The sequence below is a fragment of the Asparagus officinalis genome, chromosome 8, assembly GCF_001876935.1.
Source record: "Asparagus officinalis chromosome 8, Aspof.V1, whole genome shotgun sequence".
Lineage (NCBI taxonomy): Eukaryota > Viridiplantae > Streptophyta > Magnoliopsida > Asparagales > Asparagaceae > Asparagus > Asparagus officinalis.
This window is the reverse complement of record NC_033801.1, coordinates 46,558,335-46,630,423: the sequence shown is the minus strand read 5'-3', so window position 1 is coordinate 46,630,423 and position 72,089 is coordinate 46,558,335. Positions and strand designations below refer to the sequence as shown.

At 35.1% G+C, this 72,089-nt stretch overlaps 3 protein-coding genes across 17 annotated transcripts; 1 reads left to right on the top strand and 2 right to left on the bottom strand.

Moving 5' to 3' along the window:
- Positions 19,061-46,165, top strand: LOC109822335 (ras-related protein RABF2a-like). 14 transcript variants are annotated; one of them, XR_002242087.1, is made up of 9 exons: positions 19,061-19,397; positions 26,295-26,396; positions 36,471-36,548; positions 36,637-36,804; positions 40,310-40,389; positions 43,833-44,121; positions 44,231-44,412; positions 45,436-45,512; positions 45,847-46,165. XR_002242087.1 is itself a non-coding variant. In XM_020388517.1 (6 exons), exons 1-4 carry the CDS (start codon positions 19,365-19,367, stop codon positions 36,709-36,711), a joined length of 288 nt encoding a protein of 95 aa, XP_020244106.1. In that variant the 5' UTR covers positions 19,061-19,364; the 3' UTR covers positions 36,712-36,804; positions 44,231-44,412; positions 45,847-46,165. The 14 variants fall into 14 exon arrangements, 5 of the variants coding, with proteins under 5 accessions (XP_020244106.1, XP_020244109.1, XP_020244107.1 ...); XR_002242091.1 differs by lacking the exon at positions 45,436-45,512 and having other exon boundaries at positions 40,328-40,389; positions 43,940-44,121; XR_002242089.1 differs by lacking the exon at positions 45,436-45,512 and having other exon boundaries at positions 43,940-44,121.
- Positions 49,662-50,666, bottom strand: LOC109819786 (histone deacetylase 5-like). The gene is made up of 2 exons (XM_020385699.1): positions 50,331-50,666; positions 49,662-49,938 (listed from the first exon to the last, which is right to left on the bottom strand). The coding sequence occupies exons 1-2, from the start codon at positions 50,396-50,398 to the stop codon at positions 49,683-49,685; spliced, it is 324 nt and encodes a 107-aa protein (XP_020241288.1). The 5' UTR covers positions 50,399-50,666; the 3' UTR covers positions 49,662-49,682.
- On the bottom strand, positions 50,746-54,480 carry LOC109819785. 2 transcript variants are annotated; one of them, XM_020385697.1, is made up of 8 exons: positions 54,159-54,480; positions 53,742-54,001; positions 53,546-53,635; positions 52,378-52,488; positions 52,131-52,251; positions 51,863-52,017; positions 51,260-51,460; positions 50,746-51,186 (listed from the first exon to the last, which is right to left on the bottom strand). In XM_020385697.1, the coding sequence occupies exons 2-8, from the start codon at positions 53,802-53,804 to the stop codon at positions 50,938-50,940; spliced, it is 990 nt and encodes a 329-aa protein (XP_020241286.1). In that variant the 5' UTR covers positions 53,805-54,001; positions 54,159-54,480; the 3' UTR covers positions 50,746-50,937. The 2 variants fall into 2 exon arrangements, with proteins under 2 accessions (XP_020241286.1, XP_020241287.1); XM_020385698.1 differs by having other exon boundaries at positions 53,742-53,747.

Below are 72,089 nucleotides of genomic sequence, written 5' to 3'. Positions count from 1 at the left end.
TTGTGCATGAGATAGGGTGTTTCTCTAGCTTACAACCCAACTTTTCCACTTCAAGTTGAAAATCAATATTCTTTCTACTACTACTATCAATGATAACATCATAAGCCTTCTGCATCATGTTGCATCTCGTGTAGAAGGTATATTGCTTTAGCGGTGGTTTTTCTTTTTTTGTAGCTTCTTCATGCTCTTCATAACTCTAAGGTCTTGCTTAGGTCATATTGATATTTGCCTCTTTGTTTTGATGATGTTTAACAAACAATTTATCACTAATGTTGTTTGTCTAGTATTTGTATTTTTCTATTTATTATAGACAAATAACAAGTTAGAGGTTGGATGGAATTGCGCCATAATGATCATATCAAATGGAGGTTGGCAGAAATAGTGGAGTGAAGCTACGCAATTCAAGTTAAAGATTCAAGTTCAACATTCATCTGCAAGTTTACCAAGAAGAACTTATTGAAGATTAAGATCTTAACTTAGGTAATTTAGTTTAGGTTTTATATTATGTGTGTTAGTACTTTAAGCTCAATCATACACACACACATTTTATTGGTTCTATGTATATATATATATATATATATATATATATATACATACACACACACACACATCTTAGTTTTTGGTTTTATCCACAAACAAAGTTGTTGCAAACAAATTCCAAAAAATTATTTATACATGTTCGTTTTCTATGTGGATAAGTTGTTTTAGTTTAATTTCATAGATATGAAACAAATATATATTCATATACATACTCATATGTTTCATATTCTATTGTACTTGTGAAAATATTGTATTCATTGGTAATAGACTTCATAACAATTATATTTCTTTAAGTCTATAAAATTAGTTTATAGAGTTTCAAAATATTGTTCATGTCCAATGTCAAAAACAAGTCTTTTTTCATTTACATGTTTTGGACTATTTTGTAAAATGAGGAGATTTCTCATTTGGGAGATGCTTTTGAAAACCAGTTTTTATATCATGTGTATTATCATGTCTACAATCATTTCCTAAAGTTTTATATTTTTTTGAATTTGTTTGATATTTTTAAATAGGGTTTTAAAGTCAGAAAAATTGTTTCAAACCTATAATTGTCATATGTCAGTTTGCGGTCGACCACCCTTGAGTCCAGAGACTCAGCATGATTTTCAGAGGCTCACGGTCGACCGTGATGGTCGACCGGATGAAGTCCAGAGTGTTTTGCGGTCGATCACCACGGTCGACCAAATGTTTTCCAGAGCCCATATTTTGCCTTTGACCTGCTCGCGGTCAACCGCGCGTTCTCCAAGGTCGACCGCCGATCTGTCAATCAGGTTCCAACGGCTCTTTTCCTGAGCTATTTTCCTTAGGCTTTTTGGTCTTTTCTGTAGGTTTTTTGGCTGAGGTTTGTGGAGGCTATAAATACCCCCTTGCTCTCATCTTTCATTAGAGATAAGAAAATGTTTTAAAAGAGTTTAACAATGGTTTAAGCTTATTTTGTTTTTGTTTAAAAAGTGTTTAAGAAGCTTTTAAGCATTTGAGAGTTTGAGTTTGTGAAATCAATTTCACAAGAGCTCGAGGAGATCCTATTGGTTCTTGAGCATCCAACTACTCTTCCTCGATCTCTTGATCTATTGAGAAGTTTTCTAAACTCTATTTCTAGCTCTTTTACATATTTGATTTTCATTGTTATTAAGCTAGAATTATCTTGAGTTTAGTTTTGATTTATATCTTTTTGTTCACACATAACCTATTGAGCTTATTGTATTTACATTCATAGTAATTGTGTAACCTAGAGAGTGAGCTTATAATTTGTTCTCATCCATTGTAGAAAACAAACACTTTGTATTATGCCTTATTGTGAGATTCAATTTGTATTACAATAGTACACCGAGAGGAGTGTGTGGTGAGAGGCGGGGTTGCTTCTAAGAGGAGTGACGTCGGTTGACGAACCTAGAGGGAGGTTGTATCCGAGCACTTGAGGAAGGACACGGAGTGACCAACACTTAGAGGGTGTGGAGTGTAGTTACGTTGTGTTATTGTGTGGTGTAAATGTTATTCGGGTGATCGTAGAAAACTCGGTTGTGATAGTGGATTTCTCCCTGGGAGTGGGGAGCGGAGACGTAGGACGGAAGGTCTGAACTCCATGATCATATTGTGTGTTTGCATTGTTTATATTGCCCTATCACATTGTATCTTTTGTTTAGATTGTTTACCCTTGTGTTAATTTATATATCCTTGCATATATTTCATCATATACCTCTTTGTTAGGATATATCTCTTTATTCATATTGCATATTCTTGCTCATATCATATTGTATATCTATCTTGCAAGAATATTTTTTTAATAAGTTTTAATTGGCATAAAATCGGATTAGATTAGCATAAGACCCTAATCACCCCCCTCTAGGGTCTAACAATTGAGATTGCTTAATCTCTCATTGATCATGAATAGAGTGTGAACTCGGATATCGATTGAACAAATAATAATATGTAGGAAGAAAATGAACTTTTAACAACTTCTTCATCTTTTCCCACGATCAGATTTTTTGCTTTTGCTGATGGGCATGTTCTTCATATAATGACTGTCACCCAAAAGGTGCTTTACCCTTATGTCTGTAGGCTACTCGCTTAACCTTTTGATCTTTTGCAATTCCCAGTTACCTGAAAAACCTCCTCACCTCATTAATCGAATTAAGAAAATCCTCTACATCAAGTTTCCCATTGAAAGATAATAAACCCTCATCACTGCTGAATTCATCATGCAAAGTTGGATCACAATTTTGGCGACCATGAGCGCGATCTCTAACTCGTCCTGGGTTTGAACTCTCAATTTCCAACGCACGTTGCACCATTTGAGTCTTAATATGAGTTTGGGTACGTAATAAGGGTTTCATAGCTTACAATTAGATTGAAAACATAGTTCTGATACCAATTAACACAATGGCTAGTTATAAGCCTTAGAATCTATTAAGAGGTGCTCTTTGAATCCACAAAGAACAATACCTGAATCCATGAAGAAAAATATAATTAAATAAATTTTATTAATAAAAGTGATATACGAATAGGGTTTATAATTCTTCTTCTTAAATAGAAAAATAAAGCACTCCTAATTGGAATATAATTCATAAGAGAAAGAAATAATTTAAAACTACTTAAAAGACACCTTACAATAGAGAAAATAAGCCAGTTCATATTAAGTCAAATTGAATTTGTTTCTTAATCTAAATTGACTGCAGCTTTATTACTAAAAATAAACTAAGCCGATTATTTTTAGAATTTTCCTAAAAATGGGTGATACTAATGAGATTATGAAAATCTATAAATTTGATTAACTCTGTCTCATTGTAAAACCCCGAAAAAATTGAATATAATGTGATAAATAATTATGAATATGTTATATGGTGAAAATAATGTATTTTGATGTTTGAGTATGATAGGAATTGATTTGAGATCAACTCAATGTATATTCGTGAATATATGAGTGTAAATACACAAAACATGCACAAAGGCAAGTAGTGATAATCTGAGAATTTTGACCAGTTGAGAGTTTCTATATTTTGCATACTGATTCAATTAGAATCTGGAAAAGTGTATAAGATCAAAGTTGTAGGTCTCTTCAAGTGCTTTACAACGAATCTTAGATCACCTCATTCCAAGATCAGATGAGAAAGTTATAGCCTTTCCACCAAACCCCAGTCTGAGAATGACCCAGGAACCTGCGCAGTTGACCGCCGTGGTCACTGCGGTCGACCACGCAGCGAACCTGGTTCTGCCAGTTCTGTTTCGGGCGGGTTTTGTTTATACCAAACCCGATTGCTACCCTTCCGAGATCAGATGAGAAAGTTATAACCTTTTCACCGAACCCCAGTCTGAGAATGACCCAGGACCCTGCGCAGTCGACCGCCGTGGTCGCTGCGGTCGACCGCGCAGCGAACCTGGTTCTGCCAGTTCTGTTTCGGGCGGGTTTTGATTGAAGGAGGACCGTTCTCACTCGTTTTTGGGTGTTCATCAACCCCCTCAGGCGAGTGACATCTCACCCAGCCCTTCACCCACGTTTTTATGGGTTTTCTAATGATTTTATTGAGATTTGTTGAGCCTAAAATGCTAGTTTACATATAAGTATAGTTCTTGTAGCATATGATGCGAAAATCCAATATTTCAGTTTGAAAATAACCTCACCAAATGAATTTCTTTTCTGTAATAGATCCGGATCTGAAAAATTGTTTTTGAACTCTGAGTTTTGATGCAAGTTTACTGTTTTATAACTTTTAAATCATGTGTATAGAAGTTCACAAATCCTAGTGATGATTTTTGTTTTCATGCTAGATGTTATTATACGATGATTCATATGTATTAGAATGTGTAATATATTGTTTGGAAGCATGGGTGTATTGTTTGGATCGATTTCGAAGCAGAACAGAAATCTGGAAAAAGCTTCTGTTCATTTCGCGGTCGACCGCGTGTGACGCGACGGTCGACCGCTGGGCGTTCTGTCGAGCAGAATGTCTCTGCCCTATGCGCGGTCGACCGGAGTGGTTTCTGCGGTCGACCGCCGCACTGTTTGTGCATGTTTTAATTTTGGTGCATACTTTTGTGTGTTCGAGGAGTTGCCTCGATTATTTAATGTTAGATTTTAGTGATTTATTATTTATCTGTACATGTGAGTTGACTTTTGACACAAGCACCGATCCGCACAACGAGGCACGTGTGACATGAGATTATGTGTATCTTTTGTGTATATATATATTCGACACTTACACTTTGTATAATTTTACAGTTAGTCCTCGTGTTGGACACTCATTCCAGTTAGTCCTCGTGTTGGACACTCATTCCATTCAGTCCTCGTGTTGGACACTCATTCCATTCAGTCCTCGTGTTGGACACTCATTCCACTCAGTCCTCGTGTTGGACATGCTTTGGTTATATTCAGTCCATACGTTGGACATTGGTGAGATTTAGTCCATGCGTTGGACATTGGTTATATTCAGTCCATACGTTGGACATTGGTGAGATTTAGTCCATGCGTTGGACATTGGTTATATTCAGTCCATGCGTTGGACACTCGTTACTTTCAGTCCATGAGTTGGACGTTTAATTTATATAGTCTATGTTTTGGACACTTAATCATTTTCGGACATGACACTCATGTGAGTTTGCATGACACTTGTGGTGGCCTTGTCATGATTTCATTTATCGGTAGAGACGGGTTTGTATTTGTTTTATTTAATGTTTCTTGTATTAGACCTCAGGTTTAGTATTTATGGATTTACAATTTGAGATACAAGGTATATACATGAGGGTTTCCTTGTTTGGATTATTTCGCTCGACGTACCTACGCTCGTGTTGTAATTTCCTAAATACCAGAACCCATTGTTGTTAGGACAAATGATTTTATATTATTATGTATTAACTGTATTTTCATATACAACAAGCCCTATCCCTTGGGGTTGGTTGTGATGTTGCTCGCTAGCGCTTTGACGCTCGTTGTCCCTCCCCCTTTCAGGTAACGAGCCAGGAGCCCGAAGAGTCGCAGGTTGAAGGCGACACGCTTTAGTGTTCAGCTGACTATTTTTAGATATGTTTTATTTTGGAGCTCCACTGTAAACTTTGTTTAGACATTTGAGGACTTTATTCTAGATGTTGTAAAGGCTGTGTGCCTTATTTCCTTTACTCAGACTTATTGTATTTGAGATTTGATAAGAACTCCAGTTTATTCATTTCAGATATTGACTTTGTATTTCTATATGTTGGATGATGAAATATCATTTTGATCTCTTTCATTTCATCAGTACCTCTTGCATTATCTATTACTTGCTTTTGTACCTACACCTGTTGTTGACTCTACTAGAGAGATGTTAATTATGATGGTGAAACATGTTATTGCACGGTGTGGTGCATGGCAGGTTTGACATTCTTGGTTTCACCGAGGACTGCAGCCTCGTTTGAACCCAGGGGCGTCACACATATTTCATATTTACTATCGTGTTTTTGAAAACATTGCATAGAATATGCAATTTTGTGAAAATATTGTATTCTTATTTTGTAGACTTCAATATCAGTTTATACATGTTTTACTAAGTCCATAAAAACATTTCACAAAGTTTCAAAAGTTTGTTTATGTCAAAACATCAAAATTCAAGTATCTCATATTTTCATGTTTTGGACTATTTTGTAAAATAATGATATTTTTCATTTGGGAAGTCATTTTTGATAACCAGTCATTATAGCATGTTTATTATCATGTCTATAATCATTCCCCAAAGTTTTACATTTTTTTGGATTTATTTGATATTTTTAAACAGGGTTTTAAAATCAGAAAATCAGTTTTCAAAATCAGATTTTTATATATCAGTTCTCGGTCGACCGCACCGGTCGACCGGACCTATATTATTTAGTCAGTGGGCAGCAGAGAGTTTGTCGGTCGACCGATGCGGTCAACCGAGAGCTCGATTTTTCTGTCGGTCGACCGCACCGGTCGACCGATGAAGTCTCTGTTTGTTTTTCTCGTTTTCGATCTGGATCGCGGTCGACCGGAAATTTCGTCGGTCGACCGACAGAGAGCAAAACCGCGAAGAATGGCTTTGGACCATCGTCGGTCGACCGGTGTGGTCGACCGATGGAGCTTTCGGTCATCATATTGCACCACCACCATCAGTAGCTAGAAAAGTCATTTCTCAAGAAAATGGGACGACTAAGTTTCAGAAGAACAAGAAAGGGCACCCCGGAGACAAGGATAGGAACAAGAGACCTTGGTCTGGACCTCAGCAACAGCAGGGCCCTCATAAGAAGGGATCCCAACAGAATCAGAGAGCTCGTCAGCAGCGTAAGTTCCGGGGAGTTTGCTATAACTGCCGCAAGGCCGGGCACCAGGCATTTGAGTGTAGCAGTACACCAACAAGAGATCAGAAGGGAAATGGTCCGAATCAGCAGCAGCAGAAGACTAAGGGGCATGTTCTAGCAGTTCAGGAGGTTCCCCAGGGGCAGATCGTCCCATATTCTCCAACACCAGCAGCAGAGCAGTTTTTATCCATCGGCGGAGTATATGCAGTAGTTCCGCATGATAATGGAGCAAGCAGATCAGTTATGGAGGGTACGTCCCTCATAAATCCTTTTCCCCGCCCGTATTCTTTTCGATTCTAGAGCTTCGTGTTCTTTCATTTCGTATGCTTTTATGACTAGACTCCAAATCGTAGCTCAGCCCCTAGACATTCCATTATCGGTTTTCCATCCCTTTAGGTGGGGTATCGCTTCTGGAGAGCATTTGTAGGATGTGTATTATTAGTCTAGGTGAGTCGGAGTTTGTTATAGATTTGATAGTGTTGCATGTGTCCGAGTTTAATGTTATCCTTGTTATGGATTTGTTGTCACTCCTGGCGTTCATCGATGAGGGGATGTGACGGGATCAGAGTTCTGATTTATTGGAGACTAGAGTTGTCTCAGATTATCAGGATGTCTTTCAGGACATACCTGAGTTACCTCCTGTGTGAGAGGTTAAGATTTATATTGAGTTGCAGCTGGGCACAGTCCCGATATCCCGCGCACCCTATCGTATGACACCAGCTGAGATGAGGGAGCTTCAGACCCAGTTGGACGAGTTGTTAGCTCAGGTTTTATTTGTAGGAGTTATTCTCCATGGGGCGCATCGGTCCTCTTCGTGAAGAAAAATGGACGGTAATATGAGATTTTACATTTATTATAGAGAGCCGAACAAGGTCACTATCCGGAATAGGTACTCATTACCTAGGATTGATGACTTGTTCGACTAGTTGCAGAGAGCGTAGTATTTCTCTAAGTTTGATCTTCGTTCTGGTTATCATAGTTGCGGGATCGGGAGATGGATTTTCCCAAAGCTGTTTTTCCTAATTCGATGTGAATCTTTAGAGTTTCTAGTCAGGCCATTCGGGTTGACTAATGCACTCATGATATTCATGAATGTGATGAACCGGGTTTTTCCCTCCCTTCATGGGCCAGTTTGATATTCTCATATTCTTGAGATCGGAGGCAGAACACGAGTACCATTGCAGACTCTTCAGGAGCACCAGTTATATGCCAAGTTCAGCAAATACGAGTTTTGGTTTTCAGAAGTTAGATTTCTCAGCCACGTCAACAGCAGAGAGGGCATGACAGTGAATCCGGTTAAGTTTACAGCAATTCTTGTTTTGGAACCACCGAAGATGGTGATAGAGATTTGAAGCTTCTTGGGTTAGCCTGTTATTATAGGAAGTTCATCCTAGACTTTTTGAAGATTTCGGCACCACTTACACGCCTTACGAGGAAGGGTGTACAGTTCATTTGGAACATAGAGTGCCAGAAAGCCTTTGATACTTTAAAGACTAAGTTGACTACGGTACCGGTTTTGACTATTTCGAGCAGTGACAGGACATACGTTGTTTACACAGATGCATCATTGACAGGTTTAGGAGGTATCTTGATGCAGACTCAGAGGGTAGAAGCATATACCTCATGACAATTTAGGGTGCATGAGCAGAACTACCCCACTCATGATTTGGTGTTAGCAGTAGTGATATTTGTACTGAAGTCACGAGGCATTACTTATATGGAGTGCAATTTGAGTTGTTCATCGACCACCAGAGTTTGAAGTATCTTTTCTCTCAGAAGGAACTCAACCAGAGGCAGCGACGGTGGATTGAGTTTATTGAGAACTATGAATTCGTGATTCTGTACATCCAGGAATAATTAAGATGTACAAAGACCTAAAGAGACACGTTTGGTGGAGTGATATGCATAGGAAGATTTCAGAGTATATAGCTAAGTGTCTTACTGGTCAGTAAGTGAAGGTGGAATATTAGGGACCAGTAGGAAACACTTCAATCTTTCCCCATTTTAAAATAGAAGTGGGCGGACCTTCTTATGAACCTTATCTGTAGGGTTGCCGAAGTCGAAGAAAGAAAATGATTCTGGTTGGATGATAATGGATATACTAATGAAGCCATCATATTTCATTCCAGTAAGGACTACTTATACCACCGAGGAATATGTGAGGATATTTGTTTGGTAGATAGTTCAACTTCATGGAGTTCCAGACACGATGGTATCAGATCGAGGTTCAGTATTCACTCCTCACTTGTGGAAGAATTTCTTTTCTGTAATAGATCCGGATCTGAAAAATTGTTTTTGAACTCTGAGTTTTGATGCAAGTTTACTGTTTTATAACTTTTAAATCATGTGTATAGAAGTTCACAAATCATAGTGATGATTTTTGTTTTCATGCTAGATGTTATTATACGATGATTCATATGTATTAGAATGTGTAATATATTGTTTGGAAGCATGGGTGTATTGTTTGGATCGATTTCGAAGCAGAACAGAAATCTGGAAAAAGCTTCTGCTCATTTCGCGGTCGACCGCGTGTGACACGGCGGTCGACCGCTGGGCGTTCTGTCGAGCAGAACGTCTCTGCCCTATGCGCGGTCGAGTGGTTTCTGCGGTCGACCGCCGCACTGTTTGTGCATGTTTTAATTTTGGTGCATACTTTTGTGTGTTCGAGGAGTTGCCTCGATTATTTAATGTTAGATTTTAGTGATTTATTATTTATCTGTACATGTGAGTTGACTTTTGACACAAGCACCGATCCGCACAACGAGGCACGTGTGACATGAGATTATGTGTATCTTTTGTGTATATATATATTCGACACTTACACTTTGTATAATTTTACAGTTAGTCCTCGTGTTGGACACTCATTCCATTCAGTCCTCGTGTTGGACATTCATTCCACTCAGTCCTCGCGTTGGACATGCTTTGGTTATATTCAGTCCATACGTTGGACATTGGTGAGATTTAGTCCATGCGTTGGACATTGGTTATATTCAGTCCATGCGTTGGACATTGGTTAGATTTAGTCCATGCGTTGGACATTGGTTATATTCAGTCCATGCGTTGGACACTCATTACTTTCAGTCCATAGGTTGGACGTTTAATTTATATAGTCTATGTTTTGGACACTTAATCATTTTCGGACATGACACTCATGTGAGTTTGCATGACACTTGTGGTGGCCTTGTCATGATTTCATTTATCGGTAGAGACGGGTTTGTATTTGTTTTATTTATTGTTTCTTGTATTAGACCTCAGGTTTAGTATTTAGGGATTTACAATTTGAGATACAAGGTATATACATGAGGGTTTCCTTGTTTGGATTATTTCGCTCGACGTACCTACGCTCGTGTTGTAATTTCCTAAATACCAAAACCCATTGTTGTTAGGACAAATGATTTTATATTATTATGTATTAACTGTATTTTCATATACAACAAGCCCTATCCCTTGGGGTTGGTTGTGATGTTGCTCGCTAGCGCTTTGACGCTCGTTGTCCCTCCCCCTTTCAGGTAACGAGCTAGGAGCCCGGAGAATCGCAGGATGAGGGCGACCCTTACTAGTGCCTATTTATCCTCTTATTAGATGTATTTTATTTTGTACTCCACTTGAGACATTTTTAGACTTAAGAGGTTTATGTTCTAGAGTTGTAAAGGCTGTGTGCCTTATTTCCTGTATCAGATATTATGTACTTTGAGACATGTTGAGATCTCCAGATCGTTGTTATTCATTTCAGACTTTGACTATGTATTCCAGTTTATTTGGTTGAGGAGATGTGTTAATTTAATGTTCTATCATTTCATCAAATCTCTTGTATTATCTTTTACTTGCTTTTGTACCTACACCTGTTGTTGACTCTACTAGAGAGATGTTAATTGTGATGGTGAAACATGTTATTGCACGGTGTGGTGCATGGCAGGTTTGACATTCTTGGTTTCACCGAGGACTGCAGCCTCGTGTGAACCCAGGGGCGTCACACCTCAAGTTCTTGATCCAGATGAAGAAAATCAAGCTCCTAGAATCGAGGTGACTTGAGGAGGTGTTAAGAATAGATGACACCAATGATCGCATGTACCACAGGATGGTGCATCACCCGACGAAAGCATGCTACATCCTGAAAGATAAAGTCCAAGCTTATAGTTCATAGGCTTTCTGGAATTCTAGGTTTAGTATGGTGTGAAGCCAATCCCACAAGCTGAGACCAGGGTTGTGAACCTTGATCCTCATTGTCTGAAGGAGAAGGGTATGGTTCCCTACTCGTGTTGGACATGCTTTACTATTTAGCACTTACAGTCTACATAATTTACTAATTAGTCCTCGTGTTGGACATGCTTTACTATTTAGTCCTCGTGTTGGACATGCATTACTATTTAGTCCTCGTGTTGGACATGCATTACCATCCGGTCCATGCGTTGGACAACGGTCACATCCGGTCCATGCGTTGGACAACGGTCACATCCGGTCCATGCGTTGGACAACGGTCACATCCGGTCCATGCGTTGGACAACGGTCACATCCGGTCCATGCGCTGGACAACGGTTATATTCAGGCCATGAGTTGGACGTTCATTACTTTCAGTCCATAGGTTGGACGTTTAATTTATATAGTCTATGTTTTGGACACTTAATCGTTTTCGGACATGACACTCATGTGAGTTTGCATGACACTTGTGGTGGCCTTGTCATGATTTCATTTATCGGTAGAGACGGGTTTGTATTTGTTTTATTTATTGTTTCTTGTATTAGACCTCAGGTTTAGTATTTAGGGATTTACAATTTGAGATACAAGGTATATACATGAGGGTTTCCTTGTTTGGATTATTTCGCTCGACGTACCTACGCTCGTGTTGTAAATTCCTAAATACCAAAACCCATTGTTGTGATTTTATATTTTTATGTATTAACTGTATTTTTATATACAACGAGCCCTATCCCTTGGGGTTGGTTGTGATGTTGCTCGCTAGCGCTTTGACGCTCGTTGTCCCTCCCCCTTTCAGGTAACGAGCTAGGAGCCCGGAGAATCGCAGGATGAGGGCGACCCTTACTAGTGCTTATTTATCCTCTTATTAGATGTATTTTATTTTGTACTCCACTTGAGACATTTTCAGACTTAAGAGGTTTATGTTCTAGAGTTGTAAAGGCTGTGTGCCTTATTTCCTGTATCAGATATTATGTACTTTGAGACATGTTGAGATCTCCAGATTGTTATTAATCATTTCAGACTTTGACTATGTATTCCAGTTTATTTGGTTGAGGAGATGTGTTAATTTAATGTTCTATCATTTCATCAAGTATTTGTTGTAAAACCTTTTACTTGCTTTGTACCTACACCTATTGTTGATTCCTCTAGAGAGATAGTAATTGTGATGGTAAAACATGTTATTGCACGGCGTGGTGCATGGCAGGTTTGACATTCCTGGTTTCACCTCAGACTGCAGCCTTGTGTGAACCCAGGGGCGTCACACTCATCAAGATAGATAATTTTCATATACAAGAATCTTCTTTCTAGATTAGGTAATATATATGGTTGTTTATTTGCATGCAAGTTAATAATGTGTATGTATCCTTGTTTAGTTCGTGACAATCCCCCTCCTATATGAATTTGTTCGTTATGTGTCATATGTCATGACTTTAAGTTTTAACCCATAAAAAGAGTGCTCCAAGTGTGCAATGCATGTTAAAATATAAAAATATAACCCTCAACACAACTTAAGAAACTTGAGAGTTTTAATGTAGTGGGTAAGTCCTAAATTTCACATGAATTGATTTAGTTATCAGTCTAGAAAAATGACACAAGATCTAAGGATGCCATTAGGTAAACTTGAAACCATTTTTATTTATTTAAAAAATTATTAACAAGATTCTGTATACCAAATTTTGACTCCTATCATGTGGATGAGAGTATCAATGAGAGAGTTTGCATAAAAGAAGATATTGAAGGGCCAAAAGTGCATACTAGGGGATACCATAAGGTATTTAAATGCTAATTAGCCTAATTTAAAAATAGTTGTCTTATGGTTCTTGATCCGGAAGGGACATCATTTGATATGCCCGATGTATTTGGCTAATAAAGAAATATAAATTTTATCCGAACATCCATATATAGTTAATTGATTTATACCATTCACAAGAGGCGATTAAGATTAATTTGGAAATTTAACCATTGAACATGGTTCAAACCACTACATTCCTAGAGGGATAATTCTAATAAGACTTGTGTTCAACCATGTTATGTCACATTCAAACAATCTATCAATTGCCAAATAATCATCACATTTTATTACTCTTTTATACTCTCATTAACTATTTTATCTGAATAAATATATCAACTAATAAAAATATTTATCTTAATTTGAAGGTAATGGAGAATAAATGAATAAGATCTCAAAAGAACCAAATTCCCTTAATTTTTTACCATTCATTAAAGTCTAAGGTCCTATAAAAGCCCAAGAGATCAAGAAACAACGGGTCAACAAATCAACAAAGAATGAAATTTTGTTAGGAACTAATCAATTGGTCAATTGGTTAGCTAATTGATTAGCCGATTGATCGTTTACTCAATCGAATAACCAATCGATTGGCTAATCTATTAGCCAACCGATTGGCCAATCAATTAGTTCATAACAAAATCAAGTAATGGTTGAGATTTATTTCTTGGTGCTCAAAGCTAATACAATGGCTTTTGTTGATTGCAATAGGCAATAAATAGGAGGGTTTTTGGTGTGAAAATTTTTACAAAAACGCTATTGGGATAGATGGTTGGTCTTAAACAGTAAGACACATCAAAATTATAACATTTTATTTGCATTAATTAATTTTCCCCTAAAATTTTAAACATTATATGTACATACACACACAGCTAACTCAAAAAAAAAAAAAAGCGAACAATGAGCATCAATAAAAACCTAAACTCCAAAGTGATGATTTAATCTTTCTAAGCCTAAGTTGATTAAGAAACTAACCCCGAGAAGTATTTTTATACTTAATGATCTAAGCCCAATTTGATAGGGATTCATTGGCTCAAAGCTCATAACAAAGTCAAGTATTATATATATTATATATATATATATATATATTATATATATATATATATATAATATATATATATATATATCTATATATCATATATATATTCATATATATATAGCATATCTATATATATATATATATATATATATATATATATATATATATATATATATATATATATATATATATATATATATATATATATATATATATATATATATATATATATATATATATATATATATATATATATATATATATATATATATATACATATATATATATATATATATATATATATATAATATATATATATATATATATATATAATATATATATATATATATATATATATAGTATATATAATGAGGTGACAATTTATTTTGCTAAATAAGCTATCAAGGGATAACTATATGGTAAGTATGGTAAGACCCACATTGTTAGTCACATCAAAAGGTGTGGACCTCATCACTATATCTCTTGATAGCTCATTTAGCAAAATGAGCCGCCACATAATACCCATCATTCTCTATTTATATTATAAAATCTCCATTTAGAGGGGAATGTTACTTTTAATTGAGAAGACCTTTTAAATTATAAATTTTTATTTACAATAAATAATTTTTTTCTCCTTTTAAATTTTCTTTTCTTCTTCTTTGTTGATGAAAATGAAGATTTTCCTTCAAAGGGTTAGCCCCTTGTAGTGTAAGTTTTCCTTTCCCCCTATTATTTTTATTTTAGAATTGCATGTTTTAGAATTTTATTTTCTTATTTTATTTTTATGTTAGTAGATTATATTTATTTTTATGCTTTATAGTGTTGATTTACTTTCATGCTCTTTTATTATTTTAGTTAGATTCCCTTTATACTCATAGTATAGGTTTTTGTTCACTTATCTTTTTTTATTCTTTAGTTAGTGTAAGTTTACATTTCCCCTTTTATTTTTTGTTTTAGAATTTTATTTTCTTGTTTTTATTTTTATGTTGGTAGATTAGATTCATTTTATGCTTTGTAGTGTAGATTTATTTTCATGCTCTTTTATTTTTTGGTTAGATTCCCTTTATACTCACAATATATGTTTTTGTTTTCTTATCCTTTTTTAATTTGTAGTTAGTTTTTATTTTCTTACTTGTAGTTTAGAACTATTTTTTTGTTTGTTTATGCTTTATAGTATAAATTTTATTTCCTTTTTTTTATTTTGCAAAATGAGTAACTAATTCATGTAGGAATTCTAGAATTGTATGAAACTAGTTTAATTTCTTTTATGATTTATGAATTGCTCTCTTTATGATTAAATTGATCATCTTTAGGATAATCAACTAGAGAATTAATTGATAGAAGAAAATTTTGATAATCTATGCTTATCTTGAGTGGTTTGATAGGTCATCCTTATGAATTCTTGTATTATTATCTAGTTATTTATTTTTTTCATGAATAAAAATTTTGCTTGGATGATAATTTGATAGATTATGCTTTATTTTAGTGTTTTGTTAATATATGTGTAGTAAATCTAAAGTAAAATATGATAAAAAGAGAGTAGTTCATAAATTCTAAATAAAATTAATTGGTGAATTCAATTCAAGATTTCTTATTTGTCTACCTGTTTTACCTTCCTCTTTCTAGATTTGATTTCTCTCTTGATTTCACTTTTCTTAATTTTATTTTGTTCCCACTTCTATTTATTTGCTTGATTCTATTTCTTTTTTGCTTTTTTAGTTTCATCTTTGTTTTCTTTTCTTTTTATTTTTTCCCTCCTTATCTCTTCTCCTCTCTTGTTTTAGTTTTTTTATTTATTTTGTGACAATTTCCTCTCTCCTCCCCTCCTTATCTCTTCTCCTCTCTTGTTTTAGTTTTTTTATTTATTTTGTGACAATTTCCTCTCTCCTCACTCTATTTCACTCCTCTTTGTCCACTCATTTCTAGAATCAAATTTAAAATTTGTAAGCACACACATTCCTTTTGGGTTTGACATATAATTTCTATACTATAACTTGAAAGTTGTTCTCTTGTAAATTTTGTGCATGTTTCTATGCCCTTATCGCCAAACCCCACATTTTTTAGATTATTGTGTAATTGTACATTTATGCAAATTCTAAGAGAATATGACAAAAATATATCTAAAATGGTAGCTTAGGGGGTTTGTTGTAATTAAAAGTTCGAGGGTTTCTCCCATTCTCTCTCCCCTTTACGTTGTAGAGCTCTCCCACTGTTGCTCTCTCCTTGACATTGTAGCACATAGAGTCAAGTGCAAAGAATATTGTTTATATTTTCAAGAGTAAAAGGGAAAATAAATTCAGTTGTTCACCTAATGTCAGTTCCTGTTTCACCTTTCTTTGATAGTAAATTAATCTCATTCATTTCCTTTAGAGCAGTAACCAACCCTTGAAGTGATCCTATACATATTGCTTTATAAAGCAAATTAAATATGGAGTTCGACCGCATTTTTGGGCAGCACGACAAATTGCTTTTGATCACAGCTATAACTCAAAAAAAAATGGAGTTCGACCGCATTTTTGGGCAGCACGACAAATTGCTTTTGATCACAGCTATAACTCAAAAAAAAACACAATAAATAATTTTTTTCCAAAATTATAAACATTATATGTAATAAATAATTTACAATAAATATTTTTTTCTAAAATTATAACATTTTATTTGCAATAACATTATAAACATTTTATTTGCAATAAATAAAATTATAACATTTTACTTGCAATAAATATTTTTTCCCATAATTATAAACATTATATGTACATACACACACACACACACACGCTAACTCAAAAAAAAAAAAAAACACAAACAATGGGCATCAATAAAAATTTTGAACTCCAAAGTGATTATTCTATCTTTCTAAGCCTAAGTTGATTGAACAATTAAGCCCAAGAAATATTTTTATACTTAATGACCTAAGCCCAATTTGATTAGGATTCATTGGCTCAAAGCTCATAACAAAGTCGTTCATGTAGCAAAATGAGCCGCCACCTCATACCCGTCATTCTCTATATATATTATAAAAACTCCATTTAAAGGGGAATGTTACTCTTAATTGAGAAGACCTTTTAAAATTATAAATTTTTATTTATAAGAAATAAATTTTTTTCTCCTTTTAAATTTTCTTTTCTTCTTCTTTGTTGATGAAAATGAAGATTTTCCTTCAAAGGGTTAGCCCCTTGTAGTGTAACTTTTCATTTCCCCTTTTTATTTTTATTTTAGAATTGCATGTTTTAGAATTTTATTTTTTTATTTTTATTTTTATGTTAGTAGATTATATTTATTTTATGCTTTGTAGTGTAGATTTACTTCCAAGCTCTTTTATTTTTTTAGTTAGATTCCCTTTATACTCATATTATAGGTTTTTGTTCTCTTATATTTTCTTATTTTGTAGTTAGTGTAAGTTTTCATTTTCCCGTTTTATTTTTATTTTAGAATTGCATGTTTTAGAATTTTATTTTCTTGTTTTTATTTTTATGTTGGTAGAGTAGATTTATTTTATGCTTTGTGGTGTAGATTTATTTTCATGCTCTTTTATTTTTTAGTTAGATTCCCTTTATACTCATAATATAGTTTTTTTTGAATTTTTTTTTACAATCAGTTCCCTTTGGTACCCCTAAAATCAGTAAAATTAAACAAAACCTTATTTTCACTTTGGTACCCCAAAGTTCATCCGCCTCTTCACTTTGATACCCCGGAGCATTTTCCTAACACTTTGATACCTTAGAGTTGCGTTCCTGTTTTACCCTGATACTCTAGATTTTTTTTTTACACTTTGATATCCCAAAAGTTTTGAATCTCATACTATGATGCCTCTATCTAGGTTGTGTTAGATTTTATTGTAAATTTTGAATCACGCACGTAGCAACTAGATAAAAAGGGCCTAAATGTATCGATCTCATGCTGAGGATGTAATTTTAATTTACTCGAAAATCTCGCATAGTTCAGATGGGGGTATCAAAATGAAATGTGAGTGGGACTTTGGGTACCAAAGCTCTTAAAGGAATACTCTGGGGTAGGGGTGAGCACGGTTCGGTTCGGGTCGGTTTTTACCAAAATTTGAAGAACCGAACCAAACCTCCTACAATTCAAAACCGAACCGAACCGTTGCAAATCGGTTCGGTGCGGTTCGGTTCGGTTTGTTCGGTTCTAACTTCATCAAGTATAACAATCAAATGCACAAATATATAAGCACCGTCTTATATTTGACAGAAACAACCCAGATCATTGGGTGTTTTTGTCTGAAGCTTTATGCTAATAAAAAACAAAACCCCCATGAGTTATCTTAGATTTGATCAGAAAAAATACAAATACAAATGAATTAGAAATAAGAAATTAGAAAAAAAAGGAATTATTTTTGGGATTTTCATGCTTGACCAGCATTCAGAAGCTACAAGACCGAAGAATGACCTAATGAGGAGTTCATTACAAGATTTTTGTCCAGTGCGTTATAGACCCAAATGTACTTATTCGTCAGAAACTCACTTTTTAGCTAATTAAGCTGCATTCAAGAAGAAGATAAAGGATTTACCATGGCAAATAAGCAACAACGATTCAGCCATCATTTTTCTGAGTGAAGATGAACTCAAGCACGAACCCAATCACCGACAGCTAAAGAAAAGCTATGGCGATCGAATAAGTCATCTCCCCTTCCAATTTCAGCTTCTCGAGAGAGAGTGAGAGAAGCGGACCGTGGCTGTCGGCTGAGGAAAGTGAGAGAGAGTGAGAGAGGCGGACCGCGGCTGTCGGCTGTCGCGGGTGGCGGCTGTCGGCTGAGGAGAGTGAGAGAGAGCGAGAGAGAGCGATTGAGGGAAATGGGAAATTGGGAATGAGTAGCGGCGTCTGGGACTGGGAGTCTGAGAGGAAATGAGGTTAGGGTTGAGGGTTTGGGACGGGTCGGGTAAACGGGTAGGGTTTGAGGCTTTTGGGAATATATTCGGTCGGTTCGGGTCGGGTCGGTTTGAAAAGTTGTCAACCCGACCCGAACCGCCTTACTCAAAAAACCGCTTTTTTCGGGTCGGTTCGGTCGGTTTTTTCGATTTGAACCGAACCATGCTCAGCCCTACTATGGGGGTATCAAAGTGAAACGAGGTTGAAAGCAAAATTCAAAACAAGGGTTGAATAGTATGTTACAATTTTTTAGATTGTCCTCATCTCTTAATCGCAGCCCCGTTCAGATGCGGCCGGGTTAAGCCCAATTCTAGCCCACCCCCAACAAGGGGCAGCTGTTGGGCTTTTGTCTGAAGCTCAAGCGGAAGGAATCCGAGCTCTCGCCTCTCTCCGAAGGGGCGAAGAAGAGAAGGAAAGATGCGGGAAACCACAGGAGACCCACCGGTCAAAGAGACACTACTACTTCTCGAAACCACCTACCATTCTTCTTCCCTCTTTCTCTTTCTTCTTCTTCTTCTATTATTAGTTTCAGTCGCTATATATATATTTGATTCCTATCCCTGCTTCCTCTTACTACTTCCTGTTATCTCTCCGGAGGGGTGTTGATATTGTTCCCTCGGGTCTCCCACGGCGATGGCTGGAGGCAGCAATATCCATGCGAAGCTGGTAGGTGTGCTGATCCTCGTGTTATCTCTCCCAATGTTTTCGTTCGAGCCCTGACCCAATTTTTGTCATGTTGTCTGTTGCTTAATTTGGAGATGATGTTGATATACGATTCTACATGCTTCGTGTTTGTCGACCTAGCTAACCACGCCGGTTTTCGTATGCAGGGAGGGATTAACTGAAATTTACCTCGTATATAACTAGTTGGAATATTCTCACCCATCGATTATGTCCATGATTATGGGGACACATTTTAATTATGGGTTATTGATTAAGCTACTACTAGTTTCAGACCCGTGTGATGCACGGATTTGTCAATATTTTTCCACATAGAAAAATGTCATTAAGGGCTCTTGAAAAAGTAACACATGAACTGTTCTTGAAGAAGAGTAAAAGAGTAGACATGTCAGTGTTCAATAAAATCATAAACGGTTCTTGTTAAAATAAAATAGAGTAGATATTCAGTAATATTCATAAGAAGAAAAGTTTTGAAGCAACAATCATTAAAATTGTTCAATAATTAATCTCTATTAAAGAAAAATGAATAAATATTCAAGCAATATTCAATCAGATTCACTTACACATGCTATATAGTTTCTGTCAAGATTCAAAACTTAGGGAACAATCCAAAAGAACAGTGGGCTGCAATGTTTCCAAACAACTCTTTAACCATGCAACAATTGTAAAATAACCACTGTTTAAGTAATATACCAATATCTAGAAAAGCTACAACATATAAAAGATTAGCTTAATTATGTGTCATTTGCTTAAATCTTAAAAAATAAATATACCAAAAAAATCTTCAGCATATCTAATAGGGTATACTTCATTATCCACTTAAATCTTAAAAAATAAATATACCAAAAAAATCTTCAGCATATCTAATAGGGTATACTTCATTATCCAGAGAGTAAATCATAAATATAGTTTATAAAAAAATCTTCAGCATATCTAATAGGGTATACTTCATTATCCAGAGAGTAAATCATAAATATAGTTTATTATATATAGAGATTAAACTATCTCTAGAAATATCTTAAGATACATGCTACTGTGAAGACAAGTTACAACATATAGAAGACTTTACCTAACAATTTATAAAATTGCATTGATAAGTGGATATATCAATGAACATCAAAGAGACATGCATATATAGTTTAGAACAGTTTTCAGCTGCTTGTTGATTTCATTTTCAGGTTTCGGTATACACACATCCAAAACCAAAAAAAGGCAAGATGTAGACATGTTGCAAATAGAGTAGAACATAGTGTAAAAATAAATTCAGAACCATCACACCTTAAGTAAAGACTCAACTAATTAAACTGCAAAAATCCAATGAAATTATAGAAAATAAAAAATAAAAACATCTGATTTCATCAACTAATGAGAATTAGAAAACAACACTACATAAATAATCATTTCCAGTCCATAATGGCAAAAATCTATATCCCACAAATAACAAAATAGAAGGCAAAAGAAGCTGGTAGAAGAGCAAAACTATGATCATATAGTACAAAGGAGAGAGAAGCATTGTACATAAGAAAATCTATGTGCAACCAAAAGGGAAAGAATGGACAATCGATCCATCAAGTAAGCAACCATTAAGTCTATAAATTTCCTAATTAGCTTATTCCCCCTTATATATCGAATTTTAAATTTAATTATATATGATCATTGATCAATAAAAACAGCACAAAAGTTTATATTAAAGTTAGAGATTAAATAATTTCATATTGGGTCCTTCTTATGAATCACTATCATGAACAATATATTAAAAATAAATCAAGGCTTAAATACGTCTGATTATTAATTGTTTTTAAAAATCTTTTTCTTTGACATTTCCAGATAACATTTTTATGAAGTATCATATCCAATATAGTCTGCAGTTCATTTTTATGAAGTATCATATCCAATATAGTCTGCAGTTAGAAATATGATGAAGTCAACTTAAAATCTGAATAAATTGATAAAAAAAATATAGTCTGCAGTTAGAAATATGATGAAGTCAACTTAAAATCTGAATAAATTGATAAAAAAACATTACTTGACCAAAGATTTTTTTTTTGAAAATAACATAAAATTCAAATGTCCAAGAAAATCTAAATCACAAAGGTGAGAACTTCAAAACTGCTAAAATAAGTAAATACATCTAGGAAATTATATGCTTACATACACTGACTGCATCCTCACAGGTTGCATCATATATTGTGACATATCTCAATCCTACATAAATCTGAATCACAAACGGTAAGCTCAAATCCTACAAATTCCCACAAAATGTTAAGAATTTCATGAAGAATAAGGCAACGCATTCCTAGTCATACATAATTACTAAGCACGATTTCTAAAAGATTAGTTGCAGAAGTGAACCGAATATTTAGAATTCATTCATCTATGAAATACTATTAGAATTAAATAAAGATGAGCAAGAAATAATACCAAGAGTTAATATTAGTCCCTTAAATATTTAATATTTTGAAACTGGTTTCTCAAATCAGTGAAATTGCTATTAGGTGTTCTTATTCCTAAATAATATCGAAATTAGCCCCTTGTTTTATTAAAATTAATAAAAGTTTCCCAAATTCTCAGTAGTTGTTTCAAATCAATCCCTCCAATTAAGAGCAGAAGTAGCATTTCGAGGGGTTATTTAAATCACCTTACGAAAATTGGTGGCCTAACCTCCAATTAAGAGCAGAAGTAGCATTTCGAGGGGTTATTTAAATCACCTTACGAAAATTGGTGGCCTAATAACGATTTCAATAATGTGAAGGTTTAATTTTAATAATGGGGGTACCTAATAACAGTTTTTGTGATCATTATCAAAATCAATTCTAAACAACCACGGACAACCAACTCAAAGGAAGAGAAACTTTATGGCTCCCTCAGGGAAGAAAGAGAGATTTAACCATCAAAATATTGACTGATGTATAGTGTATAGGATGTCAGAAGTGGTGATAACAATATTGACGACTACATTAAGGAACATTGGACTAAGCAGTCTAATGTAACTAATCAAATGAATGTTGTTTGAGAACCTTACAATATGATATCAATTTAATGGGGATCGGCCTAAGCAAAAAAACAAACAAATTCCACTTTTCATGTCCCCAAAAATGGTCTGAGCAATAGCCACGCCACATATAGAATAAACCATAGCTTTCTTCAGAAGAACAATAATTACTAACCAAAGCATCATACCAAAATTACAGTTAGCAGCAGTTTAATGATGCCTTTACAACACATGTTGCAATAATTCCAAAGAAATTTGCAAAGAGATGCACAAAATACACATCAAACATAAATTCAATAGTCCAAATAAGTGTGCTAAAGAAAATAGAAAAAATACCTCAAAGCATAGAATGCAATCACAAAAGACATGTAAAGACTCTGCAATTGTTCTAAATTGTAAAGTTCGGAATACTATTATATAAACACATACACCTAAGGTGATTTAAGATAATTTACTAATCTAGTTGCTCAAAGAAAAGAAATCTGAGAATTTAGGTATCAAGAATCTAATCTATGAGAACTAATGTGAGGCTCGAGAGCCTCGGTTGGATCTCAGATTGCTGTTTCTGGCCATGGCAGAAACTACAGATTCTTAAGAATAGAGAGTGAAAAGAAATTGAGATAGAAGAGAGAAAGATGAGATTGAATTGAAGAAGAGAAATCAAAGTTTTTCTTATATTTTTCTCTGATTACATTTCTCTCTTTTATACTGATACTCAAACAGCCAGAATAAGGAAACGTGCACAGAAACGTGCACAAGCTTACAACTAATCAAAAACAACTTTAACTGTTTGTAACAAACTTAACAGACTTTGGACATCTGTTGTAACAAACTTAACAGACTTTGGACATTTATTACAAGTACCCTGGACTTCAAAGTTTTGCAAAACAGTCCCCTGTAAGCCTGGTTCTCAATGCACTTATCGTCCATCTCCTCCAGCTCCCTGTACACCTAACTCCATCTCACCCAACATGTCAGCTGCTTCAATTCCTGATGCTCTGATCCCTGACAGTTCCCCTCCCCTTAAATTGGACCTTGTCTCAAGGTCAAAAGCAGGGAATCGCTTGACAAGATCCCAATAAGGTTCCCAAGTAGAATCTAAGGAAGAACGCTGCTTCCACTTGACTAAAACCTGAGATACTAACTTCCTCCCTTGAATTATAGATCTCCTGTCCAATATCTTTTCAGGTTCATCAACCAGCTTAGCAACATAGCTGGGAAGATCACTTTGAATTGTAATATCAGCTCCTATTCGTTTCTTAAGTTGGGAGACATGAAACACAGGATGAATCTGTGCCTGAGTAGGAAGCTGTAGCTTGTAGGCAACCTCACCAATTTTTTCTAAGATCTGGTAAGGCCCATAGAATTTTGGGGAAAGCTTGTGAGTCTTGTAGGAAGAGACACTCAATTGTCTATAGGCTGAAGCTTAAGAAATACCCATTCTCCAACATCAAAATTTCTGGGACTCCTATGCTTATCAGCAAATCTCTTCATATGTTCTGCTGCTTTCTTTAAGCTGTCCTTAAGAAACTGTAAGGTTATATCTCTGGAGAAGAGAACTGAATCTACAGACTCCACTTTACAACTCTTGGGAATGTATGAGAGTAATGATGGAGGAGGTCGGCCATAAACTGCTTCAAAAGGTGTAGTATTTGTTGAAACCTTCCATGTAGTATTATACCAAAACTCAGCCAGTGACAACCATTTACTCCATTCCCTTGGCTTGTGACAGCAAAAACACCTCAGATAGCACTCCAGATTTTTATTAACTATCTCAGTTTGTCCATCAGTCTGTGGATGATATGCTGAGCTGAACTTAAGCTGACTCCCCTGCAATTTGAAGAGTTCCTTCCAAAATGAGCTAGTAAACAAGGGATACCTGTCACTAATTATGGATTTTGGCATTCCATGGAGTTTAAACACTCCATCAAAGAATACTTGAGCAACAATTTGAGCATTGTAGGGGTGTGCTAAGGCAAAGAAATGTGCATACTTTGATAACCTATCAACCACAACAAACAGCACAGATTGATTCCCACTCTTTGGTAGATTTGTGATAAAATCCATGGAAAAATCTTCCCAGATATACTCTGGAATAGGCAATGGTTGTAGGAGGCCTGGGGATGCCACATTTTCTCCCTTAGCTCTTTGGCAGGTATCACAAGATTGTACATGTTTTTGGACATCTTTTTTCATTCCTGCCCAGTAAAAAGACCTCCTCAATCTGTGTAATGTTCTGGTAATACCAGAATGACCTGCAGTAGGACTATTATGATGTTCCTCCAATAATGCAGTCTTCAATTCATGTGCACGAGGACTGAGTAAAATCATGCCTTTATAGTAATAGATGCCTTCTTTTCTGGAATACTCCTCAGTGCTCACTTGCCCTTGCTGTAGCTCTGCCTTTATAGTAATAGATGCCTTCTTTTCTGGAATACTCCTCAGTGCTCACTTGCCCTTGCTGTAGCTTCTCATCAAGTTCTTTATAGAAAGCATTTTCTGGAATACTCCTCAGTGCTCACTTGCCCTTGCTGTAGCTTCTCATCAAGTTCTTTATAGAAAGCATATTCAGTGCATAAAGTCCTGATCTCCTTCAACCAGTCATTATTGACCATAGAAATGGCTGAAAGTTCCACTTCTTCTTCATGAATTCTGGATAAACTATCTACAGCATTATTCATTCTCCCTGGTTTGTATTCTACCACATAGTCATATCCATGTAGTTTAGCAAGCCATTTATTCTGGACTCCTGCCTGAATTCTTTGCTCAAGAATATATTTGAGGCTCTGGTGGTCAGTCCTTATAACAAAACTTCTACCAAGTAAATATTGTTGCCACCTTCTAGTGGAGAGGATTATAGCTAACAATTCCTTCTCATAAGTAGACAGGGTAGCATTATTTCCTTTTAGGGCAAAACTGAAGTATGCTATTGGCCTTCCCCTCTGCATCAACACAGCCCCAACTCCTGTACCAGATGCATCACACTCAATCACAAATGGTAAAGTGAAGTCAGGCATAGCTAAGACTAGAGAATTTGTTAATGCTTCCTTCAGGGTTTTAAAAGCAATCTCTGCACCTGAATTCCAACCAAACCGACCCTTCTTTAAAAGATGTGTTAAAGGCTGGGCTATTGTTCCAAAATTTTTGATAAATTTCCTATAATATCCAGCCAGACCTAGGAATCCTCGCAATGCCTTGAGTGATCTGGGAATAGGCCACTCCACTACAGCTTGAATTTTCTTGGGGTCTACACTAACCCCCTCTTGTGACACAACATGCCCAAGATATTCAACTTTTTTCTGTCCAAAGCTGCATTTGGACAGCTTTGCAACTAATTTGTGGTCCTTCATAATTTGGAAAACTTGCTTCAAATGCACTAGATGATCTTGCCACCCCTTACTATAGACCAGAATATCATCAAAAAAGACCAGAACAGACCTCCTGAGTAAACTTTTAAAGAGGGTATTCATGAGAGCCTGAAATGTTGAAGGAGCATTCGTAAGACCAAATGGCATCACCAAGAATTCAAAGTGTCCACTGTGAGTTCTAAATGCAGTTTTCTGAATATCAGGTTCATACATTCTTATCTGGTGATAACCAGATTTCAAATCTAACTTGGTGAAAAACTGTGTCCCATGGAGCTCATCAAGAAGCTCATATGACTGGTATAGGGAATTTATCTTTAACAGTGGCTTTGTTCAAAGTTCTGTAATCTATACACAATCTCCAGCTCCCATCTGATTTTTTAACCATGACTACGGGTGAAGAAAAGGGACTATGACTGGGTCTAATGATTCCCCTTTTTAACATTTCTTCAATTTGCTTTTCAATTTCTTCCTTCAGAAAGTGTGCATGTTTGTAAGGTCTGATACATACTGGCTTTGTTCCAGGCTCAAGTGGAATTCGATGGTCTATTTCTCTGGCAGGAGGAAGGTGTGGCAATTCCTGGAAAATCACATCAAATTCTTGAATCAACTGATGCATGTCTTCAGGTAATTCTTCACTGAAGCCCTCCCATTTTGATTCCTGCAGACTTACACTACACAATTGAATCAGGAACCCTTGTCCTTGTTCTCTAACTGATTTGGCAATGCTTTTTTCATTGACTAATTACATTTCTCCTGGAATTTCCCCCTGCAAGGTTCTTTTGATTCCATCACTTAAGAATGTCACTTGTAATTTTTGGAAATTCAATGTGATGTCCTCTAAAGTCTTCATCCAATCTGCACCCAATACAATCTGGCTGCCTCCCATAGGCATTACTAACAAATTGACCTGTATATTTACCCCTTGACAATCAAGTGAAACTTCTTGGCATACCCCAGTTCCCTTGATTACCTCTCCACTGGCTACCAAGACATCAAAGTTACTATACTCTGTCACTGTCAGGCCCAGTTTCTTGACTAATTTGGAATTGATAAAATTATGGGTGGAGCCAGAGTCTATCAAGATGCTAATGGCTTGATTTTTATAATAACCCACTATTCTAATGGTATGGGAAGCTGTTATTCCACTAAGAGCCTGCACAGAGATAGATGGAGCCCCTCTCACTAAGCTTTCAGCCAATTCAACTGCTACATGTCCAGCTTCCTCTTCTAAGGAGTCATTGACATCTTCCTCCGTAACTCCTGTCATGATGCCCTCCAATATGAACAAGCGCTTATCCTTGCACTGATGTCCCCTATGCCATTTTTCGTCAAAAGTGAAGCAGATATTCTGACTTTTTCTTCTTTGAATTTCTTCAGGAGTGAGCTTCTTGACTTGTGGACTTGATTTCAGTCTTTCTTGAACAAGAGTCTCGATAGATGTACGAGTTGCAGGACTGCCTTGATTAAAGACATTCCAATTACCTCTAACTTTCTTCTCATTTTTTTGTTTATCCTCAAATAACTTGGCCTTGATTAAAGACATTCCAATTACCTCTAACTTTCTTCTCATTTTTTTGTTTATCCTCAAATAACTTGGCCAAGGATACTGCTCCTTTCAGAGATGTTTTTTGTTTATCCTCAAATAACTTGGCCAAGGATACTGCTCCTTTCAGAGATGAGGGTCTCGCAGCAGCTACCTCATACCTCAACTCATCCTTCAAACCCCCTATAAATTTTTCCAATATGTGACGTTTTGAGGGTTGATCATCTAATAGACTTAAAGTTTGTTCAAATTTCCCCAAATATTCCCTCACAGTAGATGTTTGCTTCATAGTTGAGAATGTGTCATATGGTCTGAGGAGCTCACTAGGCCCAAACCTGGTAATGATCTCTTCTTTAAAGACCTTCCAGTGATTATAGTAGTCAAGATTTTTTGTAAACCATCTAAACCACTGTAGGGCCTCATCCCTTAGATAAAAAGAACAGACCTTAACCCACTCATCCTCTTTGATATCATAGTAATCAAATATTTGCTCAATTTGTTCCAACCAAGAGATCACATTCTCAGAACCAGAGAAAGATGGAAAATCTAGTCTCAGAGATTTCGGTTGAACTAATTTCTGATTACTAAAAAAGGAATTCTTGTGGTTCAAGAAATTACCATGATTTTGGCTAGGAGTTGGGGGACATTCACCAGACAAATCAATCCTTCTCTGTGTTTGAGGATTATTCTCATGAGTCTGATTATTATTGCCTGATCCAGGAATCCCACGTTCATCTCTGGACCCTGCCCCCAAGATTCCTTGATTGATTCTCACTCCATTGTTTAATGAACTCAGAGTTGCCTGATCCTTGGTGCTCTTGAGTTCTTGCAATTGAGAACCTAATTCTTACAATCTTGCCATCACTGTTTGATTGATGAGTCCTTGTTGGTTAAGGGTCTCCTCCATGCGATTCATTTGGTTGAAGAACCTCCGACTGGAAATGTTTTCTTCCAATTGAACTCCCAGCTGCATTCCCTCGTCTGCTGAAGCTCCATCGTGATTCCCCATGAATTCTTCAGCGCCTGCTTCAGCCTCAACCTGCTCTGATACCAATTGTGAGGCTCGAGAGCCTCGGTTGGATCTCAGATTGCTGTTTCTGGCCATGACAGAAACTACAGATTCTTAAGAATAGAGAGTGAAAAGAAATTGAGATAGAAGAGAGAATGATGAGATTGAATTGAAGAAGAGAAATCAAAGTTTTTCTTATATTTTTCTCTGATTACATTTCTCTCTTTTATACTGATACTCAAACAGCCAGAATAAGGAAACGTGCACAGAAACGTGCACAAGCTTACAACTAATCAAAAACAACTTTAACTGTTTGTAACAAACTTAACAGACTTTGGACATCTGTTGTAACAAACTTAACAGACTTTGGACATTTATTACAAGTACCCTGGACTTCAAAGTTTTGCAAAACAGTCCCCTGTAAGCCTGGTTCTCAATGCACTTATCGTTCATCTCCTCCAGCTCCCTGTACACCTAACTCCATCTCACCCAACATGTCAGCTGCTTCAATTCCTGATGCTCTGATCCCTGACAACTAAAATCTTTCAAACCAAATTAAATAAAATTATTAGGGAATTTGAGAAGAAGAGCACCTTCAAGGCTTCAAATTTAAGATCAGTAGCCATAGAGATACGTGCGAAGATTGAAAATGGAAAAAGTGATCTTTATGAACTTAGTTAGTGATCAAAGAGACGGAGCGGGAGACGGGCAGGGTGCGACGGTGCAGGTGTTGGGCAGGGCGGCGGTCGAGGGGGGCGATGCGGTAGACGGCGTAGAAGCGGGAGGTGGGGCCCGCGTGCCGGTCGGAGAGGGATGACGTGGTGGCCGAGTTGGTGGTGGTGGTGTAGTAGGAGATGAAGAGGCTCTTGCAGGGGCGGCCGGCAGAGGAGAGGAGCGGGAGGAGGGAGAGGATAAGGAGAACGGAGACGAAGAGGCGGTATCAAATGCAATTAATTGATTGAATGCATCGTTTAAAGGATCAAATTGAATGCTAATTGATTGAATGCTTTGAAAACGAAAGCATCAAATTGAATGCATTGTTTAAAGAAATTGTGTTAGATGGGAGCTTTGGAAATGAATGCTTGGAATTTAAAAAAAAATCAATTAATTGCAGAAGAATATAGATGTTTGGAAATTGATTCAATTAATGTGCTTGGAAATTGCGGAAGTAGATGGGAGCATTAATTGCAGAATTGCAGAAGTAGATGGGAGCAATGACTGCAATTTTTTTGATATAACTGCGATTTTTTTAAGGAAATTTGAAAAATCAGAATTTGCCACGTGTCATTTTTGCCAAGTGGCGTTTTGAAGGGTAACAGTTTTAAGTAATAGTATATAGATGGCTAGCTATGCTGCCTGTTACTTCTACCATCAACTTGTGTTTGTATCCTTAATGAATTGTACTTGTATCAGACACTGACACTCCTTGCGTATGCACATATATTCATGCGTACTAGGTGGGATGCACATGGTTAAATATCACCATTGACTATAAGGGATGACAGATTCCTAAAAAAATGGCAAAAGAAATCAAGATTAAGCGAAAAATAAGTAAAAGTAGTGGTAGGTATAAATACTTAAATTAATATGATGTATCAGATGTTAATAACCATTTTTTAAATTAATAGGCTATTCAAAGAAATTAAACATCATATTTCTGGTTAATTTAGATATGGATTCGGATCCTCTCCACTACAAAAAAAAATAGTGGAGGGACCACTACATAATCACAGCCATTGATTATCTAGTTGATGGTTATGATTTTTTCTTTTAGTGCAAATTAGGAATGAGTGCAATACACAGGGGTATGGTAAGTGTTAGATTTAGATTGTATCATAACCGCCTACTAAATAATCAACGCTTGAGATTAAAAGTAGTGGTCTCTCCACTACTTTTTTGTAGTGGAGAGGATCCAAATCCTTTAGATATTAAAACTGTTATTTGTTTGGAAATTACTTAATGTGGTGTGTTCATAGGATGAAAGTCATCTTATTGTACATTTAGAATTGTTTGGACAATTGAAGTAGAAATACTGAAAACCTTCATTTCTTGGTTTTGCTAATAATGTTTTAAGAAAAATTGAAATAGGAGTGGAAATTGAAAAGTAACATGAACCGACGGGCAATAAAACCTGATGCAATTCTAGCACATAGGTCATGGCGCAGTTAACATAAAATAATGTGCATATAAAAAACATCGTGTAGTAGGTCAATAATATATTATAGGTATGCATAGGTTATTGGGGCTTGCTCGCAAATATAAAAGGTTATGGCCTCTATAGAAATTATAGGAAAGAAAATGATTTCCATCTTCACCTCATTGCTGCTTCATGTATTCATCAGCCATCCAAAAAGAATCTTTATTTAAATACTTCAGACTATCTATTTGAATATCAATACAAATTTTTGAAAATTAAATAGTTGTGATTAAAAATAATTTCTTGGATCACACCCCATTACAATTAATATAAAGCATTCTCAGATGAAAAAATATGCATACAAGCTAGTAAATAACAAATATCACTATTCGTTCAAAATGCACATTATTACTAAAGAATAACAATGAAGACAACAATGTGACATACCTATTGAAGGAGATACTTGTTGAAGGAGAAATAGAGAGAGAGAGAGGGAGGGAGGGAAGGGAGGGAGGATTTTATGTGCATATAAAAAATATCATATGGTAGGTCAAGAATATATTTATAGGTATACATAGGTTATATGGGCTTGCTTGCAAATATAAAAGGTTAAGAGTGTCATGTGCAAAATTGTACGCATGAGTTTGATGGCCCAAATAAGCTCATGGGTTAAAGGATTTTATTCTTCCAAATGCAGATCCGTGATAAGTTATTACGGTTTTTCTATAGAGTGCCCTTGGGCACTCTATAAGAGAGGAGAGAGATAGAGAGAAATGAATGAGGAGGGGGGCCCCCTGATTTGCATTGGGATCCTCTCTTCATTCATTTCTCTCTATCTCTCTCCTCTCTTATAGAGTGCCCAAGGGCACTCTATAGAAAAACCGAAGTTATTATACAATATCGTAATTAGTGGGGAACCCAAAATCAAATGATGGTAAGAAAAATCATATAAACGACCTCTATAGAAATTATAGGAAAGAAAATGATTCTACCGTCACCTTATTGCTGCTTCATGTATTCAACAGCCATCCAAAAAGAATTTTTATTTAAATACTTCAGACTATCTATTTGAATATCAATACAAAAATTTGAAAATTAAATAGTTGTGATTAAAAATAATTTCTTGGATCACACCCCATTTCAATTAATATAAAGTACTATCAAATGAAAAAAATATGCATACAAGCTAGTAAATAACAAATATCACCATTTAATCAAAATGCACATTATTACTAAAGAATAACAATGAAGACAACAATGTGGCATACCTATTGAAGGAGATACCTGTTGAAGGAGAAACACAGAGAGAGATGGAGGAAAAACTGCTACGAAAAGAATTGTGTAATTTATTGGTGTATATATAGGCATGCGAGATGATGTATTTTTTCTTTATAGGAGTTTATTGTTTGCACAAGAGCTATCCAACAAATAGAGTTAACATGGAAGTTGATAACATGGGAATTACATGTTGTACAAAAATATTTTTATTGATTAGGATATCTATTCTGATCCAACTTCGTGGAAATTCTATTCACGTGGAAATTCTATTAATATATGTTGTATATCTAGACCGTTGAACGTGGACGATGTAGCTTATGATCCAACTTTGTGGAAATCTGTTCACATGGGCAAGGGTGGATTTACCTTGGATGAAGTGGTGTCACGCGACACCACTTTATTTGAGCGAAGCTATTATTCTTATGAAGAGTATGTGGATGTCTAGTTATTACTTGTTATGACAACTAATATTACCTGTTCAAGTCCTAACATAATCAAGAAGAAAAGATTTTTTTTGCTTAATAAAATTTGCATGCTTCTAAGTGTTAATGAAACAAAATATTTTGCATGCTACAGGACATGTATTAGAAAAAAACACTCAGCTATATTATATGTATTACCCTATGAAGATAGAGGGAAGTCTAAAGTAGGTGGGACTTAAATACATTCATCATGTGATTGTAGGCGTCGAAAAATGCCTATAGGTATCCACACACAGCTCGAGATGGAGAGAAGATGACGAACGTCGTTATCCGAATTATCTGACGCCGACCAATGCATGAAACAAAACGGCCAACGCTAGATGGCCCGCGTGCTCACCGGCCACCACCAAGTGGCCAACACGTTCACCATTCACCTCCAACTTAACGAAATTTATGATGCGAGTTGGTGAAGCACACGAGTCAACATAACACACGAAATGGCAAAAGACAACGCAGCTGGGAGTTGTGTTTCACCCAAAAGGGGCGGCTATTGGAAGTTGTAGGTCTTTTCGTCAGCTTTCCAACGCATCTTGAATCACCTCATTCCGAGATTAGACGAGAGAGTTAGAGCCAAAACACCCGAGACCAAATGGTGACTCGCACCCATGCGAGTCACCAAATGGTGGCTCGCACAAAAAGTGATATTTCGGCCATGTTGTGATTTGATTCTGAAGAAACTCAAAACACAAAAGTTGTAGGTCTTTTCGTCAGCTTTCCAACGCATCTTAAATCACCTCATTCCGAGATCGGACGAGAGAGTTAGAGCCAAAACATCCGAGGTAGTATGAACTAGCTCGCATGGCTGCGAGCCACCTGGCCGAGCCACCCAGATCTGGGCCCAGATCTGAGCCCAGATCTGGTTTGAGATGCCTATAAATAAGGAGGGCTCATTTTTGGAAGGGTTGGACTTTTGGTGGAACTTCTGAGGGGAAACTCTGCTGGATTAAAGACTCAAGACTAAAAAAGGTTGGAGCTTTGGAGCTTTGAAGACTCGGACTTTTCAGATCTGGTTCTTGGCGATCATCCATGCCAAATAAGGCAGGAGTTCGAGAGAGATCAGATCTGAGATCTACACGGTCATCCTCCGGATCAAAACTTGGTTTTTGATCCCGAGAAGAGTATCGATTTCGCTTGGTCGATTTCGATTACTTAGGGTTATTATTTCCTTGGTGAAATAATCCCCTCGGCTGTTATTTCCTTCGTGAAATAACACCCGTCATACCGTGTAGATCCGACTGGATCAAGATCGTGCGGTGGTCCACGGATTAACCCTGACGCACGCAAAGAACCCACACAAGCAAGAGACCGCAAAACAGGATCTTGCGATTTGTTCGAGAAAAGGAAAGTTGTAATCTTTTTTCTTTCTTTGATTTTGTTGTAACCGGATCTTATAAAAAGACCGAATCTTTTGTAACCGATAAACTGTTGCACAAGAAAACAATGACGTCAATGAAAACGATTTTCCCCGCGAACAGTGATAAGATAAGAAAAAGTTTGTTCTAATAAGTTGGATTCAAGTCTTTTCTAATATATACCCTATCATTTGAAGTTACTAAAGTGCAATTCTGCATTTATTAGTATTACTAATGATGCGATTATGAACCTTTTACTAAAATATGAAAATTCATCAAGACAATTATAAACTTTTTTAATTATTGGCTAAAAGGGCAATTTAGTCCCTGCACTAGGGCTTCATACTCAAATTGGCCCTTGTACTTTGCTTTTTCTCAACTTGATCCCTGTATTGGGGCTTCATACTCAAATTGGTCCTCTTGCTTTATTTTTTAACTTCGTTCATGTACCAGGGATTCATAATTAAATTGGTCCCCCTAGTTTATTTTAAATTTTAACGTTTTGAAGTAAACTACCAGTAACTTTCAACATCACACTAAATCTCCTAAGAAATTTCAAAAATCATACTTAACCTCCAATAACTTTCAAAAGCACACTAAACCCCCTATAACTTCTAGTTTTTTAAATCATACTAAACCCCCAATAACTTTTGCAGACCCCCAAAGTTAGCATCATTACATCTAATGTGGCACATGCATCCCACGTGACTTAAAAAGATCAAAATACCCCTTAAATTATTTTAGAAAACTCTTGATGACCTTTTTATATTTTCAAGCCTAAAAATAGAAACCTCTCTTTTTTTGATTTGTTTTCCTCTTGCTCGTTCAGGTTAGGGTCCTGAACCCTTTTTTTTTTTTGCTGGAATTGTCCTTGAAATGTCTTTTTATGTTGTTTTTTGTTCTAATTTATGGGGGTTATCTACTTTTGCTGGAATTGTCCTTGAAATGTCTTTTTATGTTGTTTTTTGTTCTAATTTATGGGGGTTATCTACATAAAGTGAAAACTTATTGGGGATTTTTGCAAGTCCAAGATTTATTTGGGATTTGGTGAGATTTGGAAGTTATTGGGGGTTTAGTGTGATTTTGAAAGTTATTGGGTGTTGTAGTGTGATTTTTGAAATTTCTTGGAGGGTTTAGTGTGATGTTGAAAGTTATTAAGAGTTTTTTGCATAACACTAAAAGTTAGAAAAAAGTAAGGGCACCGATTTGAGTGTGAAGCCCAAGTACAGGTATTAAGTTGAGAAAAAAATAAAGGAGGACCAATCTGAGTGTGAAACCCCAGTATGGGGACCAAGTTGAGAAAAATGAAATATGAGGACCAATTTGAGTATGAAACCCCATTATAGGGACCAAATTAGCCTTTTATCCCCAATTATTAAACTATATGGTGACACCACTTTTTAGAAATCCTGGATTCGCCATTGCATATGTGTATTATAGTTAGGATAGGATAATGGAAGCATATACCTATTAAAGTTTGAAATCTGTTCACATGGGATAATAGGAGCTAAAGCTTATACACGTATATTAATTAGGATAGGAAAATAGAATATTATACCTGTTAATTAGGATATGATATGATAATAATGTAATATCCAATAGGGTGAAGGGAATTTTTGTCCGTGGAAAGATATTCCCAAACTCACACTTCTAAAGGTAGTACGGTGTGCTGACTTATGTAATATATATTTCAATTTATCACACTCGTTATAATTGGGCGCATATTCTGCACTTTACATCCACTTTTTGATACTCTTTGAGCATGGCTCAAGGTTATTTCAATCCGTACACAGTTTAAAACTATGAATTTAAATGGTTGTTGGGTATCTAGTTCAAAAATGGGTTATTTGGGTATTTAGTTAAAAAATGAGAGGTTTTCAATTTATAATCTATATAATAAAAGAAACATAAACATGTTTTATCTTGTGACACACGAATGAAAGAATCAATATTGATATTTTGTAAATTTTTATTTCAGAGTATATGTGTGTGTGTATGTGTGTGTGTGTTTATATATATATAGATGCGCGCGCGCGATACACACACTGTGCGCGCGCATACGCACATGCACACACGCACACGCACGCACGCATGCACACGCACGCGCGTGCGCTCACACACGCGCGCACGTATGCACACACATGCACGTCTGCACGTGCGCACGCACACGTACACGCGCGCGCACGTACACATACGCACAACACACAGATAGAGTGGTGATGCCCACACATTTTAATGTGACTCGTAAGGTGGGCCTCACCAAATGGCTATCTCTTAGTAGCTCATTTTGTAAAATGAACCGCCACCTCATACCCATTATTTCCATATATATAATATCTTGTATGACTGTATTATACCATTTACAAACTTCAAATATGTGATAAACGTGTGACTGAAGATTTATAGGGATACAATTTATCTTAGCATGTACAGCTCTCTGTTTGTATTATATATACCCATCATATGTACGTGAATGTTATCATGATAACTTTTGAATCTTTTCTTCATATTTCTTCTTCTTGGAGTTAAACAGTTTCCCTTTCTTATGCATGTAATCATCAAGCATGCAAAAATGTAACCAATTCTGACTTGTGGTCTCCTTTAGATGCTTTAATTAGGGACTCTCATAACAAATTAGTTAATAGTCTTCTATAATCTTTTTTTGTATATCTCTCGAGTTTTATGATACTGTGATATACATGAGTTGATCTTTAATTTCTATAATCTTTTTTTGTATATCTCTCGAGTTTTATGATACTGTGATATACATGAGTTGATCTTTAATGGGTTCTGTTTCCACATATCTTAATATTGGATTATTAGGAATTTCTATTATATGTAACCTTGCATTAAGTAAAGAGAATTACTTACCAAATGATGAATAATTGTTTCTCCAGGTACTTCTTGGGGACATGGGAACTGGAAAGACTAGTATAGTACTGAGGTTTGTCAAAGGCCAGTATTTTGATTGTCAGGTCTGTTCTTAGTTCTCCCATTTATCTCATAAATTCTCATATAGAAATGAACTACTACGGAAAACCTCAATATAGCTCAAATTTCCAGGAATCTACAATTGGTGCAGCCTTTTTCTCTCAAATACTATCAGTAAGTGATGCAACTATAAAGTTTGATAGATAGGATACAGCTGGACAAGAGCAATATCATAGCCTGGCTCCCATATATTATCGTGGGGCAGCTGCAACTATTGTTGTGTATGACATCTCGAGCAGAGTAAGTTCATTTAAAGAAATTGTTATATCTCAACCTATTGTTTACATTATTTATTGGTTAATTTTACTTCAGAGGTTTCGAAAAGAACAAACATGAGCCCTTATTAAGAAGAAGTCTAATAGCAAGCATTTCCTTGGAACATATTAGTTAAACTGATTTTTCCCTGTTACAGAGGATGATAAGTAGCTTTGCTTATCTTAAGATTAAGATTTCATGCTGTTGTTAATATTACATAAATCTTTCTTTAAAATTTCTAGTGAGTCAAATGGTTATTGAATCACAGTACATACCAATATTCTATATAGTTTAAGACGGTGTCTCCTGATTTGAAATCTGAAGGTTTACAAAATTAAACATGTTATGTTCTTTATTTCAAGAAACTTTATGTGATTAGTGCATATTATGACTAGAATTAAATGGATTGGAGAGATTAGGTTAGCATTCAAATCCATCATTTTGGGAGGTCGGGTTAAGGAAGCCATGTCTTTGAATGTAGAAGACCTTACTCAATCTGAAGAGATAGGGTAACGTAAATGAGAAAGGTGAGTTGGGAGCTGAAGATATAGAGTGATTACAGTTGGAAAATAGAAACCTTAGTATCATGGTTCATGCCATTAGAGTCAGTTGAGAGGCAAGTTCATGTCTGAACCTAATTCTAAAATTAACATGGCATGCATGGGGAGTCCAGGTTTGGATGTTTGAGATGGGCTTGTAAAAAAATATTAGTGTCTTTGTTATTTAATTCACTGCTAGGGAAAGGAATGTGGTTGATATACATAAGGAGTTGTTCAAGTATGGTGTATGGAATTGTGTTGGAATAAATGGGAATAGGTTTTAGGGATGGATTTTGGCAAGTGCCCCCCACATATCACTCTGCAAGCTTCAACAAGTCAAAAAAATTTTCCTTCTATCCTATAGTATCTTGGCTGCATTCCTCATAGTAAGAAGATAATATACGTATAAAAATGGTTATCTATAAATCTGACTTTTAAAAGTTCTCCCTTCAAGTAGAGCATAATTCTTTGGAAAAAATATATTGACGATTATATAATATGAATAAGAAGCACAAGTTATATGAGATACAACACAACATATATTCAATAGGCCTATACATTCTCCTGGTAATTTGGTTGATCAGATATTATGTATTTATTATAATAGACATAATCAGCAGATGCTATCTTATCTGTTTGGCACGGGAGCATATACTCTTCTTGTGCCTTCTTTTGGGTACAGACTGCTTTTGTTAATATGAATTTTTTATATTCCTTTCTCAACACTTCAAATGAAAGTCTAGTTATGCTAGGGATTGAAATGTGTTGGTTGGGGTCAGAACTTTGACCTCACTCACCATTTAGGTGACCCAAACATGACCTCTCTATTGACAGGTTAACCAGATTAAATTGAGTTTAAATAGGAAAAGGAAAGAGCTCAAACATGACCAGTATTGAACTAGCATTTTAATAATATATGTCAAAAGTAAGACTTGAACTAGCACGAAAGGCACAAATATCATCTGCCCTTGTGGGACAGAATAGTATAGTGCATGGGCATTGCTCATGTACCCACTTTCATGGTTATATGTAGATAATAAGCGTGCATTGGAATACTAATTATCTGTATGTATATAAATGTATGGTACCCACATAATACTGTTAGATATATCTTAGTTTCTCGGTTTCTCTAAACATTAATATAATTTACATAGTATTATTTAAATAATCCATGTAAACTATTAGTATTATTTAAATAATCCATGTAAACTATACTTTTTTAGTTTCTCAGTTTTTCTCTGAACTAATAAATTTTACATACCACTTTTAGAGTTTTCATAGGTCCTCAGGCTCCCTCTAAACTAAAAAATTATACATTATACTCAGACGTCCACTCACAAGGTTTAAAATGTATTGCTATGCAAGTGGTTTCATCATCATCCACACATGTAATGAATTTTGTGGTATCCCTCGATCCTCTCTCTGAACATACACTTATTATTATTATTATTATTCTTTTGTTATCTTCTTTTTTTAGAAGTAATCTGTTATTTTCTTTGTTTCACATACATTTGTATTATTATCCTTAAGTAGTAATTCATCATATAATATATCGAAACATTAAAAGACATAAGTCAAATTTCAAATTCTAATTATTTTAATGTTTACCGTGAAAATTTTCTAAAACAAATCATATTAAAAGATGATTTAGATCAAGACAGATAAGAAACTTAAACTAAATATAAAAAAGAAATAAATATAGCTATAAAAAGTTAATAACTTACCATGCAAGAATATTGGTTATATGGAAAATATTTGGACCCCCTATTGGAAGCGAACCGGTGCTAGAGTTTGTCACTCTACATAACAAAAATCATTGATAATATTATCCAGAAAGAGCATAATTAAATAATAAAAATATACTAAATTTTAAAAAAAGTAAAATATCATATATAGTCTGGTGGAATGACAGAAGAATTCTTGTAAAGTTTGAAAAGGAAAACTTTATTTCCTTTTCTTTTAACTTCATAGTCAAATAGTTGTTATTTTTTCAATAAAATCTTATAAATGCTTATATGAGAATACATATGATTATCCTAATAATAGCTGCTTTTATATTCATGTATGTTAACTTCATAGAAATTAAAATAAAATGGTCAAATGCAAGTTGTTACTTATGAAAACTTTAGGGGATTTCCCATGATTCCTTCGAAACTATAGATTTTAATTAATGTATCCTACATAATAATTAGAACATTTTCAAAAATCCATCAAAATCATTGGTAAGATGCACGTTTTATGCAAAGAGTTGAGGTATGAAAAGTTTAATGTTAAAATGCATATCATATCTTTCAAATGCATATTATATCTTTCTTCGCAAAAGTGAGTTCAAAAGAAAACAACAAAAAGATCATGTAAAAATTATACATACTTTGGAGCGACATATGTTTTTGATTCTCCATTCTGAAGTGTCCTTTGACTCTATGATATTCTCAACATGCAAATCTTTTTTCTTCTGTTGTTTTACAATTTATTACAAGCTAATTTATATGCAATTTTCCTAATCCACATCGTCAGCTCTTTATTAGTTTCGGGTTAGCCCTTAGGCCCCATTTGGCAAAAGGTTAAGAAAGATGTATTAAAGAGAAGGATTAATGTAGTTTTCCCATTTGATAACCTGAAGGACACATTATTAATCTGTTCAATAAGTTTTATTTTAGGCCTTGTTATCAGTTTTAGTGTTTGGGAATAACGAGGATTTTAACCATTTTCTTTATAAATAAACAAGTTAACTTTTAATCCTTCTAAATAGGAGTATTAGTAAACCCTTCATTTTGAGGGGTTAACTCATTTTAATCCCTTTAGAAGGGTTAGCTTAACATTTATGTATTTTTTATATTTTGCAAATTATTTAACTCATTTTAATCCCTTTAGAAGGGTTAGCTTAACATTTATGTATTTTTTATATTTTGCAAATTATAGAGGGTTAACTCACTTTAACCCTTCTACAGATTTTTTGTGTTTGGCAGGTTAGGAATGGGTTTAGTCTCCTTAACCCTTCACGTAACTCATTGCTGAACAACACCTTAAGGTAAACATGCTAACCATAATTTCAATATTAGTTATAATTTTAAAATTAAAAATACCAACGAAGATACTTATAATTCTGGCAATTTGTTTTTAATTCGTATCTACAATCAATGTCCATTGAATTGAAGTAATAGAAATCCAGAACTACACATTCCATTGACCTTCACTTAACTTATTATCTGATCCTCACCAAATTAACCAGGCATGAAAAGTAAAATGAATCCTTTGCCTAATACCCCTGAAGCAACCATCTCTTATTACAACAACGAACACACATACACATGACATTAAACCTTCAATTACTAATATACATCCACTAATGAAAATATAATAAGAAATATGAATGGAAGGAACCCATCACCAACTCCACCGAGCTCATCGGTCGAACCATCCACCGACCCTACCAAGCTCATCCGCCAAACCCTCCACCGCACAACCTTTGGCCCCTCTGCTTCCACCAAACCCTTCACCGCTACCACCTCAAAATCCACATGGCCTACTGCATGCTGGCTCCACCACCCGCTCCGAACCTACCACAGTCACCTTTACCAGATTCGCCTACGCCACCGTTGTCGAGCGCACTTTTGTAGCGGAACCAGGTCTTTTGATTGCTAAACCTCAGTTCCCTCGAAGTTTCTTGGATTGGCAAATCAAAGGGGAGTAGCAGAGGAGAGATAGAAGGGAGTTGAGAGGTGTTATATAGGTGGTGAATTCTGTTGGGATAGTGAATATCCTTGGACATTAGTTTGATCAATAGTGATAGTGAATTTTGTTGTGTGAATGGAAGAAGATGGGAAGGGGAGTTATATAGGAGGTGGAGTGAAAACGGATGAGACTTGAGGGGGGTCTTGTGATCCATTAGTTGGAGGCACAATTTCTTTATCACAGTTAATTACTCCCTTATTGAAGAGGAATTGTGATGTTTCAGTGATCATCAATTTACTATGTATTAATATAAATTAATAAATTTATTAATATGCTTGCATGCTAATCAACATTCATAACTTGCTAGAAAAATAAAAATAAATTAATAAATTAAATATTTATTTAAAGGACTCATGACATAAAATTGAATATTTATAATAATTTATATATTGCATTTACTGTAGTATTTATCATATTGAGTATGTATGTATGTATATTTATGTATGTATATGTATGTGTTTTATAATGGTGAAACACAAAATTACATGGATGCACAAAACAATGTAAGTGTCACTTCTATAAATTTGAGGCATTTTCAGAAGAATGCCTAAACATGCAACATGCTTTTATAGGAGTATTAGATAACTAGTAGCAAGAATAGCATAATGAATGATGGCAACATCCATCTTCCATCCGAAAAGTTTGGGTAAGGGATTCTCTGTCACTAGAATGCAGTGGATCGTACTCATCCAGAAAGTCCCCCAGATCACCAAGGGGACCGAACTCTAATGATAAAATAAAGGGTATTTTTTATGATCTCAGCTGAGTTCAGCATCCAAATGTCTCCTTTGATTTTGTTTACACGAGGTGAAGTCTTCACATGGAGTTAGACATTTATGCAGAAATGTGCTCACGCATTGTTGCTCTACCCCTAGCTCTTTATTAGAATTTACGCCTAGTTGGTCTGATGGAGGGTGAATGTTAGCAACACATAAACCTTCCTTAGATTACTTCACATCGCCCTCTTCATCATTATGTGGTGTTAATTTAGGACAGCATAAACTAGCTCGGTGTAGCGCAAAGTTAGATCTTGAGATAGAGATTTTTCAACTCTTCACCTCATTTTGGCGATGTGCACCCTCCATTAGAAACCTCTCATATAACACTTGGTCAACTTTGTTGAATAGGCTTTCAATGATAGTCCCGGGGGCAACCTTATCATATTGTAACACAATGTTCTCTTTTGAGGATAACCTTGGTTCCACTAGGCGTGCCATCTATTTTTCACACAAATTGGCTGATAGGGACATCAGTGCGACTTGTGCTTCAAATGAGCAGAGAAGGGATCTGGTCTGCTTACTATTTATTTTTAGGGACATCAGTGCGACTTGTGCTTCAAATGAGCAGAGAAGGGATCTGGTCTGCTTACTATTTATTTTTATTTAGTGGGTTTTTGACCCTGTGTGCTGATAGAGATAGATCGGGATCTCCGTGGACTATATGATGAGGTGGAAAGTATTAACATTGCCCTTTGTGAAGTCCGCGCCTTGAAGGAAGAGTAGTTCGATCTCAAGTGATGAAGAGTAAAGGTTGTTACTTATTCCCACTTGGGTCCATTTGCAAACTCTCTTATAGGAAGAAGATAGCTTCAACTAAGGGAGTAGTTTCTCTCAGGTGTATGGTAGAACCCTGTAAGAAGATAGAATTCTTCAGGGAGTAGTAGTAGCTCTTGGGTGAATAGGAATCCTAGTGAGTAAGTCTCGACGAAAAGGTGGTAGGCCAATGAGAAAAATCTCCAATGAAGAGGGGGTATGTAACTCAAACGACCAAAGAGAACCCAAGGAGTTTTCTAGAGGAGTAAATATGTTGGAGCAAATGAGAGTTCAGACCTTAGGCCAGAAGTCTTGGATAAGAAATAGGAGATATGACAAAAATGTTGGAGCCTTGGAGCCCTTTGAATGTGGGCCAATGATCTTTATTTATAGAGAAACCCTTCTTTGCTTAGTGTTAGGTGGTTTACACATCTCTTGATTTATGTGAGCTACTGTGGCAACTTTTCAGTCTATTGCCGCTGAATGGATAGCATCGCGGCACTCTTTTCAATAACTCTTGTAGATTTTATCGTTTATGCGGGGTTAGTAATGCTGCATAAATGCTCATTGGTTGTTTTTTTGTAGCTCTGCATAAACTTTGTGCATGGATCTTATCTTGTAGTGCTTTAACGCCTCTCATATGCTGCAGATTTGACTTCTAGTTCAATTGTAAGTTCAGTAGAAAGTTTACGTGCCCTTAACTTTATGCGGCCTTTGCACCATAAAAATCCTATCTCTGTCGTGACCTTAGCACCAGGTATATGCTATAGATTGGTCTGCCAGTTCAGCTGTAACTTCAGGGCAAAGTTTACGCGCCTTTAACTTTATGCGGTCTTAGCACCGTGTAAACACGTTTTTCTATTTTTTTGGCGAGTTTGTATGTGGTTCTTGCTCCGTTTAAATTCGAGTTTTATGACATTGCATTCTTAGCCTCTTTTTGGGTCCATTTCATCATGTTGAGCACTTTTGATCACTTTGGAATGATGGTTAGACCCCGTGGGCCTCCTTGCAGCGTCATAGTGTGTTGACCGATGGTTCGACATTTTTGCATGTCTGCACCTTCATCTTGAATTTTCAAACCTTAAACTATAAAAATTACAAAATAGTACACTAAAAAAATCCAATAAAATTAAAACAAAGATACTTTAGAACATAAAAGGGATATCTTGTTATGACTCAACATCTCAAAAGTATTTTACTTCTGCAGATGTCATTTTCTTTGAATCTGTTCCATATTTTTGATCCATATGTAGAGGATCGCCACTTTCCTCTATTTCTCCTCCACAGCTGATACTGCCACCTGCCCTTACTCAGTTAGTGCTGAGTTCTGAAGTTGATGAAAAGCTTGCATCAAAGCCAGCTCTAGTATATACTAGAAGACCAAAAGTACATACCTAGCTTACCTCCAACCGATCCTCCGTCTGTGGTTAAAGGTCTTACTCATCAGCAATCCTCTTTTCCTTCTGATTTTAATGTTCATGTCGCTCTTTGAAAAGGTAAATGATCTATCACTACACATCTTATATTTTGTTTTATTTCCTATGATCATCTTACCCCGTCATTTTGCCAATTTACTTTGTCCTTGTCTTCTATATCTATGCCCAGGTCTTATCAGGAAGCCATGTTAGTTCCTACTTAGAAGGAGGATATGGGTGAGGAGATGAAAGCACTTGCTTCTCAGCATACTTGGGATGTAGTTCATGCTCCTCAGGGAGCAAATATTGTGGGTTGTCACGGGGCCTTCACTGTGAAGTACCGTCCTAATGGTTCTGTGGATAGATACAAAGGTAGGCCAATTGCTAAAGACTCTACTTAGACATATACAGTTTGATTGCACTGAGACTTTCTCTCCTGTTGCTCGTCTTAACTTCATTCGTATATTGTTCTCCATTGCTGTTAATCTGGGGTGACCCATATTTCAGCTTGATGTGAAGAATGGATTATTGTATAATGACTTTTAAGAATAAGTTTATATGGTGCAACCTCTTGGGTATGTTACTCAAGGGGAGACTCATATTTTCACACTTGAGAAAGCAATGTATGGAAGAACAGAGTCCATGTGCTTGGTTTGATAGGATTAGGCAAGTAGTATCTAGTATTGATTTCTAGTGGTGTTATTTAGACCATTCTGTGTTTATTCACCACACTAGTTTGGGGATAGTGATCTTGGTTGTGTATGTTGATGATATTTTGCTGACAAGAAGTGATACAAAAGGTTTGGTAGAAACCAAAGATCTCTCAAGCATCATTCTTTAACCAAAGATAGGGGAAGCCAAAATACTTTCTTGGAATTGAAATTGCCTATCAAAAACATGAGTTACTTCTCTCCTAAAAAAGTATGCCTTAGATCTTCTAGAGGAGTCTAGTCTTCTGGGTTGCAAACATTCGTTTCGTACCTTCGGTCAAGTTCTAGTTTCCTACCACTTTGTACTAGTCAGAAGGTGTCATACCGAATTTCTGTCACATACCTTTTACTTGATATTATCATTTTCCATATCCAATATATATCCATTTCCATCAAATATGTATCTTAAGAACACCATTTTTTCAATAGAATGATATCAAACGTCTTGTTCAAATTACATATCATGGGGACAAGAGAAAGTTAGCCAAGGTTGGCCATCATAAAGTGCGCAGTTGGCAAGTATAAAAACCTGTAATTTATAGATATTTTTTTAGTTTAATTGTTAGATTCTATTTTCGAAATAGTTAACAGTTGACGGTCAGCTCTTTAATTGCATTGTTCTTAAATTTAGGGGTTTCTGCTGATGTGGCTTTTTTCTTTTCTTTTATTTTTTTGGTGGGTGAAGGTTATCCCTTCTGCAGGTTTTATATGGTCCAGATTGTGTATAGTTAAAATGTCGATTCTTATTCCTAATTGGAGCAGGTACAAAAAATGATGATTTGTCGCGTTTTTCATTTTGCTCCAAATATTACATATAATTTCTTGTGCCTAAGGTTAGAGAACTATATGGATGTCATTTGAACAGGACTTATTTTGCAGATCTAAACATGTCAAAAATATTAGAATTAGAACAATATTACATCACCTTTGAAATGTTTGTTGCTGATGTGAAGAGAATGCATGCCAATGCTTCCACCTATAATGCTCCAGAAACAATCTATTATAAATATGCTACGATGTATATTTCCTCGGAATGCTCCACATTTTTAATTTAACATTATTACTTTGACTAATACTGTGATTTCTTATTGCGCAGGCTTAGAACATTTTTCTTGATCAGGGTCTAGTCCCACCTTCTCCAAACAACTAGCAAGAATCCAAAGAATTGACTAATATATAGAAAATTTCTGGAAAAAAAAAAAGCAAGGATAGAACCATCAAATTATTTTTCTGGAGTAGTAACTATGTCAAAGCTTGAAATCCTGATTCATAAATTATGGGCGTTGACGAAACCTGTTGATATCTGATGATATGTGGTTTATAGAGATGAGGATACACGATTGTTAATTACTGAAAGCATAGAGCTCCTGTAATGGTGATAATTCTAGAAATCCACAATTGTTAGCTAGTGGAATACACACCGTCGCTAATCGTGTTTCGTACGTGGGCTTTATTTTGTTGATATGTGAATATACAAGGTTGCATTAGGATTCAAGGAATTCATTTGTAATTCTAGAATTCAATTTTTGAATTTGAAATTTGTAATTTCAGTTTCAATTCCATTGTTTGGGAATCACCAGAAATTTCAATTCTAGAATTTTCAATTTCAAATTCAATGTTTGGGAAATATTAAATTTTCAATTCTTGAATTTTCAATTTGGAAATATTATTAGGAAGTAATTAATACATGTTGTTTCCATTTTATTCTTGTTTGGATTGTCATTGGAAATATTATTAGGAAGTAATTAATACATGTTGTTTCCATTTTATTCTTGTTTGGATTGTCATTGAAATAGAAATAGAAATGAAAGTATTATAACACACGTTGTTTCCATTTTATTCTTGTTTGGATTGTCATTGAAATAGAAATAGAAATGAAAGTATTATAACACACCACATGCCTCGAGCATTGCTGTGCTTAAAAGTTAAAACGCTCACATCACGAGTTGAAGAAAAACAAAACGATGGATGAATGGATAAAGCACAGACACATACACAAACTAAACAAATGGAAAAGGAAACAACGTGCATTCTTTCTGGTTTTTCAGGTCATTTATATAGACCTAATATTTGTGACTAATTTAAAACCAGGTCATTTATATAGACCTAATATTTGTGACTAATTTTCCAAACTGCAGTTGTTAGCGTGATAGTTGTTTAGACGCCACATTCCAAACTGCAGTTGTTAGTGTGATAGTTGTTAGCATGATTACTTCCTAATTATAGTTCCTGAGAATCGTTTTTTTCCTTGTGGACCCCACCCTATATCAACTTCCGCCGCATTTCAGTACATTCGAAGACGGAAAAATATCAAAGAAATGGAGACGCCACGTAGACGCCACATCATAATTTAAGAAAGTAATGGAAGTAGATTTTCAAGAGAAACAAACATACATTTTTTCTAGAAGTAGCAAAAGTAGCCTCTACTTCTGCTATTTCACCAGTTACTTCCGTGTAAACAAACAGGCCCTAAGACACTTTGGGTTTACATATAAGAAGACGAATCTTAAGAAGAGAAGGCTGAGGTGGTTCGAACCCCCACAACATCAGGGCAAAATATAAAGTCATTACCAACCCCGCCAACAAATTTTCTTGGACTCATTTAGAGCTCTTTCACATAGGACATAATTTGGATGAACTGTATAATTTGGATGAACTGTAGCTATCCATCCCACTAAGACACACACACATAAAGAAGGTCATAATCTAATGTTGCCCCTTGTTTGGCTTTAACCTTTTACCTTGTCGGCGTTGATACGAAACCCTAAGGTTAACGTCGGTCAACGCGTAGCCCTAGGTCAACGCCGATCAACGCGTTGCGATGAAAGTCAACGTTAATCGATAAGAAACCCCAACGTCAATGTCGGTCAACGCGTAGCCCTAGGTCAATGTCGGTCAATGTGTTACCCTAGGTCAACGCCGGTCAACGCGTTGCGATACAGATAATTAGTTCAAAGTCAACTCAATGACACGAGTCAAAATCAACTCACTAATTTCGATTCGAGACTTCGACAACGGTCAGACGATAAACGCAGCACCGGAAGAATTTTAACTATTCGACAAAATACTAAATAGACTAAAATGTAGAGAAATCAAGAACTGAAGCCAGTTACAGATCCTTTGACACCGATTGAAGGTGGGGGTCTATCACATCCAAAGCATTCCAGACTCCTCTATAAAAGAATGAGGCTGAAATACTTTGGAGAGGGTATCTGTAGGCATCTAAAATTGCCCATAGGTTCCCGCACATTGCTCGAGAATAAGAGAAGACGATGAACGTCATCATCCGAATCAAGAAGGATTATCCGAGTGCCCGACGCACGCGTCGGTCAGCTCCAAGTGACTGCCGCGCTTATCAGTCAGCGCTAAGTGACCGGATGCGCATGTCAGTCGGTTCGCACGCGTCAGTCAACGCCAAGTGATCGGACGTGCACGTCAGTCAACTTGTGCACATCAATCAACACGCTGGTCAGGCAGCCCCAAGTGACCGACGCGTTCGTCGGTCGGTCCCAGCGAAACGTACAAGCCAACGAGTCAACCAAATACGTAAAAAGGTGGAATACAGGTCCGAGAAAGTCGGGAAACACCAAAATACGAAAAGACAAAAATAGTCTTAACTCGCGTTGGGGTGCGGGTCACCACCTGGTGACCCGCGCGCGCGCGGGTCACTAATAGGTAACCCTCGGTCGCGCGGGTCACCAAGAGGTGACCCACGTGGGCGACCGTCGTGCAGCTTCGACCCCAAAGCGCGTTTTCGACAGTTTTTAAGCGGTTTCCGCAGGATTTATCTATTCTAGGGGTTTCCAACTGACTTAATATCATCCACAAACATGGTTAGGCCATTATTGACTGAAGATAAGGCCAAATCTCTCATTCTCATCCGAATACCCGCATCCGAAGCCCTATAAATATAAGCCTAAGACCTCCATTTTACTGATCTGAAATTTTATCGAGAGGACGAAGTGCTGCTGGATTGAGGAGTCAAAGGAGCATGAATTTTCAGCGAAGACAAGTCAGATCCCGGCGAACTTCAGCAAAAAAAGGAAGGATTTCAAAGGATCTGAACCTGTTTCCCCCGTCCGTTCCTTGAGATTTGGCCTTGTCTTAATCTCGATAAGAGCTACTGATTTCGCTTGGTCGATCTCAGTGCTTCAAGCAAATACTTCCTTTGTGAAGTAGGAGCTCTGATCAATTCTTCTGCTAACCAGATCTGATCTTTAGGCGGTCCACGGATAAACCCCGGCACCGGCAACGATCCCGCACGAGCAATAGGAGTTAGAACTACTATTGTGTGTAGTTTGAAAGAAAGTTGTAATTGTTGATTGAAAGTCTTATTAGAACTACTATTGTGTGTAGTTTGAAAGAAAGTTGTAATTGTTGATTGAAAGTCTTATAAAAAGGCTAATTTCTTGAATTTATTGTAACGTTTGAAAGAAAGTTGTAATTGTTGATTGAAAGTCTTATAAAAAGGCTAATTTCTTGAATTTATTGTAACGTTTAAAGTTGTAATGGATTCTTCAATGAGATCGACTTTCCACCCAAACAGGCTCCAAATTAGAATTCAAAGAAAAAAATAAGCAAACCAAAAAAAATTATTAGAATTCAAAGGTCCCAAATTAGAATTCAAAGAAAAAAATAAGCAAACAAAAAAAATTATTAGAATTCAAAGGCCCCAAATTAGAATTCAAACAAAAAAATTTATTAGAATTCAAAGGCAAAAAAATTATTAGAATTCAAAGGCCCCAAATTAGAATTCAAAGAAAAAAAATAAGCAAACAAAAAAAATATTAGAATTCAAAGAAAAAAATAAGCAAACAAAAAAAATTATTAGAATTCAAAGGCTCCAAGCGCCCCCAAAAGACTGTAAATATTTAGTGTGGTTGTAGATTCAAACCGGAGAGACCTCTTGTTCATTCTCCCAAGCACCTACCACTAGACTATTTCTCCTAAATTATTTAGTTCAATCAAAATAGATATACATAATGAATGAACAGTTAGAATCATGTCCGGATTATAAGCTTCAGCCACAGGAATTAGTGTATGATCCCAGACAGCAATGTAATCAGCATCACCACATTTTCCATGTTCCCAAGGAACATTTATATTATATCCCATTCCTAGATCTTCCCCAATCATACAAGTAGAACCATCGCCTCCACCAGCTGGATAGAAACTTCCAAAATCAAACCTGGAATCGAAACATGCTTATTACCATCTTCTTTATCCTGCTAAACGAAATTAAAAGGGACATATATAATGATATCTCTCACCACATCAAGATTCCATGGACTGCTCACAGGAGCGATTAAACATGATAAATTGTTTCCATAAGTTTTCCATTTTCCATTTTTTCTTCCATATCATGCAAATTACAAACAATTTATACAACTGACCAACAACATTCCAGGTCAACTGTTGCCTTTGAAACTTAAATGAATTCATCTTCATGGCATTAAAAAGAAGTCTTAGCATACGCTATGAGAATTAGAATCAACAAGAAAAGTTAAAAGGAAAAAACATGATAACAAGAAAAGAAAATTTATGTGGACAAAATTAAGAAACAACCACCAAAATCGGTACCTGTGTATGGAGAAGAACAAAACCAGAGGGTCACTATAAAATGCTTTTTGCGTGCCATTGATGTACATCCCAATCTACAATTAAAATCTTTTGGATACCCAACTCTGGCTGTGATATAAAGATAAAAAGAATGACTTCAAAGTCAAGTACATGGGAAGAACTCCAGTCCAGCCTTATCTAAGCTGATGTTTAGCAAAAGATTTTAGCAAAGAAACCATGTCCATACTCTCTGATTTTTAGCAAAGAACTACTAAACGATGCAAAATCCTTTAGCTCTTTTACATAGGACATAATTTGGATGAACTGTAGCTATCCATCCCACTTAGACACACATACACACTTCAACCTTTTACCTTGTTGGCGTAAACAGTGAAAGATTGTACAACAAACAAAGTGCATGAACACATACGTCAAATTAGCCAAAAGACAAAAGAGATCTCATTTAATCTTTTACTGTTTAGAACATCTCCAAGTCTAGGTACATATGGTCAGACTAAAAATTGATCACATCCATGTTATAAAATGATCCTAGCATGGTATAAAAGAAAAAAAAATTGTTCTTCTAATCAGAGGAAGTCAACTATATTATCCGTGGTATAAAATGATCCTAGCATGGTACAAAATATTTACAATCCAAACACTCTTTAAATGTAACACTTTCAGATTCCTTGCTCTCCAGCGACTTAATTAAATTTTCTCTGATTTCGAAACTTCGAATCTTCTCTTGTCGTATAGGCAATTTTTTCCGTTCTTGTGCCTCAGCCAATAACATCAAGAAGAAATTCATAGGTCTATTACATTCTGCACAGAATAATGGTAATAACTTTTGTTGTTGAAGCCCGTACACTTCAACTATCTGTAACCAAGTATTACTCAAACATCAGTGGATAATGAATACCTAAAAACCCAAAAGTATATACATTGAATACCTTGTTCAATTCATCTTGATGATCTTTAGTGTATGCCTTCAATTGTAATGCTTCATTGCTGGAACGGGTGCTGACGGTAAATGATCTTGTTAAGACCACCCTACCTTCTTTCTTGTCGTTTTCTAATGCGTCACTGAGGGTGCTCCTTGATATAGTTGTATCAAAACCGTGTTTTCTAAGAAATTGTACAAGCTTTTTGTTCTGAGAAATACATATGCAAATAGATAATATCTCATTAAAAAAGGAGTTTAAGAACTAAATCTATGAACAGCAAGGAGTTTGTCCAAGACTGCAGTAAGAATGTGTAGGGACCTAATGGGATTGTAAAAGCTTGTTGTTTTGAGAAATACATATGCAGTAAGATTTGGTTGATGTTAGGGACCTAATGGGATTGTGTTCAAAAAACTTGTTGTTTATGAGCATAACCAAAGTGGTGGACTGTTTATAAAAGCTTGGGCATGAGGTGGATAGATGTTTAAAAAGAAGACTGTGTAGGTGACTAAAGCTATATCTAAACAAGGGGATGACGGTGTAACTAATCAAGAAAGTAATACTGTCAACCTAAAAGGAGAGAATAAAGAGAAGAGAGAATGAAGGCCTTACATCAACAATAAATTTTGGGACACCTATATTGGCTGATGGACACGGTGCAGTGAGTGGACAGACAGTTATGTTTCCTGACAGTTTACAAGCTCGAAGTAGTTCTCTTTTTTTAGCTGGCGTCAGCGGAAATGTGTGAGCATAGACCCTCCATCCATCTGTAAAAATAATCATGAGCGACACTAGATTAAAATCATGAGCGACACTAGATTAAACCTTAATAAAAAAAAATATTTTTTTCTAAATGTAAAGTAAGAGGCCCTTAACAAACCTTGCCAAATGTCGGTCTCAGATTTAGGAAGTAAATCAAGCATAGCTCCGACATCTGTAGCAGCATATATTTTCTGGGAACTAGTCAAAGGTCTTTCACCCCAAGACCCTGTCTGTTCAACCTGGATAGGAAATACAGAAGCAAAGCTTAATGAAATAGGCTGAAATATTTCCCTCATATCCAGTCACATAGGCTCTTGCAGTAATATTGCGTTTTTTTATTTCCAATAGTTGGCAGTTTGCATTACCTTTGAGAGGTAGCATCCGAGGAGTCGTTCCACTACAACCTTGAATGATACTTGACGTTTGGACTCAATATGCTGCATGTACATGGTTTGTAGGTCGGTAAAAGGGATAACCTGTGAAAACAAGCCCCAGATATTAGAACAATCATGTAATTGCAAACAAATTATATTTAATACCATATGGTAGGCTTAAACAAATCACTTCACTCCATAGCGGACTTCTAAGGATTTTTGACATTTAAAACACTTTTCTTTTCGCTCAAATTATCACTCATAATTTTTACTAGTATGAAAAGCAATATAAATGCTTTTACAAACTTTTCTCATATCAATTTCATGAAAGTAGAATATTCATGAATCTAAAGGAATAGATAATTTATTTTTGTCAAATAGAACTCTTTAATAAATGCATTTGAACAGTAAATTTAAAATGATACATTTTCAATAATCTCATATACTAAAACAATATTTACCTTATAAAAGATAAATAGCTATCACAATTTAAATTTGTTAACAATTACTAGTAATGAACATAATAACATGTCTAATCCACAATTTCTCTATACAAAAATAAATTATCATTTAAATAATATATAATAGAAAACATCTAATGAGAAGAAATCAACTCAACTCGAGAGATTTGATAACACTTTTGGAGAACCGTACTCCAAGAACCTACTCCTCGATCAAACCTATAATCATACAAAATGCATAAAACCTAAAGATTCCATACTCAAACTATTTTGGGTATAAAACTAATATTTCTAGTTTCTAAGGGTTTTCTAAATTTTATTTGTATCCTTTTTAAATACAACTTGGGCCTAACAACAACTTTTCTAGTTTAATAGGTCAACATGAAAATCTTTCGATTAATTAAATAGGCTTCTATGACAACTTTTTCCTTTGTGTCACCACCATTTGTTCGTCCACGGGAAAAAATCAAAACAATCAATAAGGATGTCTGTACTAGTAATATAGAAAAGAGAACATGTGAATCCATCAACCAAAGTCATAAACATGCCATAATAACAGGAAATTATCCATAGATTATTATAGTGGCAGTATATACTATTCTAACAATAAATAGATGCAAATAAAAATAACGTCCTATCCCTTATAATGAATTGATAGACCGGAATCTGAACAATCTTAGAATAACAAAGAAAATCACCTTTTTTATTATTTCCAAAACCTCCCAATCCGAGAACTTGATTTCATCACCATCGACATCATCCATCGTCAAAGAACAGAGCCATCCTCCCTAATTGCATGCCAAATTCTCATTAATAATCTAGAATATGATTTTGTTCTTTGTGAGATTATAGAGAACAAAGAAAATTTTGGATGATATGATAGAGAGAAATGACCTGAAGCTGCAGGCAGCGGCTGAGACTTAGAGCCCTAGAGTATAATTGTTCCGATTTCCTCATTTCAATCAATACCGTCCATTAGATCCAACGGTATGCGTTATAGGAATTTGAATGTAGGGGTGGAAACGAATCGAATCTGAACGATTAGTGCCTTATTTCGAATTCAAATTCGGCTCAAATAGCACTACTCGTATTCGTGTTCGAATTTGACTCGAGTAATATTCAAAATTCGAATTCGCTTCGTTTAGTTAAATTATCTGTAAAAGGCATAAACAAGTTGTGCAAAATTATCAAGTTTCATGGTTTTGATATCAAGTTGTGCAAAATTATCTGTTAAAGGCATAAACAAGTAATCTTCAGCAATTAGTATAAATTAAAAATCAAGAATAATGGTAACTTTAAGCTTCAACTTACATCTTGATGACTCGAGGGGGACGACGATCTCCGAGAGGGACGACGAGCTTCGAGGGAGGAGTCGACGACGAGATTAAGGGAGGAGTCGACGAATCTCGGAGTCGACGACGAGATTCAAGGGAGGAGTAGACGAATCTCAAAGTCGACGACGAGAATCGAGGGACGACGAGCTTCGAGGGAGGAATGAACGACAAACTTCGAGGGAGATCAGTGAAAACCCTAGCCTTGAATCCACTTGGAGTCGGATTTGAAGGAGGAGGGAGGGGAGAGAGAGGAGAGAGGAGCCGATACTCAGATCTGAAGGAGGAGGCGGATAGGAGCAAAGTGAAAACCCTAGCCCTAGAATCCACTCTTACATATTTATATGGGTGGTGTTTGTAAATAAAAATTTAGATAAGCAATATTTGTAATAAGTTCAATTAATAGGACTAAAATGTAAAAAGTTATCGAATAGTTAATGAAACACTGAATCGAACATACCTTTGGTTAAATTCTATTCATTTATAAGCCTGAACACTGAAAATTATTTGTTCAGTACAAAATGAACTATCGAATCGAACTTGATCAAATATCAGGACGAATAATAACCGAACTGTTTATTAATTATTCAGTTAACTTCACCTCTATTTGAATGACAAACTTGTAAATAAATTTGAACTTCACTTTGATGCCTGTCTTGACTTGTGGGCATGAGTAATGACTCGTCCCTCAACATTGTACGTGGTAGTCCTCTTGTGCACCCCTTTGACTTGTCCCTCAACATTGTGCGCTAATCCATGGACCGTGGTAGACATCTTATCCACCCGTTTTTTAACTAGGCCTTATATCATGAATGTCACTTAAATATTATAAAGTTTTTCTGTTTTGACACTTATAAATCTTAACTTATTTTTTGTGGCGAAAGATAGCATATGTTGCTTAAAATGAGAAGACATTAAAGAATATGTTGCTTCTTCATCGATAATCTTAAGCAGAACACAAAAATGTTAATACTTATATATGATAACAAAAAAATCAACCCTCTATGGACTGTCACGTCATATTTTTTTTCATCTCACAAAATCACTTAATTTCTAAATAATATATTTAATATTGATGCTATGAGTATTTTCCCAAAAAAAATCTATATCATTGCCCATTTGAGATTCAGAACAAAAGCTTTTGTGTAGTGACTTCAAGACAATTTATCCTAGTGTTATGCCTCATGATTTTGCACATGAAACTATACGATGAAGACTGGTGTGGGGAGCATGAAAGGAACAAAAGAGCCAGAAGCAAGTTTAGATCCATCAAGAGACCTTCATATTTTGTAAACATAAGAATCATAAACTTCACTGTGATGTTCTATCCATAAAAGCAGAATAACCATCATATTAATCTCGGGTTTTCTTCAAGTCTTTTAGATGCAGATTTTATGATGTACCTGTCATGGAGTGTTATCAGTTTGTTTGCCTAATGTTATGACACTGCTTAAGATACATACGAAAAATCATCACAAAAATGTTAATAATTATATATCTTGACTTATTTTTTTGCGGCGAAAGATAGCATATGTTGCTTAGAAAGATAGCATATGTTACTTCATTATAGGCTTTACACATTTATTCCTATCTGTATTTCTAGGGGTCTAGCGAAAATTTTCCTTTTCTTCTTCCTCTTATCTCTTCCATTTTGTTGACTGCTTATGAACCCAATTGGGTTTGCTTGGGTTAAGTGATTGGAGTAGCCACCTCCAGCAAGAGCCTAGATCTAGGCTTGGCCTGAGATCGCCGGATGTCACCGGAATCAACGTCGATGGCCGTGAAGGTTTTTTTTCATTCTACAACTATTCATAATTAATTAGTAAAGAAATAAAATTGAATCACTAACCCTTTGAAGCTTAATCCTTCCTCTTCTTCTCTCTGTACTCTCCAGGTCCTTTTCTTTTCTTTTTTTCATTGTTTGTGTGCATGAAGCTATGAGGGATTGATTTACTTAGGGCTTTCAAAGTCCCTTTGCATTCTATAACTCCTATCACATTTATTCCTATTTAACACATTAAATTACCCAATTGAAACATGGATTAGAGCTAGAGTTACAAAACTTTTGATTTTCTTTTTCATTTTTCAAATGATTAAAAAACGATTTTCTACAACCTACTAGCTGAACTAAAGGAAATAGAGACTACTTTTACTATTCCCAAGCTGAAAAGTGTATTTATTTCTCTCTGAATGTCATGAAATATTTCAAACGGCTATGAGTAGGTCTTTGGTATACGTAAATTGTTGTTTCTTTTGACTATTATGAGCCTACAAGGAGAATATTGAGTTCATTGATGTGGTTTTCTATATTTTCAATTGAAATATTATCATGTACAAGATATTTGTACATACAAGAAAATATTTAAATTTGGGTATTCTTTTTTTCCTAGGTTATATACATTCTTAATGGGCAGCTATTAGGGATGTACATCCTTGACATAGCTACTGTCAAGGATGTATATACCATCCTTGACAGACTGTCGTCAAGGATAGACATCCTTGATGGTGCCACCATCAAGAATGTTTACGGTAGCCCCATCAAGAATGTGTAGGCTGTCAAGGATATGTATCCTTGACGATGTGACATATGCCACTGACGTATCCTTGATGATAGCCTGTCAATGATACATTTATTTTATGGGAAAATGGGTGTTGTTGGTGGGATTGCTAGTTTATTATGCTAGTTTTATTTTTATTTGGTTTTTGAATTGCTTCCTTTTTGTGCTCAATTTATCATGCTTAGGATAATCAACTAGAATAATAAATGGTAGAAATTTTTTTTGATATGCTATACTTATCGTAAATAGTTTGATAGTTTATGCTTTTTAAATTCCAAAATAGTTATCTAGTTTTTTTATTTCTATTCATGAATGATGATATTGCTTGAATATAAATTTGATAGGTTATGCTTCTCTTAAATCACTTGATAATTTATGCTTAAGACATCTAGTGACATGAGAATTAAAAGGGAGTACTTCTAAAATCTAAATAGGATTAGCTAGTGGATTCAATTCCAAATTTTAGTTTTATAACTAGATTTTCTTTAACTCTTTTATTTATTTATTTTCTCTTGGATCCATCTTGCTTTAACTTTTTATTTACATCAAATTAACACTCAAACCAATCTCTACCTTCTCTTTTATATTGCAATTCAAGAACCATTTTAGTATCTTTTTTACAACACACCTTCCTCATGTGATCAACAATTGCATGCTGCACACACAAATTGTGCACTTGCAACATTTATATTTAGAACACATCATCACCTAGGCACATCCAGCTGGTTATTGTAGCCGTAGGCTCTCTAACATTACAGGTCATGTGTCAACATCCGAGTTTGTTCCTATTTGTTTAGCAGGAGTGAGATTCAAGGCGACGTGGGGCACGCATTTTGATCTAAAGATGATCTATCCAACACGTTTCATTAATCCGTGGCTTGAGGGTTGGCCTATAATTAGGTGAGGAATGATGAGGGGACTGTTCACTTTCCTCCCCAAAACCCTGCGCATGTTTTTTGAGAGAACCACAAAAAAACCTACCTCTTTCACCCATGATTTTTCATCTTTATTGTCGATCCTCAATGGAGCAAGCATGCTTAAATGATCACAGACTTCTCGAACGAGCCAAGCTATGCCTTCTCTTGGCCAATCAATCACCACCGAGGAGCATATAGTTGCTAATGGTGGAGATGAGCCACACAGATGCCCTTTCTACAAGGGTAAGCCTCTATTTAAATTTTTATATTGTCGTGAAGTGGTCCATGGTAGGGCCAGCACTCAACGCACTTACATTCTTTTGCCTTTTTTCAGCTTGGTCAGAGCTTGTATTGATTTTATTTCTCATGCTGGGTTATGCCATACATAGTTTTTTTTAGGCCGAGTTGTCATCTTTCTATTTACACAGAGTTAGTTATCTATCTATTTCTCTCTACGCTTTGACATCTTAATGAAGACACCCCCACCAAGTTAAGATTCAACACTCTTTTTGCATTGATTAAGACTCTTTCATCTTTTTCAAGTGGCATTCTTTGACAAACCCCACGATCTTGATCGGCAGCTGGGTTCAAAGAAGAGAAGAATAATCACAAGTACTTCTACTTTGGTACTTTGTCAATTTTGGGTACCAATGATCCTGATTTGGAGAGAGTAGTGTTGCATCCTAACACATTATAACTCTGTGCTATGATCAGTGAGAATGCCCTCACAGTTTTTTATCACTCTACCTTCCAAAAACCTATTTATTTGTTCGGGATCAAGCGACATGGATAGGTCCTCACTGGGGTTCCCATTGGTTATACACCATTAGACAAGTATGATTATATCTCTCGTCCTAGAGCGCTATCCTTTGCTATGCTACTTTTGACCCATTAGCATGATTCTATCTCAAATCCTAGAATGCCATCCTTCGCTATACTACTTTCGACCCATCAACTATCCTTGAATGATGTCTTAGGATGTTACACCTCTTTACCCTTCAGCAACTACTAAGGGTAGATTCTTATCAGTAGGTTGCAAGAGTGCTGGTTCGAGCTGCCTCGAGGGTATGAATCTAGGTATTGTCCATGAGTTTCCCTCTAATGAAGATATGTCATGAATGTGCACCTTCAGAAATAGGTTCATTGATGCTAATGCGGAATACCATGGTCAAGCTTACAAGGATGGATCTTCTTCACACCAAACAACTGATGGGTAAAGTTGATGAGCCATGTTTTGACCATTATGAAGGGACTTTACAGCATTTGGGTCTTTATCCAGCTATGTGAGCTACACAACATAGGCTCACTACTAATTATCAAAATTTCTTACAGATAGGAGTAGACGATCCGCACTTGGCACTTATTCACTCCACATTGGGAGCTTGAGATAGCCTTCATGAGATGTGCATAGTTTTCAATCTTTCTTTTGGAGAGCACTCATATGAGGAGTATGTCCTTACCTTATCTTAGTTTCACTATGTAGAGTCTCATCAGGATGGTCGTTATGAAGTATGCCAGGAGCTCATATGCTACTACCAAATATGCCTCCATTCACAAAAGACTCATAAGGATGGTTTTAGCTTGAGGACTTGGTCCACGTACTTGTTTTAGCAATCTCCTGAGGGAGTAGTTGGGGTTGGCGTGAGGGAATACCCCAATCTGAAGTCGAGGCAAATATGAAGCAGAGCCACCATTCTTGACTTCCATTGTTTGGGGATGAATACGAATACTATCACCACAAAGTGCTGTATGGATTGAGCGCTAAGGCTACTTTGGTTGGATTCTCTCAATATGGTTAAAAAGATGTGTTGTACCTCATGAGGTGTCCATTTGGAGGAGCTTTTCCATGCCGATGTTAACTTGTGGCTAGAGGTTAGAACTACTTCCTGCCATGATTTGTTGTATTCATTGAGGGTTGAGGAATTGGTTGCTTGTTACTGCAGTAATCCTTAGTGGAATTTTGAGTCCTAAAGTCAACTACGATATTCTTGTCTGATGTTCTGGTTTGCTTGACATTGTCAATTTTTTTATTACACTAGCCGAAAAGACAATCATAGCTTGTGTTCCTTTACTACAAGTGTACGAGAGGCCTAAGTGGAAATTTGAGTACTTTGGGGAGATCTTGGAGAAGGCTTCAGACACTTCAAGTTTAAAGACACTTCAAGTTTAATCATGCCACCCTGAAGATGAACTATTATGTGGCCTTCTTGAATAAATTTGATGACTGCGGTGAGCTTTAGATTGATCTTTCACTAGCTTTGTTTACTTGGTTGATCAACATCCATCCATCCCACCTTGTTCTCTGAGTAAATAGCGTTTGCTATATCGAACCTTATTTACCATGTTGCTTTGCCTAACAATTTGATTGTAATCATATGTATGTTGGTAGCCCTAACGCAAAATTAGGGCACAACAGGAGTTTGATGGATGATACCAGGGCATGATGTTATTTTATATCAGGGTGTACTGGGGATTCGTTTACTCTCTTGAGGCAAACATGGCATGTTATCACCTCGTACGTATTTTGTGATTGGTATAACACTGTCAAGGTTTTGCACCAAGGTTGCTGATAGTGAATCGCGGCTCGTTGCGGTGAGGTACTGCTAAGGCTATTTCAGGCTATTGCGGCAAAATAGCGGCAAATAGCGCACGGTCAAATAGTAGTCAAATATAAATATATTTAAATATTCTAAATAATAAGAAAAATCATATAAAAATCTAAAAATTCTATAAATTATTTCTTCATTCATTTCATACAATAAATAAACATGCTATATTTCTTCATTCATACAATAAGTACAATAAATAAACATGCTATATTTCTTCATTCATACAATAAGTTATAATAATTTCAGATGTTGATTTTTGATTATACAAGTTTTCTTGAAGTTGGACCTAATGGAGTGATAGAATGAGGAAAATTTTGATTGCAGCTGCTGATTATGAAGATCAAGCCATTTATACATAAATTAATTAGTTGTAAATTTCTTGTATTATCAGTAAATAACAATTCATAAGCTTGGTGTATGAAATATGAATGAACTATGAAGAAATTCGCGGAGCCTGGAAGTTGATTACCTTGTAAATAATTTCAATAAATAACAGTTGATTACATGTTTCTCTGTTGCAGACGAAGCCGCTGTCAACAGAGATGGAGATGTTGGCTGAAGGAACGTGAGAGAGCCTGGAAGTTGTCGTCGGAGCCTAGAAGTCAAGTTGTTGGTGTGGGAGCCTGGAAATCGTTGGTCGTCGCTAGAAGTTATCGTCGGAGGAGCTTGGACGTTGGTGGAAGTTGTCGTCGCTGGTGAGAGAGAGATGGGTTTTAAAGGAGAGAGAAGCAGTCGGGAGTGGGAGAGAGCTTGGACGTCGTTGCTGGAACTGGAAGTTGTCGTCGACTTGTCACTGGAAGTTATCGTTGGAGGATCTTGGACGTCGCTAGAAGTTATCGTCGCTGGAGCTTGGACGGCACTGGAATCAGTCGTCATTATTAGCACTGGAAGTCGTCATCGGCGAATTAAGTTTAGTGGGTATGGGTCGGGTTCGGGGGCGATTCACAAACAAAACTTGATGCGGGTCATAGCAGGATTAGCACTTCTAAGCGCTAAAACGCGCAATTCGAACACAAAGCAGTTTTTACTGCTTAATCACACCTCATAAGCCTTAAGCGTAGCGCTGATGTCTCGCTTCCGCTATTCGCGGCACGATAGCGACGCTTTTTGCCGCTTTTTAAATCATTGTTTTGCACACACAGTATCAACGGTCAATGTCATGCCTTACTCATATAAACACCTTTTTCATGAAGGAATCTATAAGGAAGAGTCATGCCAATGGTTTAAAGGACTACTAAAGGGCGTATCAATAGGGTGCATCTAAACGTCTATTGGAAAAATAAAGGACAAATGATGAGGATATGGAGGACCTGCATTGGACCTCTTTGGCTGAGGATGTGGATGCATGAACTCCCCTAAGAGGGCAGCTTCCCACCATGCTTGGCTTAGGTGTAGAAGTCAAAATATATAGGCCCCTTCCACATGCAATTGATCTCTCGAGTCATGATAGGCCTAAATGGATACTCAGCACAAGTCTACTAGTTGAGTCCAAGAAGTGAATGCCTATGGACCAAACATTAAATCAAATCAAAATGGTCCAAGCACAAGCACATAGCAAAGCTCGGCCAAGTCATAATGAAGCTCACTCTCAAGATCAAGTCAAAGTGAAGCTTCAAGATAAGTTCGCCCAAAATGAGCTTCGCCCAAATGGTCCGCGTGAGACACATAGCGAAGCTTGCCCAAGAGAGCTTCGCTCAATAGCTCACGTGGGCCACGTCACCCATATTCCAAAGATAATGGGCTACCCTTATTCTGGTGAAGTTTGCTAAATGAACTTCTCCCATGACCATTATCAGTGATCTTCGGCTATGGCTTTTATTGGTGAACTCCGCATATGGCCTTCATTAGAGAACTTCGCCCATGGTCGTTATTGGAGAAATTCACTCATAACTATTTTCACAAGCTAACTTTTAAGGAAACGTTTTACTCGACTACCTCGACTATCTCACCCATTTAAGGGGAGTAAATGACTACTAACTCATCTATAAGGGGAGTTAATGACTACTAGCTCACTCATTTAAGGGGAGTTAGGCTCACTAACTCACTCATTTAACAATCCCAAGGCTATAAATAGGCATGATCAACACAAGGGGGGTGGGGGTGGGGTGGATGAAAGATCTTGGGGTTGGCATTGTCCTTACCTAGACATCTGATCTTCATAACTCATTCTCATTGACTAATCGTTTAGCTAAATCGATGATCCTTGTGAGAAAGGATTCGTTTACTTCATCTAGTCATCTAGCTTAATCAACAGTCCTATGAGAAAGGATCTGTCAGTATCTATTTGAGATAAATACTCATCTAGATCATCAATCAACAAAAGACCTAACGCTTTAGTCGGACTGTCAATAAAGTACAAGAATGATACTCTATTGGCACTTGGAAAAGAACCCAACCTTTATAAAAATTTTCTTTTTTAGTTCCTTTTGAATTGTAATATGTATTAATTATAATTCAAGAGATCTGAAATAGGATGGCGACTCTGCTGGGGATTTCCTTCCTAACCGACAAGAAAATTGTGTCACAGTCCAACACAAAGGCCTTAGGGTCTTTTGCTAAATTGTTTATTATTGAATTTGACTAAACAAAGTTTAAGGAATTCATTTCCTTTGACTCATCCATGGCCATGACCAAAAGCCACAGTGAAATTTGTTGAAGCTCAAGACTAGGTTCAGACTAAGCTTTGCCCGCAACAAGGAGAGCCTCACCGAAGTTAGTCCCAGCTTCATTGGTAGAGCGAACGTCACCCATAGTAAAGACAATGCTAGCTTCGTCGAAAGTGAACGAGGCTCACCAAAAGCAACCTCGATGTCACTAAAGGCAAAATGAGCTTCGCCCCGTGCGAGATCTTAGCAACACTCACCCTGAATGAAGGTAACGATGTTCTATCTCTCAAATTTGGACTTCAGTCTAGAGGTTTACTTTAAAGCATCTTGTAATGCTCATCACGCTCCCTTAAAAGAAGCAAAAAATAAGGGTTACCCTCCAATCAAATTCTCAAAAGGGAAAACTATTACCCATGGTGGTTCTTAGTCTTAATTACAAGTTCAGGCTTGTGATAAGTCAAAATTAACAACATCAGACGTAGGTCAAAAGCAACATCGTCTTAGGTGATGTTCTAATGCTAAAAGCCAGCCCAACGAAGTTGCTTTCAAGAAGAGCAACTGCTGCAGCAATAGTCAAGTTGATACTCCCTTTAACTTAAGGGAGTTCCTCTATTAAAAGAGGGTGTGACAATGTCAGCATTGCTCGGCCCTAAAGGAGATCGTGTTTGCAATTCAATTGAATGGCCTACATAATTGTCCATCTATCAAAGAGTCTATGTTTGCCTGTCTTGGCCCATTCCCTAAATCTTCAAAGTTTAGGAATAAGCGGCAATGACGATCTCATAAGAATAAGGTGACTTGCGACCTTGATCCCTAAGAGGTCATAGTTGACATGACCAGTGTAACCTTAGAAGAAGATGATGATAATAGCCGATCAGATCCAAGATATTTTCCCAATATAGGATGCATAGTTCCTAAGAATGATTGTGTCTATCACCACATTAGATCGAGAAAAGGAGTAACTGACCCCATCGACTACTCTTTCATGAGGATGCTTATTCAACGACACCTTTTACAGGTGGATAACCTCTTGCTAGTGACGCTAACTCAGCCATAGCGTTAAACGTAACTCCTAGCTCAAGTCAAGAGCGAGGCTAGCCTGCCAATATGGAAGACAGAGAAGTCATTGACGACCTTAGTCGCTGAATTAAGGTCCAAAACAAGGCATTCGATGAGTGCTTTGAGTGACTCGAAAATATGCTTCAACAACTGCTGTTTGCTTCCCAACCCTCTATGAGCACTTAAAAATAGAAGCGACCAGTTGACATCTCCCTTGATAAGGAGTCGCCGCATCGAAAAGATGTATTCTCCTCTTGATTGAAGTATGAGACATCCAGTCTATGGAAGACGAGGCACATATTGAAAATGTTCAAAAGCCTCAAAGATTAGCTCGACACTCTTACACAGAGGACTAAGATGAAGAAGGTTGGGTTTTTTTCACCTTATCCCATCGAATGGCACTCCATCCGAAAAGCGGAATAGTGAAGAGTGTAATTCACTTCACAATAAAATTAATTGAAAAAAGCTTAATAAGCGTGTTTATCAACGACTCAAAAATAGAGACAACACCAAGAACGGAATAAGAATACCAAAAGATATACATGATTTAGCAAAATTGAATATCAGAACAAATATCAAAATCATGATGGAACATTCTTACTAGTAATCTCTCTCAAAAGAAACATGTATCAAAACTCGTCACTTGGCTCACGGTATTACTAAACTGAAAACACTAATATACTGAACATGACATACTATATCATACACCATGCGTGCATACACATGTCACACAAGCGTGCACAAACAAATTGTAAATTCCAATCAAACTTAGATTAGTTTTGAATTATTTGAGATTAACAAATTTGTAAATTCTTAGCGTACTTAGATTAGTTTAAAATTATTTGATATTAAGTAATAATATTTCTAGATTTAAGGTGGGCAGTAAAATCTCAACTCGGCAATCCAAAATGGGATTCCTATAACAACTCGCCATGATGACCAATCTCACATCTTAAAAAGCCAAATTATTATTTGTTCTCTCCTATTTAAACCCAATATTTACAAAACAACTCATTTTAAGGTGATTACACACTATGTTGTCTAATCTCAGCTTTTCTATATTGCACGAATAACTATTGGGCGAGAAATCTAGCACAAAAGCATGGAGATTGCAAGTCCCCTAAAGTTACATTTTACACATTGTCACTCAACACATAGCGCATAATATACAAATTTTAAGGGTTCAGGAAATCAGGTTTTAATTATTTGACAATGTTATATCTCTTCTCAACGTATGATATCCACAATTCCGTAGGCAACAAGTTAACACATCTTGCTCCCACCACCAACTCAGGTAAAAGCTTACCACACTGATCGAGATAAATGTCTGATATTTAAACTCCTAATTCCCGTAGTTTACATGTGTAATTTTTAAGATTATATTTATTTTTATCCACAGTTGGACCGTTTTATCAAAATCCAGCATATCATAAAGCCCATACTATTTCAAATAAACTCATATTCTGTTAAAACAACTCCTGATAGGGCTTGGGTTCAAGATTCAAAATCAATGAAAAATTGTATTTTTAGACTTTACGGTTCAACCGGATAGTTATCAAAATGTAACACAAAAATACTAAAAATAAACTTTGAAAAATACTAAATTTAAACTTCTAACATACTCGAAGCATGATAATATTTAAAACGATTAAGGGTAATATTGTTTAGGAAAAACTTTCCTCAAACTCATACTTTTATAAACAACTAGTTGAGATGCACGTGCAATGCACGTGGTTGAATATCATGATTATTTAAATTGATAACAATAGAGTAAAAATAAAAAAAGAAAATAAAGTTTTTTTGTGGGATTGATCATCAACACAATAATCTCTCTCTTAAATAAAAATTTTTCATTGTTTCCTTCAACCCAGACTGTGGCCACGTGATCTAATATTTGTGAGTTATAAACACATTAATCTAATACAAGACCTCTATTTATTAGTATCTTGAAGTCTTTAAAAGATGGGTGATCGTTCAATTCATAAAAGAATTTTGCATATGAATTTACTTGCAATATGTCCATTAAACTTTTAGTTGTGCTTTAACTCATATTCATAATAACTTTTAGTTATTATTTCTCTCATATTTATATTATCTAATATTCTCATTTAATTTTATAACTCATTCTCTGTATCATAAAAGTAAAACTAAAAGTATGAAGAATTATTTTCTTACGAAATTAGAACATGAATATTATGATATATTTTGCTATGTGCTCTAAATATAATTTTTTTTTCTTTGATATAAGGTCCCTATCAAATCTTACCCTAAACGACGTGAATAAAAAATACTATTATAACTCACTTGTCTAGGGCAATTATATTGTATATAAGATACATAACTCATCTGGAATATCCATATCTGCTAAGTGGATTTTGTTATTGTGAGAGCAACATGTTAGAGGCTCGTATTTAAACTTTTTAACTCTATAAAAGACACAAGAATTTTGAGTGCATAGCTTATATATCTTAACGAATATATTGACTCATGAAGAATTTTTCCTAATAACGATATTATTACAGTGATATTACTATATATGACATTTTAAAATAAATTATAAAGTATATATATTAAAACCTCAATGCTTATAGTCAGTAGTTGGGCTCCATAAAATATGTTAACTTTACATTGTAGTTTGCTATTTATAGTATTATTGGCAATGTCATTAGCTTTCCTTTTTATCTTATTATTCACACTTTTCTGATGTAAGTTCTCTCTTGTTAATCACCCAATTGGCTATATTTAGTTTTTATAATATCAGAGGTTAGAATATTCTCTTCTACTTAAAAAGTATTGATATAATTTTTTTAAAAAAATATACACATGGTAGCAATAGTATGTACTTCAATTCAACTCAAATATTGGCTTGAAGCCATTTAGAACGAGGTCCTTTCTACGCTAAAATGGTGATATAGTGATTACAGAGTCTAAAAGTCAAAGAAGAAATTTCTACAAAGAAAAAATAATTTAATGTGTCAAATTAAGAAGTAGTTTGTAAATTATACATGGACAGTGCAGATAGCTATAAAAAGTAATGTATATATCTTCATAAAAACTTCATAGTGAGTGACCAACTATAATCATCCTAATTTAAGCAAAATTAATTATTATTTTAGTTACTAATTTGATACGCTTAACTATGAAATAAATCTCCTCTTTATATTGTAGATAAATAAATAAATGTTATTAGAGCTCCTCTTTATATTAAATTTAAAAGTAATAATTTAAATTATTAAGCATTAAATATTAGCTCAAGTGAGAAAACAAAGTAATCTATGGTCTATATACGTTAATAGTCAATCAATCAAACGTATTAAATTTATGATGACCATAGTCAAAATTATATGGTGGGTTCACATTAAATATAATTTATAAAAAAATAATACATTAAATCAAAAACTTTTTAACCACTATATAGATTATCTGAAATTTTTTGCATATATAAACTATATTGCCTAGGAATAGTGATGTGCGCACTTAACTATGGTCTAATAATCTTATCGTTATTGTTTCCTTCAATCTAGTCTGGTCTACTATTTATGAGTACTTAACTATGGTCTAATAATCTTATCGTTATTGTTTCCTTCAATCTAGTCTGGTCTACTATTTATGAGTTATAAACACATTAATCTAGTACGTTATTGTTTCCTTCAATCTAGTCTGGTCTACTATTTATGAGTTATAAACACATTAATCTAGTACAACAACTCTATATCTTGAAGTCTTCAAAAGATGGATGATCATTCAATTCGTAAAGGAATTTTTATATGAAAATTTTGCATATATAAATTACACTGCCTAGGAACAGTGATGTGTTGTACACTTAATTATAGCCTAATAATCTTAAGAATGACTTACTCTTCAATATCATTATTAATTAACATATTTATGCATTACACTGAAAACATAATAAAAATTTAGAAAACTACAAAAGAAACACCCTAAAATTTTTAAAAATTATAAAAAATACCCTAAAATTTTGTAATTTATAAATATACAAAACTATTAAATATTACATTAAAATCAAGAATTCACAAAAATCATTAAAAATTTTCAAACTTTGGAGAGGTAATTTGTAATGGGCTAAACTTTAAGAGTGTTTTTTCTATAAATTTAAAATTTAATAGATTTTTAATCATTAATGTTCTTTTCAAAAAAATTACGGGTAGTTTTGACCATTAAAGGTTTTACCTAAATCTATACTTTAAAGTGAGTATGATATTTTTTATAAAATTTTAGTTTTTTAGGGGTTATTAGTAATTTTGTATATTCATTTTTGTGTCCATAGGTTAAAAATTCTCATTGTATTTTTTTATAAATTATGAATTTTAGGGGCTTTTTATAATTTTTTAAACTTATAAGCCTTTTCTACAGATTGTAAATTATTTATAGACTATTTATAATTTATGCTTTCAATTTACTAATGAGTTTGAAATTCTTAGGGTGTTATTTATAAATTTTAAATTTTAAGGTTTTGTTTGTAATTTTTAAAACTTCAAGAGTGTTTTCTTTAAATTATAAATTATGTAGGGGATATTTATAATTCCTATATTTTCAATGTACTATTAGGTTATAAATTATCAGAATTTTTATAAATTTATAATTCTGAGGGTATTATTTTACAATTTGTAAAAAGTTGAGTGTTTATTGTAAATTTTATAATTTTTTGGGGGCTGTTTGTGTTATTTGTAGGTTTTTAGTATGCTAATAAGTTTGAAATTTTGAAGGTGTTTTTTTATAAAATTTGAATTTTTATGGGTGTTTTTGTAATTTTTAAAACTTACAAGATATTTTCTCTAAAGTCAAAAAACTTTTAGTTTCTAGCTCGCATATATTTTTTTAGATTTCTCACTGAATTGAAATAGGTAAAATTTATAATTTTTTAGATGTGGTAAAATTTATAATTTTCAAGATGTTTTAATAAAATATTAAATTTGTAGGGGTGCTTTTATAATTTAAAAAACTTGATGCGACATAAACATGTACCAAAAATGTTGCAAGTGCACAACCGTGTTAAGTTATAGTATAAAAAGTTATTGATCCCACGAGGAAGGTGTTTTGTAGAAGAAAATTAAAATTGGTTCTTATGTTGTGTGCGTGACAATTAGGAGTGATGAGTGAATGTGATTATGGAGATAGAGAGAGTGAAAGTGATAGTGTATAAATTGGCATAAAATGTAAGTGAGAGTGGATGTGACAAAGAATGAATAATTTCACCAGAAAAGATGAATAAAATCAAGAATCAAAAAGGAGAATTAAGAATAAAAAGAAAATTCAAGAAATTAAAGATGGTGGATTCAGTTAAAGAAATTGGTAATCTAGAATTGAATCCACTTCTTAGAAAATGGTGATTCCCTAGAGGGTTCTAGCCTAAAGGCGAATCACAATAAATAAAAATGAACAAAAAAGAAAACTAAACTCGAGAGGGTTCTAGCCTCAAGGTGAATAGTACAAAAAAATAAAATCTAAACTACAAAATAAATTACAAAAACTAAGCTACAAAATAAATTGTAAGAATTAAATACGAGAAAATAAAGACATGAAATAAATCTAATCTATAAGCATGAAATAAATCTAAGGTAAGAGGGTTCTAGCCTCTTGGATATTTAAACAATAAAATCTAACTACAAGCATGAAAATAAATCTAAACTAATGAGCAATAAAAGAGAAAATAAGAAAAACAAACCTTCAAATTAATAACCATCTTCATCTTCATCATCCAACAAAGAGAAGAAAAGAAAAATTTAAAGCGGTAAAAATTTTTGTGTTTTTTTAGATTTATTTGTGAACTGAAATAAGTAAAGGATTTGAATTATATCAACGTATTTTTTTATCCAATAACATGTTAAGTCTCATTTTAAATGTGATAAATCATTTAGTTACTAATTCAAAGAAGATAAGATAATTAGAATAGATTAGGATAACAATGTAATATTTAAAAAAGTTGAGGGTAATACTGACCATAAAAAGATTTTTCTGAACTCGTACTTTTAAAGAGAGTATGATTAGGTTTTATACACGTGCAATGCACGTGGTTAAATACCATGATTAAGTATTTTTAGATTACTTTCTAACTAAAATTTGTTTCTCAGTTCCACTTTAATAGTTTATGCTCACTTTTGTCTCTAAACTTTTATATTGTGATTATTTATTTTTCTTTAATGTTTGTTTAAATGGGCTACACCCAATTTAAATTTTCATGTTGATATTTGAATTGATAGAAAACAACTATAATTCGAAGATAATTTAAAAATTCATATTATTTTGACTAACACGAAACCAAGCTTTACTTGAGAAAGTACAATGTTGCAAAAGTAAAAAAATATTGAAATAATGTTATACAAGGAAGGTGAATATTTAAAACCAATAAGTCAAAATGATTGGTTAATAGTATGCTAAAACGATACAAAAGAGAATATAAAGTTTATTTCTAATCATTGATAGACCTCATAAAAAATTATAAATTAAATATTAATGCTAACTCTAGTATACTTTCATATGATAAAAGTATCTGCACAAGCATATAAAAGTACTAAAAAAGCTCATGAAACTCCCTTCTGATAAATTCCTAAATTCACTCAAAATAATTAAATTATTTTATAAAATATTCATAAAATATTCATAAAATATTATCTTTTATTCCTTATATTTTAATTTTTATTGAGCTAAGATCGATTATTCCTCACCTTTATCTTTTTCTCGGGCAATTCTAGAGTAGTGTCTTTATCATCTACTTGATTGTGATATCAGGATAGAGTTGTATTTTTTGTGTTATTTTTTTGTGTTATTATCTTTCGTGGACTCGTTAATCTTTTATCTTGTCATTTAACTTCACAAAGATGTTAAATGTATTTCCAATATTCAGCACAAACTTCACAAAGATGTTAAATGTATCATCTGCTCGAATTTGATTTTTTTTATTTCAATGAGAATAAATATTAATCTTATATATATGAAATTCTTTGTGTTTCTAATTTATTACTTAAATAAGATTAAGAGTTACCTTTTTTTTCTCTACAATAAATTCTTCCAATGTGCATCCAATAAGAGTTTCTGTTACGTCAATAATATTATATTTGCTCTATCCCTGTCATTTTCCACAAAGATATAAACTAAATACCTATATTTTTTATTACCAATTTTTCTTAGATTATAATATTAATATTTAATTTCTTTAGTATTTGAAGAACAAAGTATGAAATTTATGAATGCTTACTAATTTTTCTTATATCTTTCATAGAGAATTCTTCTTTGACTGGGATAAAGTTATTAAATTATTCTTCATTGTAACTCAGTTGGTGGTTCTTTAATAGACATCCCTTATGTTAATGCCAATTCAAATGATTTATGAACGTTTTCTGAATTTTAGATTTATTTTCGTCACTTTTCTATATGCAATGGAAATACATTGATTCTTTTGAAGGATATCTCTTAACATTCTGATAGTTTTTCCTAACATAATTCATTGTATTCTTTTTCCCTATAAATATTATTAATATCAGAGATTAATATTTTTAAATTATAATTAATTAATGCTAAAATATTATATTATAATCTTTTATCATTTTTATGGATTTAAACATCTATCAATTAATGTTACTAATGTGTTTTGCTGGTCCAACTTATTAATAAAATTTTATGAAGTTGCTTTAATTTATATGTTAACAATAATTTTTAAGCTATAATATTTTTTTAAATTTTTATTCCCTAACCGGATATTTTTAATCAATGCTTATTGCTTTTGTTTACCAATATCAACTTAGACTATCTTTAGATGCTGAAAAGGGATAATAAACCCTAAAATTTAAAAAAATTACTTTTAAGTTTGGTAGTTGTAACTTCTATGTTTCATGTGTCGGTGGTAATTTTTAAATGTTATGATATTTCTTACAACTCTAAAATTTTGAGGTTGTTTTTTGTAATTGTTAAAACTGTAGATTAATTTTTAAAAAATTTAAATTTTAGCGGTCTACCAATAGTTTTCAGATTTGATGTGTACTGGTTATAAATTTTAAAAATTTAGAGTTTTTTTATGATTTTTAAATTTTGAAAGAGTTTTTCTACGACTTTTGTAAGTTTGAGATTAATTTCGACAAATTATAAATTTTTAGGTGCATGAGGGTAATCTCTTAAATTCATCTTTTGTTGTTTGCAAATTTTAG

Excerpts from the sequence above, each read along its gene's own strand:
- LOC109822335 (XM_020388519.1), top strand. The coding sequence starts at position 19,365 with ATGGCTGGAGGCAGCAATATCCATGCGAAGCTG. Across the intron at positions 19,398-26,294 it reads GCAATATCCATGCGAAGCTG|GCTCAAGTGGAATTCGATGG; the intron begins GTAGGTGTGCTG and ends GCTTTGTTCCAG. Across the intron at positions 26,397-36,470 it reads CAACTGATGCATGTCTTCAG|GTACTTCTTGGGGACATGGG; the intron begins GTAATTCTTCAC and ends TTGTTTCTCCAG.
- LOC109819786 (XM_020385699.1), bottom strand. The coding sequence starts at position 50,398 with ATGTACATCAATGGCACGCAAAAAGCATTTTATAGTGACCCTCTGGTT. Across the intron at positions 49,939-50,330 it reads TTGTTCTTCTCCATACACAG|GTTTGATTTTGGAAGTTTCT; the intron begins GTACCGATTTTG and ends TTTCGATTCCAG.
- LOC109819785 (XM_020385697.1), bottom strand. The coding sequence starts at position 53,804 with ATGAGGAAATCGGAACAATTATACTCTAGGGCTCTAAGTCTCAGCCGC. Across the intron at positions 52,489-53,545 it reads TTTTGGAAATAATAAAAAAG|GTTATCCCTTTTACCGACCT; the intron begins GTGATTTTCTTT and ends TTGTTTTCACAG. Across the intron at positions 52,018-52,130 it reads TGAGACCGACATTTGGCAAG|ATGGATGGAGGGTCTATGCT; the intron begins GTTTGTTAAGGG and ends TTATTTTTACAG.